At 42.4% G+C, this 72089-nt stretch overlaps 1 long non-coding RNA gene across 1 annotated transcript; it reads left to right on the top strand.

Annotated features, from left to right (window-relative positions):
• The first annotated feature begins 25219 nt into the window (after positions 1-25219).
• Positions 25220-66764, top strand: LOC111095833. Its single transcript, XR_005359278.1, has 3 exons — positions 25220-28318; positions 29423-29507; positions 66528-66764. It is a non-coding gene; the product is annotated as an uncharacterized LOC111095833 (long non-coding RNA).
• Positions 66765-72089: the final 5325 nt, after the last annotated feature.

The raw sequence follows: 72089 nt of genomic DNA, 5'->3' as shown, positions 1-72089 counted from the left end.
AGAAGAAAGGCAGGAGGCTATCCTATGATCCCCAAGCCAAGCACATCAAAATAAAATTAATAACTACTTTATTAGACATTGTTTGGCTCTTGGTATAGGTAAGAATGTGTGGAAGTTGCAGGGAAATAGATTTTTTTTTCTTAATAGAAGGAAAAATGTTTGAAAATTAAAGCAACCTGAAGCCAGCATGGGTTGTTACTCCATAAAGTCTCTACTTCCCTAGTACAGAAGGCACTCAAGTGAGGCCAGATGGCCACTTGCTAGGGAAATTGTGGATAGAATTTGCAAGCCAGGCAGGTTGTTGGCCAAGGTTTCCTCGGCCACTTTAGCCAGGCTAGTACTGGACACGTGGGTTGGAGAGTAGCAGCTGTTCCAGAGCCTGCCACTATCTTTCACTCAACACCGCATACCCCCATTGTGAAACCAACCCTTCCCGTATTCAAAGGCCCCAGCTGCAGGAATCTGAGAAGATGGGACTTATCTAAAGATCTTCCAAGTTTTCAAGAATGCTCATGAACTATGACATATCAGTTATTCTGGCTGGGCCTGGAAGAGATTCTGGCATCTGCTCCTGCCCTCTGCTGTCCTTGCTCTCTCTACCAGAACTTGACTTTCCAGAATCTGTTCACTCTAACAGTGTTACACCCACACAGTGAATCCCTAAGATACCAAATCATTCTGTCCATTTGTCTCAAAAACTACCATAGACTGAGATCCCTGGTCAGTGGAGACCTGTCCCTTTCTTCCCCACAGAGTACAATTTATCTCTGTGGATGGCCTTAAAGCTCCTAGGTCCGTGAGCCCTGCTAGTAGCAGCCCCGGTCCCTCTGGGCACAGCTGCAGAGGTGCCCTGGGGTCAGAGCACTTCAGGGAGAGCATAGCTAATGGAGAGAGGAAGGGGGCGGGCAGCCACTCAGAGCAAGTCAGAGCCTGACAAATGGAGAGACTTTGTGTGAGATCAGCAAAAGAGGAGACACAGACACTTGACCTGGTTTGGAATTATTGCAAATCCATCAGGCTCTGTGCAAATTGAGACCATAATTCAGATTGTTCATATCGTCACCAGCATCCCCATTTCCATTAAGCCCTGCTGTCCATCTCCCCTGGGCCTGGCTCTGTCCAGCAGCTAATTGAAGGGGTCAAGCTAGCACTAAATTAACAAGCCACTCTGGAGGGGTCAGCCCCCACCCCAGCTTTCTACTTTAGAGTCTATGGTTAACCTTGGATAGATTCCTACCTCCTCCTCAGCCTCAGGTACAGCTTCAGCTGAAAGGGTGTGGTATAGGGGGCCATACACAGTGGGAGTGAGCCCCGACTCTGCATCTCATTAGCTACAGGACCTTGGAAAATGTATATAAACTGTTGAAACTTTGGGTTTCTCATTTATAACCTGCAAAAAAGACATACTTACTCGATCTGCCTAGCACTATATCTGATGTTAAGCTAATGCTGATGATGTAGGCAAAGGTACTATGAGGTTTATAATATGCTTTGCAAATGTGGGTAGCTATGGGTGCTTTCCTAAGTGACTTCCAGGGGCTCTGTGCTGAGTGAGTGAGAACCCAGAAGATGTCCAGCATTGTCCAGAATCTTCTTGTCTCAGGGTTTGATGCTCTGTCCTGTCCCCCTGTGGTTCATGCCCCCTCAAGTGGGAGGCTCAGCCACAGTGCATCAGATGACATTAGGGCTGGCAGCAAATGCTGTGAGGTTGGGGTCCCCATCTTTTGTCTAGGCCCCTGCTCAAAGGAAAGGGAAAGTGGACAAAGACGTTTATTGTGCACCCAGGTGGCTGGGCCCTCCACTGGCTATTCTCTGTGTACTCATAAACTCTACTGGCCCTCACAAAATCCCTTTGAGGTAGATGTCATTATCTTCACTTTATGAGAAATGAAGGGAAGCATGAAGGAATTAAGTCATTTGTCCACAGCTACTCAGCCAGTGAGTGGGGGCGGGGGGGCATGGATTTGATTATCTCTGCTCCAAAGCCCACCCCTTCTGACCCCATCTGCTATCATTGAATTAACATTTCTGCTCTTTGTCCTGGGGAAGATCCAGGGATGGGGTCTAAGGGGTCATCCCTCAGGAGGTGGGATTCCTTGTTGAAGGAGATGGAGGTAGGTGTGGGTCCTTAAGCAGCAGCCTTAAGAATTTGCTCTTTCTCTGGAGAAGCAAGGCAGAAAGACATCTTTGGGATCACTCTGACCCTCATGCCTAGAACTGTCTACTCCAAGTGTTTGGGGAAAGCTTGGGGCTCAGTCCTGCCTTGAGTTAGTTCCAGGTCTCCCTCCAGTTTACCTGAGCATGTGCTTACCAGCTGATCACCCCGCAGCCCCTAAATGCCTGGCTCTGTGCCTACCACGCTGCCCCTGCCTAGTCCCCTAGCCCCACTCCACCTGCCATGTCAACCTGTGCCTTCCTTCTCCACACCTTGGCTTCAGGCCAGGGACCCTGCTGGGGCTGAGACTTCCCTCTCTGGGGGCTTCCTAACCTGGCCTGCAGGGAGATGCAGGTGGCTGAACTCCAGTCCTTGTTAGTCCTCGTTCCTGTGCACTCCCCATCCCCCCTACACATACAGCTGGGGCTTCTTTCCTGGACCATAAAAATAATTTTCAATTCAATATTGCAAAGGCTTCTTTTCTAAATTAAACTGAATAGGAGAGCAGCCTAGAGGGACAAAAGATCTCTCTTTAACATTGAAATAGAAAATTAGCCAGGAGGGGTGAAATAATGTCAGAAGAGGTCCTCAGGGGGCTATTCTAATCCTGTTTCCCATGTGGAGCCATTTGAAGTCTGGCTGGGCCTGTCCACCTGCTTCAGGAACATGCAAATCTAAGGGAAAAATTAAGTTAGCTGCCATAGAGGCCTTGGCTATCAACTCTCAGGAAACCTTTGGAAGCCTGACTTATTTTTTCATGTTTTATTGACGATATGTTTTCATATGCACATGGTGGCCAGACTCTGGGATATATAGCCAAGCTAGCTCATATCATTCCGAGGCCCCATTGTGACCTGCCCCCACCCCCCCCATTGCTGAGGTGGGCCTTCTGACTCCTCCTCCAGAAGGAAAGGCCCCAATGCCCACCTAGGAGCTCTGTCCATTGGCTGGAAGGGGACTGCTAATTAGCACCTTGACCTCCTATGTTTCAGTGCCGATTTGATCACATAGTAGCTATGGGCTTCTTATACAAGCCACATAACCTTTCTGAGCTTCCAGTCCTTCATCTGGAGATGACAAGACCTACCTCATGGAGAACTTGAGATGATTACATTTGCTTAATAAGGCTTTTTGTTCCAGTGTTAGCCAATATTAAGCATTCAATAGCCAGTATCACTTTCTATGTATCCATTTCTTTCTCATGATTTTGCCAGGGCAAGTGAGAAAATGTAGCCTAGAGCGCTTTGAAGATGTTCAGGGTGGGGTGTGATTTGTTTTTGTTATGATTTTATAGAGGGAACAGAGAGCCCTCTCCCCACTGTGTGAGCCCATGAACCTTGCCCCCCAGCAGACCAGTTCTCCCATTTGGGGTTTAGCTCCAAGCTCAGGAGCCAGGCAGGCCCTGCCACAGTGCAATCCCTTGTAATTCCTTCGTGGAATCATGGAATCATCTCCTGGGTGGGCCTCTGACTCCTGAGCTGGTGTCTTATCAGATATGCCAAGCTGATGAGCCACATCTGAAAGCTATTTATTACCAAAGGTCTGAGATAGTCCTTGTGAGAGGAAAGGAATGAGAATGTATGGTGTGGGGTGAAGGCACATCTCATTTCTTCCTGTTTTCCAGGAGCTGGCCTGGGCCTGCTTTGGAGAACACTGTCCACCATCACTTTTCCTTTCTGTCCTCTGAAAGTTTTCCTGCACTCTCCCTCCAAGCATTCATGATAATATCCTATTCTGCTGTCCTTTTTTTCTCATTTCATTTAGTTAGTTTGGTAGCTGATTTTTACAAGCCCTACCTAAGTGCATGGCATGTAAAGGAGAGAGCTTAGAATTAAGCATCAGAAAACCCAATTATGACACTTACTAGCTGGGAGATGCTGGGAAAATCACTTAACTCCTTGGTGCCTCTGTTTTCCTCATTTGGTAAAATGGGAATAATAGTCAAATGGAATAATAGACATAAAACTGCCTTGTAAACACTAAGTGCCATACAAAATTAGTTACAAGGCCACAACCTCAGAGTCCTCTTCCTTCTTGATCCAGGTCCTTGTCTTTCTAGCTACTCAGTAAAAGGAAGGAAGAAAAAAGCTGGCTCTCATTTAGAAAGCACTAAGTGCCAGGTACTTTTACATACTATATTCATTTAATAAGTTTTATCTTATGGGAGGCAGTGTTATGAAAGTGAGAAAACCTAAGCTTACTTGTTATCTGCTCAACCTCACACAGTTAATTGTTAAACAGAGGACTGGAATTTGGACCCATCTGACCCTAGAGGTGAGATTTTTCTCCTGTGGTAGGCTGAATAATGGCCCCCAAATATGTGCACATCCTCATCACAAGAACCTTATATTACCTTATATGGCAAAAAGGGACTTTGCAGATATGATTAAATTATAGATCTTAATGTGGGGAAATTATTCTGGATTATCCGGGTGGGACAGATTTAATCACAAGGGTCCTTATAGAGAAAAGGTGATATGAAAATGGTAGCACAGGGAGATTTGAAGATGCTGCGCCCCTGGCTTTAAAGATGGAGGAAGTAGCTATGAGCCAAGTAATGCAAGAAATGAAACTTTAGAAGTTTACAAAGCTAGAAAATAGATTCCTCCCCTAGAGCTTCTAGGAGAAAGCAGACCTGCTGACACCTGGACTATAGGCCAGCAAAACTGATTTTTGGCTTCTGACCTCCAGAGTTAGAAGAAAATAAATTTGCATTGTTTTGAACCACTAAGTTTGCTATAATTTGTTACTGCAGCCATAGGAACTGAATAAAGCACTTTATCATGCCATGTCTTTTGTTCACCACTTTATATTCTCTTTGTTGCCCTAAATGTCCAAATTATAGCTTTCCCTAAACCTTCCCATCCCCTGAGGGGAGCAAGCAGTCTTTCCTGGTCAGAACAGTTGAGTGACCAATACTAAACCTACACTTCCTAGGAGACCAGCCCTGGGTAAGGCATTGTGAAAGGTGCCACAAAATGGCCCTTAGGAGTTTATTAGTTATTTATGGTGCAACCCTAAAAATCAATGATTCAAAACAGTATACATTTTACTATCTCACACAGTCTGTGCTGGTGGGAATCCAGTTGCTGTTTGACAAGTAAGTTGTTGTGGTTCAGAGTCTCACAGTCTGCAATGAAGATGTTAGCTTGTCTGCAGTTATCTAAAGGCGTAACTGGGGCTGGAGAATCCACATTTAAGATGGAGAGAAAGTTTATGGTTTAGCATCAGAAAACTCAGTTCTGAAACTTCATTTTCTAATATGTTGCTCATGGAGTTGCTAGTAGACCTCGGTTTCTTGCTGGTTATTAGCATGAGGTCTCAGTCCTCCCTACGTGGGCTTCTCCATCAGGCTGCTTGAGAGTCTTCATGACATGGTAGCTGGCCATGGAGGGGGAGGGAGGAAGTGAGAAGAAGAGTAAGAGAAAAAGATGAGCATATGAATCAAAGTTTATAAGAACATGTCACTTGGTAAAACAGGAAGTCATGGCAACAGAGAGGTCAGCAGCGCAGTATTACTTGTAGCACCTGATGGGTGCTAAGTACATATAAAGTGGATGAAAAGTAAATTCCTGGAAGCAATTAAGCAGTGCTTTTGAAGTCAGCAGAATCTATCGAGTTATGTATGGTGGGAGAGAGTAATGTTCTTCATTCTCACTCTAGTGGAATAATACATGTTACAGGTGGACAGAGTGACAGAGCTAGATATGACTTAGGGAGGGCCTACTGCAGCCCCTCCTTTTGGAGATGAGGGCAGCAGGATGCAGCAGACCTTGTGTGCTGGCGCTATGCTCCCTGGGCGGCACATGTAGGGGGAGGAGCAGAAGGAGTGTATTAATTTGCTGGGGCCACCATAACACAGTACCACGGACTGGGTTATTTAAACAACAGAAATTTACTGTTTCACAGTTCTGGAGGCTGGAAGTCCTGAGGTCAAGGTGCCAGCAGGGTTGGTTTCTGGTGAGACTCTCTCCTTGGCTTGCAGATGGCTGCCTTCTCATGGTGTCTTCTCACACTCTTTTCTCTCTGTATGTAAGTCCCTTGTGTCTTGTCTTTTATTTCTTTTTCTTTAGGTTGGCTCTATACTGGGCATGGAGCCCAATATGGGGCTTGAACTCACGACCCTGAGATCAAGACTGGAACTGAAATCGAGGGTCAGACTTAGCCTTCTGAGCCACCCAGGCTCCTTTCTGTCTTTTCTTAAAAAGATATCATTCTTACTAGATTAGGGCCCATACTTATGACCTCACTTGATCTTAATTGCCTACTTAAAGGCCCTGTCTCCATTATAGTCATATTGTCTGAGGTACTGGGGTTTAGGACTTCAACATGAGAATTTGGGGGAAGATACAGTTCAATCCATAACAGGGAAGGAAACAAGACAAGAGAAAGTGGCCAATCTGAGAATCGGAAAGGAGTGGTGCTTGAAGGTGAGCACTCCCCAATCCTTGGGTGGTGGTAATGGAAAGTTAAGGAGAAGAGCTATGATACATCTGGAGAGACCCTTCCAACTGGAAGCTTCCCAGTAGCAGAGCAGAGACGCCAACAGATGTATAGGGTTGCCCTTGGCATAGGCTTCTGAAATTTTCACCTACCCATAGCGTCAGGGTTCTCTTCTCTTGTCTGATAACTCATCCTCAGTCATTCTCCAGACAATGGCTGTCCCTTTATTTTATGGTTCATCCTGGAGATGGGGAGAATATAGTTGAAAAGCAATGAACTTGGGTGTGTGACCCACTTAGTTTGAACTTCCTCTTCACTATTTACTGTATGTAGCACATTTCATTGTAGTGGTTGGATCATTCTCAGCCAATATTCTCTTTGCCTTTATTAAAAAATCTCTTGGAAATTTGGAGTGGAAAGATTGGTATTGTTTCAAATTCTGGTATCTGAAGTGAGTCACCCTATAAACAGTTTTCCTGACAGCATAGTGACCAAAGTGACATCTTTGGTGAAGTTTAATTCTTACCTCTGTATCTGCAAGGGGTATATCTGATTTTTCTGTATCTAGTCAATCTATCTTCAATAACTCTCTCTCTCTTTAGAAGACAATTTTGCAAGTTTTGAACCCAGAGTCCAAGTCTTGATCTGCACATTTTATTCTTTTTTAAAAGATTTTATTTCTTTATTCATGAGACAGAGAGAGAGAGAGAGAGAGAGAGAGAGGCAGAGACATAGGCAGAGGGAGAAGCAGGTTCCATGCAAGAAGCCCGATACGGGACTCAATCCTGGGACTCCAGGATCATGTCCTGAACCAAAGGCAGATGCTCAACCACTGAGCCACCCAGGCGTCCCTGCACATTTTATTCTAATGGGCAGATCTGGTTATAAAGCACATCTAATCCTCTAAGCCTTAATTACTTTTAAGACTGTAATTAACATTTAACTCAAGTGCAATCTTTCCATTACACCTGCACCAAACTTCAGAAATGTGGCTGCATGGTCACTTTCTTGACCTTGGACTGCAGAAATGTCTGCATTTCTACTTCAGAGAAGTGAGTGGAAATTAAGACCTAGAGGTAGTTGGAACTGGGAATGAGGTCTGCATGGCTGTGATCAGAGTGAGGTCCTGTGAGAAGACCTTACTGAAGGGAATATGGTCTGCAGATATGCAGAGGAGGCATTCCCCACCCCAACACACACACTCACACTTGACCTTGTATGTGTGGAGACATGGGCCACTGGCAGTGCTTCTGTTTAGAGGATCCTCTGGCAGGCCTGGTTCTTCATTCCCTTCATCCATAGTTTTGGGATAAGGAGGAAGAGGTGAAAAAGCCTCCAGAGGCTTCTGTTTCTCTCTCTTTTTTCCCTCCTACTCCCACTCCCTCTCTTTTCAGAGGAACTTCATCTAGAGCCCTTCCATCCTGCAGGTTTCCTGATGCTATTTTAAGGAGGTTCTATGTACCTGCTGATTGTCTCTTATAATGTCTCTGTCCTCCTTAGCTAAATATGTGGAAGTAGTCATTTATTAGGCATTCTGAAATGTTATGCTTTTCAAAGGCACTTTACTGGGTTTGGACCCACCCGTGTCTCCTGACTCTCACCTGCATTCTGGCTAGACTTCTACTGCCAACACTTAGGACATTTTACCTGTAGGCTTTTCTGGCCACCAGAGCCTATCTGCCTGCTATCACAGCTGACTGCAAGTATCTGGGAATGAGCATAGACCCCAGCTTCCTCATCCCTCCCATAGGACAGCTCTGAGACACATGCTCTATACTGATTGCAGAGGTCCCCAGGAGACTGAGCCCCGAGTGTTAGAGCCTGTACATCACTTTACCCTTACTTGCTTTCTTACCTCTCTCATCTCACTTCCCTACTTCCCTACTTTAATGTTCCATGAGTCACTTCTTTTTTTTTTTTAAGATTGTATTCATTTATTCATGAGAGAGAGAATGAGAGAGAGAGAGAGAGAGAGAGAGAGAGAGAGAGACAGAGGCAGAGACAGAGGCAGAGGGAGACGCAGGCTCCATGCAAAGTGCCCGATGTGGGACTCAATCCTGGGTCTCCAGGATCAGGCCCTGGGCTGAAGGCAGCACTAAACCGCTGAGCCACCGGGGCTGCCCCATGAGATCACTTCTAAAGAAAAACTATCTACTCCCCACACTTCAACTATCTACTCCCCACTCCACCAAGTATATGGGAGATTTCTTCCCCTCACCAACAAATTTTCCAACTCTCTGGACACCCAACTGGGTGTCCTATGATTTAATTTAATTCAGGAGTGAGTGTCAGGCTCCACAGGTTTAAGGGCTCAATCCCCTGAGACTGCCCTCACTTCAGATGCTAGTTGCAAATAATGGGTCCCCAGAACACTCACACTTCTTCTGGGCTATGAAGTCAGGTACCCTACCCTCAGTTTAATAATTTGCTAGAATGGTTCACAAAACTCATGGAAACATTTATTTACATTTATCTATTTGTTATAAAGTGTATGATAAGGTCAATGATACAGATGAATAGCCAAATGAAGAGGTGCACAGGGCAAAGTCCAGAGGGGTTCTGAGCACAGGAATGTCTGTCCCCATGGAGCTGGGGTATGCCCACTTCTTGGCACATGAGTGTATTCATCAAATTGGGAGGTCTCTGAACCCCATAGATGAGGGATTTCTATACAGACTTCATCCTATAGGCAATATCAATTATTAACTCAGTCTCTAGCTCCTCTCCCCTTCCCAGAGGATGAAGGGTGGGACGGAAAGTTCTAAGCTTATAATAATCATGACTTTGTCTTTCTGGTGACCAGCCCTCATCCTGAGGCTACTCAAGGAGCCCACCAAGAGTCCCTCATTAAAGTAAAAGATGCTTCTGTATTCTAGAAAATTCCAAGGCATTTAGGAGCTTTGTCTGTAAGATTTTCATATCACTTCCATTACTCAGGACATTACAAGGTTTTAGGAACTCTTTGTAAAGAACTGAGAGCAGAGACCAAATATATATTTTTTATTATGTCATAGCCTCGTGAATAAATGCTTGCTAGAGTAACTCAAACCAAGATAGACTCCCAGGATAGAGCACCCAACACTGTGGGAGGCACCTGTGGGACCCACTGTGTCCTGGGGGCCACACAGAGCACTGGTCAGGGTCATAGCCTCTGGAGCCTGATTGCCCAGGGTTCAAAGTCTCAAGGCCACCATGTAGTAGTTGTGTGACTTTAGGCAAGTTATGTAACACTCTGTCTTGCTTTCCTCATTTATAAAATAAAGTAATAGTTCTATCTCATAGGGTTGTTGGAAATGTTAAATGAAATATCCCATGAAAGACACAATACTCTCTGGCATATAGTGAGCTGTTAATAGAATTACCATTGTTATCTCAACCAGCAGCACTACCCTTTCCATAGCTCTTCAGTTCAGAATGTTGAAGTTGATCTTAATGCCTCTGTCTCTTACTGGAAGCCTCATAGTCAAGTCTGGTTAAGCTTGTCCTCTCAGTTTCTCTCAAGTTTGTCCAGTGCTCTCCATACTCTACCATGAGCTGAGCTCCTAATGGGCCTCTTCACCTCCAGGAGTGTCCTCTAATTGTCCATTTATTTTTTTTTTCTTTATTTTTTTAAATTTTTCTTTATTTATGATAGTCACACAGAGAGAGAGAGAGAGAGGCAGAGACACAGGCAGAGGGAGAAGCAGGCTCCATGCACCGGGAGCCCGACGTGGGATTTGATCCCGGGTCTCCAGGATAGCGCCCTGGGCCAAAGGCAGGCGCTAAACCGCTGCGCCACCCAGGGTTCCCTAATTGTCCATTTCCTACATTGCAGCCCCAGTGAGCTTTCTGAAAAGCATATGTCTTTATGCCACATACCTACCTAAACCTTGCTCAGAGACTCTCTTGTTTTTCTCAGGAGAAAATCCAAGCTGCTGCCCTTAGCATAAAGGACCCTACAAAAGCCCTCCATAACCTGACCCCTGCCAGTCCCTCAACCTGACCTCTACTTGTTCTCCCTTGCACAATACATCTAGTCCCCTTAAACTACCTCTAGCTTCCAGCACGCACCACACGATTTCACACATTTGTGCCTTTGCTCATTTTGGTTGTGCTGCCTAAAATACCTTTTCCATCTTTCTTCATCTAGATGCAATTTATTTTATTTTCTGAATTCAGTTCAGATGTTTCCTCCTCCAAGAAACCTTCCTGGATGCCCAGGCTCAGCCTAGTGATCCCTTTCTTTATTCCTGTGGCACCTTGTATACCCCCAAATCACCACACTCTACTCTCTAGAAATATTAACTACTTGTTTCTTCAGTTATATGGCAAGCTATCATAAGACAGAATCGGAATCTCATTGTATCTCCAGAATCAGCACAGTACTTGGCACATAATTTGTGTTTGAAATATTTTTGTTGACATGAACTAAGATGCAAGGAGACACAAAGCTTGCAGAGAAGGCAGTATACAGACAGGGGTTTAAAGGTGGCTGCTAAAATGAGACAGACCAGGCCTCCCTGTCTAGTGCAATGAGCTCAAAGTCTACCAGACTCCAATGCGTTCTCTCCTTCAGCAGCCCTCCCACCTCCCATCCCCATAGGGTTCCAATTTGGCTTAGAGCAGTCTCTGGCTCACAGAGTCCTTCTGTTGTTCCCTGTGCTGCAGAGATATTTACTGTCACCTTGTTGTCAGGCCCAGGAAGCTCTGCCTGACTCTCCGAGGTCGTGACAGCTAAGGGCCCTGCAGTAGACAAACAGACTGTCTGTGGGCTGGGGCTTGCAGGAGAGTATTTGGAGAGAAACATGAGAAACCCAGATTAGGCTTGTCTCTCTCTGCCTGCTGAGCTCAATGTTTATTGTTCTAGTCTCAGTGTTTGGAAATGTCAGGCTCAAGCTGACTTTTCACTCCCCTGGCTTCACCACAGGGTTCAGAAAGGCACTGTGCCCACAGAGGAGGTTTTGAAAGAGCTTCCTCTCTCTGGCTGTCTCTGCAGTTTTGGAATACCACAGTCATCTGTGTTTCTGGTTTTTGACCATTTCCACGGGACCATCTAGATGGGAGGTTCAGTGTCTGATTGACAAGGCTGTTGGGGGCAAAAGGCAGGCCATGGGTGCCCCATATGCCCTGGCAGCATCTGGTCTGGGTGGCCAGCTTGCCCACTAGAGGAAACAGCCTTGCCCTCTGTCAAGGGTGCCTGTGGCCTTTTGTCTTGGTGTGTCCCACAACTAGTGTCCTTTTCTCATTTGGGGCTTTAGCTCAGAATTTTGGGACTGTGGTTTCTTACTCATTTTTTCCTCCAAGAATGTTTATTAGGAGCCCATATGTGGGGAGATAATGGGGAGATAAATGAAATATGGTCCTTTCCCTTAGGAATTCATAGTTCAGTTGGGAAGAGAAATAGAAAAATAGTGATGTCAGTGCTCTAACAGAGCTAGTACAACTTTTCTTGAGAGCACAGGGGAGAGGTAGGTGATCGTGACATATCCTCAGGTAGGAGCAGGAATTCAGTAGGTGACCACACCCTCTCTGATGCTGAGCACTCAGGTCATTACTGATTCTCAGTAAGAAGCAGCTCTCCACTCTCACTGCTTCTAGACCCCAGTAACATTCAGCAATACTCATGAGGTGGGAACTTCCCTCTCTGTCTATCCTCAGTAAAGACTAGGACAATAGCCAGAGCTGCCAGGACCAATAGTCTCTGATATAAAAGTCTGTCTGTGCTCTTGACCCCCAAAGGTGTGGGAAGTCAGCAGGGCTGGAGATGAAGGGAGCCTGACATCTTTAAACCCCTTGCAGCACAGTGGAGCTGCTCCATAAGTGGTGAGATGCACACACTCAGAGTCGAAGCTGCGGCTGCACACAGGCACTGTCAGAAGGAGCTGGAGAAGCCAGCCAGGGCTGTAATTAACAGGACCTGTAATTGTGGCATAAATAAGCACCCAGGCACTGACAACTATTGTTATTGAAATGTCATGTTTTGAATGCGAAAATACAGTTAAAATGTAGAGAAGCTGGGTGATATTAATGTATGCAAATATGCTTTAATTAAAGCTCAGCAACCACTGGCTTGAAGTAAAAGGACTTGATTTAGATACTTAAGCAAATATTATAATGGCTCCTATGACAGGTGACAAAAATGGTAAATGACACTGCAAACACTACCAGGAAATACACACTCCCAGACCTCCCTGTGTGTATGTTGACTGAAGAAAACCAGTTCCCAGAGTGTGGATTCTCCAGACTCCAGATCTCTGGAATATCCAGGATTTGGGGGAACCTGGTAGCTGGGTATCCAGGCCTTTAGAAGGCAGGTCCAATAGGGTATGAATGAGGCGATGACCATGTTTGACTAAAATGATTGGTTGACCTGCTGTCTCCCCCAGCAGATTTTCAGCCATCCAAGGGTAACAGTCATACTGATTCACCTCACTGATTCATTTCTGTTCCTGGCCCCTAGCTCTGCCCTGCACATGGTAGCATTTAATATGCAATTGTTGAGATGAAATACTCTGTATTTTTACCCCTGGAAATTTGACAACCACTAGTGGATCTCAAGGTCTGTGCCCTCTTTAGCACCCTGGCAACTCTGGCTTCTTAAATGTACAGCCAGTCTCAATGTCCCTGTCTCTTGTCTGGCTGGAATCCCAGGAGTCTACCTTCTCAGTAAGGAGAATGCATCAGTGCTATCTGTACCTTCCTGTGAAGGATGTGTGCTCATTTGTGGATGCCTTAATGATATAAATCAGTAAAAGAAGATAATTGAGGGGCCTGGGTCCTTACTATGACATTCAGTATTGTAAAATTAAAATATATTTATGGGAATGAAATTATTACTTATTAGCAGAAATTATTTCAGTGAGGGCAGAAGGGGTTAATTCCAATAAATAAATGTTTAGAGTAGATGGAAGATGTGTAAATAGGGCCTCAATCTATAAAATTTGCCAATTTTAATGCTAAAGACATTAAAATTATATGAAGTGATACAATTATAAATAAATATAAGTGATACAATTAATATAAATATATATATTTATATGTATAGTAATTTTGTGTCAGATTCAGAGTAGAATAAAAGAAACTCATCTTTTATTCGGGAAGATACATTCTTAATCTTTTGTGGTCAGGCCTTTCTGTTGGTGCTTTACTCAGAGACAAAAGAATATAGGGTTAAATGAATAGTGGCCTTGAACCTGTTAATGAATTTAGCAGTTGTTAGTACTAGGTCACTGTTAATGATCACTAGAAGATAGTTGATAGTAGATATAATTTGCTGGGTACTTATTATTCACTAGGCATTTAACTGACACCACATCATTTTATCTGCATAATAGTCCCTACATCATAGATATTATTCTTCTGTAACTGATAAAGAAATTATGGATCATAAAATTTAGTTATTTTATGAATTGTATAGTTAGTAGTAGATAGGTTAAAAAAATCCAGCCTGACAATCTCTGTCTTTTAACTGGTGTGTTTAGACTACTTACACTTAATATAGTTGTTGATATGATTGGATTTAGGTCTACTGTTATTTATTTTCTCTCTGTCCCTTCTATTTTTGGTTTCCTCATTACCTGTTTAATTACTTTTGAATTACCTTGATTTTTTTTTTTTTTTTTTTTAGTATTCAATTTTGACTTACCAGTTTTTTTACTATTTTCTTTGTGTTATTTTTTTAGTAGTTGGTTCAAGGATTACAGTATATGTACTTGGCTATTCATAGTCTAGTTGAAGTTAATATTTTACCACTTCAAATAGAATGGAGAAACACTAGAATCATATAGGTCTCTTTATCCTCCCCCTTTATATGATAGTTGTGTATATATCACTTCTACGTGCATTGGAAAACCCACCAAACAATGTTATAATTTTTACTTTCAACTGACACACCTATATTAAAGTTCTCAAAAGGATAAAAATGGTCTTTTATATTTATCTAGATATTTACCATTTCAGTTGCTTTTCCTTGTTTCATGAAGATTTGAGGTTTTCTCGGTTAACATTTTCTTTAGAACTTCCTTAGTTTGACATTTCTTTAATAGCAGATCTGCTGGTATGAATTTTCTTAGTTTTCTTTCATCTGAGAATATTTTTATTTTACCTTCATTTATAAGAATATTTTTGCTAAATACAGGCTTGCTGAGCTTCTTTCACCTGTAAATTTATGTCTTTCACTAAATTTGGAATTTATTTAGTCATTATTTCTTCAAAGATACTTTTTATTTTCCTCATGGTACATTTTCATGTCATCTTAAGTCCCCAAGGCTCTGTTTGTTTGCTGGTTTGGTTTCATTTTTCTTTGTTTCTCAGATTGCAAAATTTCTATTGATTTACATTCAAGTTCTTTTGAGGCCATCCAATAAACATTTTAAAAATTTCAAATGTTTTACTTTTCAGATCTAAAATTTCCAGTTGGTCCTTTGTTATGATTTCTGTTTCTCTGCAGAGAACTTTCCACTCTTTTCAGGTGTGTTTACCTGTACATGCACCTCATGTAATAGAGTTCTAATAGCTACTTTAAAGTCTTTAAAGTATCTGTCTGATAATTCCAATATCTGGATCAGTTCTTGGTTAGCATCTGATGATTGTCTTTTCTCTTGAGATTTGCTCACATTTTCCTGCTTCTTTGTCTGTCAAGTGATTTTAGACTGCATCCTGGATTGTATAAATACTATGTTGTGCCCCACTTGCATCCTATTAAAATCCTCTAGAGAATGTTGATTTTTAAATTTTGTTTTCATCTAGTTTAGTCAGGATCAGACTGTCAATTTTTTCTTCCTCTCTGTGGGTGGTGATTCAAAGCTCATTTCGCAGAGCCCTTGCTATCCTGTACCATGCATCCACAGCTTAGAGGTGACCCTGGGACTTGTGTGGGTTCCTACACAGAACTAAGATATTTTCTTCTTCAACTCCCTCCTATTATTTCCCTCACTCTGTCCACCTCCAAGATCCCCTTTCTCAATTCCACTGGCCAGAAAAAATGTTTCAGTCAGAGTTTTAGCTGCAAGTGCCAGCAATGGGGCATGGCTGACACATGGAGCCATGTGTATGAGCCATCCTAGGGCAATGCTATGTGAGGGAAGGGAAAGAAACTGCAGGAAGTCATCCTATATTGTTTGTATCTCCAGGGTGTTAATTCCTCTTCACAGTTTGCTTGCTTTGGTTTCCTTTCTCAGTCCTCAGAAAGTTGCTTTTTTTTTTTTTTTTTTTTTTTTTCTGGAGTCATTTTGCTGTAATTGGTGTGTGAAAGAGAGGCTTTACAGGGCTTGTTCCATCTTGGGATGTCCTTACAATAGGGGTAGGGTTTGAATGCACAATTGACCACAAAACTTCCATTTTTAAAATATATTACACCATCTCTGATCCTTATGCTTTTATTTTTTTAAGATTTTACTTATTCATTCATGAGAGAAGACATAGAGAGAGAGAAAAGCAGAGACACAGGCAGAGGGAGAAGCAGACCCCATGCAGGGAACCTGACATGGGACTCGATCCTAGGTCTCCTGGATCAGGCCCTGGGCTGAAGGCCGTGCTAAACCACTGAGCCACTGGGCTGCCCTCCTTATGCTTTTATAAATTCACGACTACCAAATTGGCCAGAAGGTTATCTACCTTTGCACACTGTGTTTCTGACTCATTTAAGGAGGCAGAACCAGCAGAGGCCAGCAGTTAGTTTATCTTTACAGTAGAAACAAATTAATTACATGATTTGCTCACTTACCCAACAATTGGCTTCTCCTATGGATGACAATCCCTTCTCCTCCCACCACTCAACACACACACACACACACACCCACACACACACACACACCCAAGCTACACAAAATTGTCCTTTCCAGTTGTTGAATTGCTTATGTTTTATGGCTATGGCCAGAGGCTGGAACATCCTGAGGAAAAAAAAAGAAGAAAGAAAGAAGAGGGAGTAGAGGAATTGTAGAACCAAGTGCAAACAAAACTTTCTTTTTACATTTTATTCTGTGAAAGGAGCACAAGAAATGCAAACAAGCCAAGTAAATCCCCCCATAGGGAAATGGATTTAATTATAGAACAATCCTGCCAAAAAAAAAAAAATCTGAAAAATAATTAATACCAGCATACTATGTTTCAAACACACACAAAGTAAGGGGTGGTAGTGGAAGATAGCTGAGGGAGCAAGAAAGAGGAGAGAGGGTCCTGCTTATTTATGATTCATAGTTTCAGGGGCAGCACTCCATTTTGTGTAAGTGTGTGTGTGTATGTGGCGGGGGCGGGGGCGGTAAGGTTTTTTCCTCTTAAAATTCTACACAGAATAGTTCTGAGCTGCACATATTTTACTGTTTCAATTAGCAAAGATTACTATTTGTTTTTCTTTCTTTCTAAGCACTGAGGCAGTAATTATGCCTGAGATGAGAGAGTTTTTGTAGGCCTGCTTTCTCATTTTGTGGGCACTCCCTGAATAAAATACAATAATAAACCATAATGAAATAAAGTTGGTTCATTGGAGAAGACTGGCCTCTCCTAACAGACCATTAAAGGTGGATTGGGAAAGAGGATCAGCAAGCAACCATCATAAATGTATCATCAGGCAAATTAGCAAAGCATTTACTACTCAATGGTGGGAGAAAGTCTTTTCCAATAACTTTCTCTAATGCCACCATAATTGGGGAAGTATTTGATGCTGCACAGCTGTGCAACTCATTATCCGAATGGGCATTCAGTTCTGCTGTCTAGGACTGGATGCTTTCTGTAGACAGAATTTCCAAAAAGTTCAGAGGCCCTGATTAGGTGTGAGCATCCCATGGCTCTCTGGGAACTACTGGAATTTATAGTAGAAACTTGGAAGGGGTTGTGGTTAACAGTATCTCCCCGAGGGATATGTTTACAGAGCTTTCAGAAGTCAGCGTATTTGGTTTAGAGATTTGGATAACATGGGGGAACATGACCACTACTACAGTTTATCCTTTGAGAGTGAGGTTTGAGGGCACAATTGTTTTTTAATTTGTAGATAATAATAATCTGCACCTCCCTTTACAGTTTGTAAAACGTTTCCACTGGCATCAAATCATTTGATCTTCACAACAATGTTGAGGGTAGATGATTATTATACTCATTTTACAGCCTGACGAACTGAAGTTCCCAGAGGAATAAGAAACTCAGCCAAGATCAGTGACTTAAATGGAAGAGTCTGGGATTTTAACTCTGCTTTCCTCATAATTGAAAACACACCTCATAGCAGTGTCCCATTCATTGCTCAGCTTGTCTTGCAGAAGGAAGTTTTGTGTAGGTCGTGTGTCTTCCACAGACTATAAGCTCCAGCTAGTCAGGGACTGAATCAAGCACATCTTCCTTCTGGTACCATACCCCTGTACCTACCCTGGGCCTGTGTTCCATATAGGAGATCTTTGTGAATCTGGGTTGTTGGAAGACTGGCATGTACAATGGAAATCATGTAGTATGGTGCCCAATATATGATAGATGCTTAATATTTGAGGAATGAGTAAACAAACATTAATAAGCAGCCATGTGGGGCAAGTATGAAGTGTGGTGAGATAGGGAGGGAAAGTCAGAATAATAATATCACTAGCAAGGGGTCATGCAACATGGACTGCAAGAACCTTTGAGAGGAAGGCATTGAGAGAAGCATTGGAAGAATTGATGCTTCAGGCTTTCCAAACAGCTGGACAGGAAAAACTGGGCAATGACTAATTCCTTTGGTCAAAAGAAGGATGTTTGAAAACAGTCCCTCCATGGCATGGCATGACAACCTGGAGCTCCTTGGGTTTTGAACCTAGAGGTCTTAGAAGTGATCTCAGATCAACTACTTTTTATGTCCACTTTCTCTGTCTCCTGTATCTTGATATCCTGAGTGCCCAACATTGTCTGTTGGAATAGCAACAGATTAAAAAACAAAGACCCTGAGAAATATGGGCCACAGGGACTCCACTAGGAGGCACCAGGGATTCATTTCATCCCTTCCTGTTTCTGCGGGGAGAAGTCAAAGGCAGTTCCCCCCAAATATTGCAAGCTTATCTATTTATATAGGTGAAGCCTTAAATCTCCAAGCTACCCTGAGCTTTGGTTATTTTATTGGGAATAGGACATTCAGAGGCCAAGAAGTCCTGTCGCAGGGGCTTGTGGAGAGTTCTCATTAAAAGAAAAAAAAATTCAAGAGCTTCTTAGCCACATAGTATCAATCTAATGGACACTGCTGGTTTAGTCTTCTTAAACTACTTAGGACCTCAGCCTGGGCAGGTCCACGATCCAGAGCAGTCTGTCCAGCCATGACCCCTAGTCCTTTTTCTTCTGCCCCCACAAGCCTCTCACTGTTTCATGCCTTCTCTCTAAGCTCCTATGTTCTCTCTTCCACTCCTGATGTCTTGCCTTCTTTTACCATTGTTCTCTCTGGAGCTGTTGCTCAGCCTGAACTCCCTACATTTCTAGACTTCCTTCCCGTAAACCCAGGCCTTAACCAAAACTGTTTTTCTCTAAGGATGCTGCTTTCTTTCTTCTGATGGGCCCAGAGGAGGTGTCAGTGCTTTCCTAGCTTCATTGCAGACATTTTCAGACTCTTAGCTAGAGGCCAAGTCTCTGTCCTTTGTGGCTTGATTTGTAGGATGAAATCACCTTTTATTCTTCCTGGTTGTTTTCACTACAGCTTACCATCACACACTGATTGTCTATATATATTTTTTAAAGATGTTATTATTTATTTATTTATTTATTTATTTATTTATTTATTTATTTATTATTTATATGAGAGAGAGAGAGAGGCAGAGACACAGACAGAGGGAGAAGCAGGCTCCATGCAAGGAGCACAATGTGGGACTCGATCCCGGGGCTTCAGGATCACGCCCTAAGCTGAAGGCAGATGCTCAACTGCCGAGCCACCCAGGCATCTGGATTGTCCATATTGTTTTTATTTTCTGTATTCTTGATACTCTGACATTTGGGAACGTGATTCTGGGAAAATTACCCAATCCAGTTATTACTCCAATTTCACAAATGGGGAGACTTAAGAGATAATGTAGCTTATCCTTAACTTATGGTAAGTAGTAGAACCGGGTTTTAGGTGTAGGTCTGTTTAACCACAGCCTGTATGCTATATCAAGTACAGTCATGGGTAATTTCCTACAATGTTTCCTACAAAACATTGTAGGTTTTCAAGTGGGTAATAGCATCCATCAGTATACACTGTGTGCTGTAGCAATAAAGAATCTCCAATTATTGGGGCCTCAAAAAACAAATGTTACTTTTTTGCTCCATGTCCTTGGTTGGTTAGCAGGAGTGTCTGTTCATCCTAGTTACTCAGGGACCCAGGCTAATCTCAAATAATGATGATTGCTGTGCCATGGAGAAAGGGACTAGGAGGATGTCACAACAGTGAGATGCTCAAGCCCAAATGCAAGGTCCACCACTTCTCCCAATTCACTGAACAGAACTAATCACTCATTTACTGTATGCCTATAAAAGGAGAATCATAAATATTGATAAATAGTCTTAATGAGAATCACATGAGAGTAAGATGGAAGTGGTGTCTGAGAAAGTTGGCCTGGAAGTGGTATGCATGGCTGATATGAGGAGGCAGGAGGCAGCGGACTGGGTGAGTCATTGACATCCCCAGGGAGAGGCAGTAAGGTCATGCATTGTGGTATCAATAGTGAGGACAGAGAGGAAAGAGTCACTCCACCAGAGCTGACATAGGATTTGATAGGAGCTGATGTTGGATTGGAGGAGGCCAGAGAGTCAAACATGACTTCCAGGCAAGAGGCCATACTTCAGGACCTAACTCACTACCTCCTCCTTGTTTCTCACTTCCTGAGTTAGGTCCTTCTCACTTGTATGCTTTCCTTTCAGGCATCATCGTGGGAAGTATCTATGCTCCATAATGTCACGGCAGAGGCTCCTGTCCTCAAAATTTATTAGCTGAGAACTATTATTAAGACTTAAAGTGCTATTCTAGGGATGTTTGCATTTTAATAACTTTGAAGCCTTTGAAAACTAAGTTAATAAATCTCCAAGAATAGGGCTTTGGGCCACAAGGGAAGAAACAGTTATTTAATGAGAACTAGCTATGGCCTGTCTCTGTTTTATGGACTGGGGCAGCAGCAATAAACAACAAAATCCTTGCCCTCATGGAGCTACAATTCTCAGGTTGGGGGAGACAGAAAATACACAAATAAATGACTCCAAAAAATTTATGCTATGGGAAAAATAAAGCAAGATAAGAGGATTAGGAAGTGGTGATGCATGTAAGTGTGTGTCTGTGTGAGCTGTATTTAGGTATGTATAGGTGTGGGATATCTTCCAATCATCCTGCCATTGCCAAAAATATTAAATTCCTTTTTGGGAATTTCTTTGAAAGCCCAGTGGTTCATGAATGAAAGTCTAGAGATTTTCCTGTATTTTCTCTCTGGTGTTTCTAGAAGCTGATCACACGAGTCACCTGACTGGTTAAGTTGGAGAATTCCAATCGAGGCTTGGGAGTGGCTCAGGTGGTACCCATAGGGCCACTGGCCAGACATCCTTCATCTGTCTTCCTCCTGTCTGACTCCTGCCCAGGAGGACACAGCATGCTACTCAGTCTGATGGGACAGTGTCAAAACAAGGGTCTCACGCTGTCTCTCAATGGCCTGTTCAGGCTATCAGAGTGACTCACTCAAAGAAATAAAAGATGACAACAGAACTGCCAGCATCCTGTGGCCCAATGTTTGCAGAAGTCCTGGCCTTGGGACCTGCTCATTGGTTTCTACTTCAGCCTCAAATGGAAGTCAAATAAATAAGCCAAAGCACACATTTATTGGTCTCCCAGAGAAGGCCATTTCCCCATAGATCCAATGGTCTTATCACAGGCCTCTGAATCCCTATATTTTATTTTTAAAAAGCAGCATCACCAGTGGAACTAGGTCATGCATCTTCCCTTAGAGCTGAACAAAAGTAGTGAGGCACTTTCCCTCTCTGCCTGTGCTTATCATTCTCCTGGGCTAGTGGCAAGGTCCACTGCTCAAACAGTTAATATTTTTCTGACACAGCAATGTCTGTGTTTGGAATTCCAAATGTAAGGGATGTCGGGTTCTACGTTTCAGAGGGAGACTTGGGAGATCAGCCGGGTCATTCATCTGCCAGATTCTGTGCTTGCAATAACAGAGTAGGGAGGAGGGGAGAAGGCAAAAGAAAAGAGAAACTTTCTGGGATAAAATCCACCAAAGGAGAAAGCTAAACACATTATGGTCTCTTGGCAAGAACAGTAAAGGAGACTCAGGAGACCTGAGTGCTCCCCAGCTCTCCTCTGAATGAGCTGGTTAATTTTAGGCCAGTCTCATTTGCCATTTCTGTTGCTTCATTTCCTTATCAATTTATATGTGGTCTCAGGTATAGGCTAGATGTGATTTTCAGATATTATAATATAAAACTTCTAGCAGATTAGAAGGGAAAGGGTGTTACTGATGAAAGGCATCATTATTATTGTTTTCATGGAGTCTTACCATATGAGAATTAGGGGCCTGGGTCTCCAAGGTTTAAATCTGAAGGAAGTCTTTGGATTAGATGAGTAAATTCTTTGCAGACAGAGATTATGACTTACATAGAATCACAGAGTAATAGGAACCAGGAGACTTTAGAGGTCATCTCATCCCACCTCCCACCCACATGTAAAATCCCTCCTACTAAACCCTTTGTGCTCCCACAGCAGCTGATAGCATCATGCACAGAATTGTTTGCTATTTGGTGAGCACCTTAGATGCAGAGGCTGTTTTTTTTCCTTTCCCCCCCTTTTAATCCAGACATCCCTAAAACAAGATGGGAGCTCATAGTAGGCACTCAAGAAATATTCTGTTGAATACATAACTGTATGAACAGCCTGGCAATCTTTAAGGTCCCAGCAATGAGATGCCCCATGCTTGACAGGGCCGCTCGCAGGTATTCTTGTAAAGCAGTAGTTGTTGGAACATTCTTCCTACCCAGAATGCAACTCTCCAGTACCCCCCCCCCCCCCCTTTCAGTGTTGTCTTCTGGGGCTTTGCAGGATAAGGCAGCTTCCTTTCACTGAGGAAAGCTCTTAAATCATCTTCACCTCCTTGGCCCCTCAGTGGCTCCTGCTTTTTGACCCTCTCTCCGTTTTGGTTTCTTTGAACAGACTGTGATCTGTAGATGCCTTTCTTAGAACACAACAACCAGAGTAATCCAAATACAGTCTCACTGGCACATGAGTCAGAGGCACAGTGGATACCACAGCTTATTCTTACCAGGTCCCATATACCTTTGTAGACTTTGTCTGTTGGCCCATTCTATTTCATTAAATCATCCCCATTTTATTTATAAAAACACTAAGGTTCAGTGAGTTGATTCACCTTGCCCAGGGTCTCCCGGCTGGGAAGCTGAAGAGTTGGGACTCACCTTCAGATCTGCCAGCCAGTCTTCTTTTCCAGCCCTCCATCAATCAATTACTTATTAAATACTATGTGCGAGGCTCTGTGGTTGGCCCTGGAGTGAAATGACCTCTATGTTGACTTCCTTAAAACAACAAACTGCCTGCTGTAGCCCAACAATATACTTGTTGCCTGGGGGGAAACCAGTGTTAGCATTTTGCAAATACCATCATTTTAGCGCTTTGCACACTGTAATGTATATGTTTGTGCATTTTCCCCACTCTGTGTTTATCTTGTTTTTCATCCCACCCCTAGCACTAGAAGAGGGATTCAGTATAGTGAATACGTATGACAGGTTCTAAATAAATATTTGTTGAATGCATGAAATGCTTATTGGCTAAATCAGAAGTTAAACCCTCTATGCCTAAAGGTAGAGCTTCGGGAAGGAAAATCAGACAAAAATGAGAGGATGAAGGGAGGAGGTCTTTCTAGCTGGCCAGAAAATCAAATTATCCTTGGTCATTTCTGGGGTGACAAAAGTGCCTGAATCAACTTTGTGTACAGTGGGACTATGATTTTCTCTGATCTGGAACATAATTGCTATGAGAGTGGACTTTCAAATTTTATTAGCTCTCTGGGCAGTTCTATCACCCTTCTGATTCACACTGAGCTTGAGGCCCCTCTGGAATCCCCGGATGTTTTCTATTTAAACTGTTGTCAAGGCAGATAACTTTCATAGCATGTACTGCTTCAGGGCCTAAATTTGTGTTTTGTGATTATCTTTATTCAATGCACTCTATTACAGTAGTCTGTTACACAGAATGTGGGTTTGTACTTGTTTCACTTCACTGTCCCAGCATTGTGTCACCCACAAACTTCATTAGCATGCTTTCTGATCTTTTTTTTCATTCAAGTAATTGATAGAACTGTCGGAGGATGGCCAAGGCCAGAGTCCTGAGGCACCCTGCCAGAAGCTGGCCTTCAGGGTGACCTTAATCAACATTTTCCAAGTAGCACTCTAAATAACTAAGATTTCACCTAACTGTATTACTATATTGCCCATATTTCTAGCTTGACTACAAGAGTATTGTAGGAACCTTTGCCAAATTTCTTACTGAAATCTACAGACTTCCCAAAAGGAAACAAGTAAATTTGGCTTGGGTATTTTGAATGTGATTACCACTTTACAAAGATTCAGGAACCATCTCCTTAATGATCAGTCTGGACTTAAGGATTCAACCTTGAGCTTTTGTTGTGAAGTTGCCTGTTGCCCATTTTATGGAAGGCCCACCCTGTTCCAGTTACTGGCCTATTGACAACCTGATGAAACTATGGACCCCATGAACAGCATTCTGCTTACACTTTCAGGAGCCCCAGGCCCAAAAGCCTTCATTAAGTTAATCAAAGAGAATGATTTCCAAATTGGAAAAGATAAGCACTCTCAATGAGAAATTGAAGCTTCAAGCAGCACCTCATTCCTTAAGGACTTAAAACTATAACCTAAGTATTGCAGTTGGGATACTTCTAGAGATCCAAAGAATGAATCAGAATACCAGCTCTGAGGACTAGTCCTGTTTCTTCCTTGATCTGCTTGCCCCACAAGTAAATACAAGCAAACAGCAACAAAAATAACATTGCACAATCACCTTCTTTTTGTTAAAGCCTGAACTCACTTTTGGGTTCAGATGAAGCTTTCTTTTCTACTAAATCACAATGGGGGCATGCTATAAATTGGATTATTATGCAGAGATATTCACTCTTCACCACCACCTCAGTGATGATGGTATATTTTTCTACTCCATGAGTTTTAGATTTGGCTGGGTACGCTTTGACCTCACAGTAGATAATACCATCTGGCCCTTTAACCTGGGACTTGGCCATGTATCTGCTTTGGCCAGTGGAATATTAGTAGATATGACAAAACGGAGGCTTGCATTGTTGTGCTTGGGCTTTTCCCTCTACCAAGGCCACAGAGAAGAACATTCCTTGGGTAGTCATCGGATCCACGAGAACAAGAGACACATGGTCTCCAGCTGACCCACAGACCTGCAGCTAAGCTCACCTTAGACCCTCTGACCCCAGATGAGTGAGAAAGAAACCTTAAGTGTTATGGTTTGGTTTTTGTTGTTGTTGTTCTGCAGTAGTATTGTAATAACATGGGGCTATTTGTCAGACTGTCTGTTACAGTGCTGGGCACTTAGTAGATGTTGGATAAAAATCTGTTGAACAGAACCAAATTGAGCCAGCAATCTCTGGCTCAAGATCTCTGGCAAGTCTCTCACTGAAGGGCCCCAACTGTAACATAATCTTTCAAGCACATGTCCATAGCTCTACATCTCAGTTCTTCTGAGGTGGTTAAATATTTACATATACACATGCCCACACACATCTATTAACTGTCCATCAGGATTTAGCCTACAGGTCCCTATGCCTGGAAGGGTTGAGCTATTTTGAAACCAAACCAATTAAGAGCAGCAAGGCCCTGAGGCTGAGGGAAGACCCAGGCAACTACAGATCCCTAAAATGTACAATCTTGGGGCCAAACTAACACATGTAGGCAAGATCTGAGGTCATGATTTGGAAAAAGCAGCTCCTGCATCTTATGTATAAGTGCATATCTGGCATGATCTTTTGTGAAGAGGCGTTTGGGTACTATTGATGGAGATTGTGGTTGGAGGAGAGATGGAACTAACATCACACCCTGTGCGTTGGCAACTTCTAACTATGCTGGGGATAGCACAGTCTTGTTCAGTTATCATTCCACTAATATTTAATAACCACAGAAACTAGTAATACACTAATACCTAACATCTATCAAGCACGTGTATGCCAAGCCCTTATGTACCTCATCCCATTCAGTCCTTATCATTGAATGAGAAGGTTATTGAACCCTCTGAAATAGGCCTGATAATTGCCTCTATCTTATGGGTGGGGAGACTGAGGCTAAAGTGACCCAAAGTTACACCACCAAGTATGTGAAGGATCTAAGTTTGAATCGAAGTCAGACCAGGTAGACAAGGACAAATAATGCACAGTCCTTGCCCTCACAGAAATCACATTTTAATAGGTAGATTAACTCCCAAATTATAGCAGAAGGGGTTTTTCTGTTTTTTAACTTATTATTATTAGTTTGGGGACGGGGCATGGGAGGAAGTGGTTAAATGAGGAAATGGTGCATCCTGGAAGCCGAAGTTTATTGGTTGGGTTGTGATGGAGAGTTTGCATGTTTGGAGTGGGAGGTAGGGTGGCCCAGGGTCGTAAGATGGATACAGGGAGGAGAGGGCACCCAGGAGACAGGGGTTTCTGCTACAGGTGGCTGGGCCAGGAGGAGGAACATGGCTCTGCTGTTAGTACAACAGGTCATTTGCAGGGAGAATACAGTATGCCAGACAGATGAGTGAGATGTGTACCACTGTGTCAGATGCACAGCTGCTTCTTCCCCTTGTGGTTCCCTGTGAAGTCTACAACAAAGCTGCACAATACTGAGTGTGACTGATTTTTTGTGAAAAACAGTGAAGGAGCTGAGGTTATACCCAAGGGTTGTGCCCACAGAGTCAGAACAGGACTGCTGAGGGCTTCTCAGTATCTCTGGGCTCTGCAGGAAACACACCTCTGGGCTGAGTCAACCAAGGCATGGCTTGGGCAGCTGAAGGCTGAGCCTTTAGAGAAAGCAAAAGGCTCCCTTCACACAGGCAGATTTAGTCACAAGCCAGGGACCACAGCTTGGCAAATGGAGTGAGGGCTGGACTTCTGCCCCCACTCACCCCCTCTGCTGGCTGTCTTCAGTCAGGTACAAGCTGCACTTGAGGTCTGCAGGGGCCCAGATGTCTGGCACAAGAGTGGCAGCAGACAGCTGAGTTACCAGGTGGTGGTGTGCTGTGTGGACTGTGCAGAGGTGTGGCAGGGTGCCTCCAAGCCCAGAGGATAAGGGTGCAGTCTGGCCTGGCCAGGACACCCCAGTTGGAAAGATCTTATGTTTAAGCTAAATGCTGGGGAATGAGCAGAATTTCACCAGATGACAGAGCAAAGGACCTACCTGCTCCTGGGGAAAGGTACAGAAGTATGAATTTTGGATACTGTCAGTGGCTGATTCACTGCACTGTGAACTGCAGACATGAGCTCCCCACAAGACTTCTCCGTGAGAGGCCCTCCTTAACCCTCGTAAATAAACAAATACTATGAGAGAAACCTCCATGCCTGTCAGGCATGGCAGCTTCAAAGCAAGTCCTGTAGTTCTCCTCTCACACGGCCTGAAGCTTCTACACAGAAGATGGCACTGGACCAGTAGGTGACAAAATTAGCAAACATCTATGCCCGGTATGTGAAAGGGCTGGATGGGAGGGGCTGCTGCCTGGAGATGAGGGTGGGGGGAAGTATGTCCAATGTAAGGGAGTCATAAAGAAAAGTATTTAAGATTCCTGTCACAGGATTACTGTTACAGGATTAATTATCTCAGCATTAGCTATCAAATCAATCCATCCATCTGATGAGCTTCCCTGTCTCCTGGCAAGGGACTCATAGGGCAGAACACAGGACAGGTGAGCTAGGTTGTAGGGAGAGAGGTTTAGAGAAGCAATTCTTTAGTAGGAGGACAAGGCTGGGTGGGGAGGCTGAGGGAAGTCCAGAATTACCACAGGACAGCTCATAGACAGGGACACAGGAGAGGAAGGGAAACTGAATTTGTCCACTCTCCTTTTCAAATATGGTGTGGTAAAGAGTTCCGACGTGCTGGCTGTGGTGCCAGGCTTTGGAGAACACACGTGAACAACTGTCTCCCGCTTCTACCTGCTGCAGTGTCTTTTCTGGGTCTGGGCCTAGGGGTACACACGCATCACGCTGCCCAGGCTAAGTGCATCAGAAGTCATGACTTCAGGTTTCAGATCTGACATACTGGAAACTCTCCTATCTCTGGAACACTGGTGGGTTGGAATAGGAGAGTTACCCCAGGAAGCCTGAGAGTCAGTGGGCAAGGAGAAACAGGCCACGCTGAAGGGAGTCGTGTCTAGTCAACCAGGCAGAACAATGGAAGTTGGTGATTGATAGCTGTGCATTAGCTTTGAATTCTTGGTGAAAACGCAGCCTACAGCAGAGCTATAATAGCATATATCATCTCTTCCCTGCGAAGGAGAAACAGTTGCACCTTCCTACCTATTAATCACATCTTCCATTAATCAGAATAACTCACCATAATTGTGATTACAGTTGGGAATCAATTAATGTTCACCTTAAAGTGTAGAGAGGAAAGCAATTAACATAATAGAGTTAGAGCATCAAAATGACACAAATGTTATTGACAATTACGAATCACATCTTGCAGTTTTCTGGTTCTCTGCTCTTTCATGAAGAGGTTTACAGTGGAGGAGGGGAAGCAGTCTCGGATCTTCCAGGTAAAAATGTAAGTTCCAGCTCTCCTAATTACCATCCCCTGAAAGCGATAGGCCAGTGGGTTTCAGGCCATCTTCTAAGTCTACATTCTAGTTCCCGTTCCAACAGTGAGGTCACAGGAATTGAAGGAATAGGTCCGAAGAAAGGTCAGAGTTTTCCTGTTGGTTAGAGGCACTGATTTTTCTGTCTTAGCTCAGCCTTTTCTCTCAAGAGCAAAGTGTGATTTATCAGACAGGGATTGTTTGACTGTTTGTTTGATGGGCATCCTCTGCAAGACATTTATATTAAATATATTTAACCTAATCTAAACAGAAAAATGGCATTTAAAATTCACATTGAGCTTTTTAAGGAAGCACTTCTTGTGTGTGTTTATGTCGTTTTGCTTGTTTGTTTGTTTCCTCTCAACAATTCTGAGAGGGAAATAGGATAGTGGGTTGTTATTTTTTAGATGTGAAAAGCAAAGTCTAAGGGAATGAATGACTTCCCAAGGTCACACAGTGAGTTAGAAGCAAGCTGGAATCCCAATTGTCTTAACATCAGGGCTGCTTTACAAAAATTGTTTTATCACACCCACCTGATGGTCACTCAAGTTCATGTTCTAGCCTAAAGAGCATATTGTTCTAGATGAACATTCCAGGTGATAGTAAAAGACCCCTAGTTCAGTCTGCCCCAGACCTTGAGCACACTCTAGGTGAAATTAGAGGAAACTGTGCAAAGGAAAATTTAAACTTGAAGAATTCAAATTCCGCTGGGAGAGATCTGAGCGGGGGATAATCAAACCCACCCCTTCATTTTCTAGACAAGGAGCCTGAAGTCTATGGTGGGGGGAGTGGAGAGTGCTTTGGGTTCATTCCCAGCTTTAGACAGAAACCTCATAGCCTCCCAGGGCAGGAGAAGAGGGTTATAATCCAGAACATGAAGCTACAATAACTGAAAAGGAAATCTTTGCAGTCCTCATCCAAATGTTTTGTGCAGATTTGCTTTGCATCCTTATGTGGTTCTTGAGGCAGAGATGCAAATGTCTTGAGTCATACCAAGTTTCTTGTCCATTTTGAAGACTAACTTATGCACATTTGCTGATTCCTCATGTAGTTAATCTGATTCCTTTCTTAAGATCTCTGAAAACTCCAGGTCAGCAATTCATTGATCTACTCTGTCCCTGAACATCTACGTGTCTGTCCTCAGAACAACCACTCCAGGTAAACAGAAGCTTCCACAGAGGGAAGTTCTACAGTCCCTGCCTGGCCCCCTTTTTTCTAATTTCTTTAGTTAAAGGCATCACCTAGAGGCTGAGCCCAGGGAGCTAGCTGAACAGGATAGCCCAGCCCTATCAAGAATGGCTGCCAGGGACCCAAATTTCTGTTCCATACAGAAGACTTCCTCCCATCACCAGCCATGCCTGTGGTCCAGTGTGGCCACTGCCACCTGCACAGAGAGCTCAGGATAGAGCAACAAGGTGATTACCCACAGCCTTAGCACTGGCTCTTCGTAAGGCTCTGAAGGACACTTTTGATTCAGTTGCCAACTAAACTCCAGAACATGGATGACCCATAGGCACTGAATTTTTAAACTTTTTCCTTTCTCTCTGTTAACCTGTGTCAACGAAGAGAAAGTGCATATGGAGATCTCCCAGGGCAATTGATTTGTAATCCTACCTACAGGCCACCCTAAGATCTGCTGCCCGAATGAAGCACAGCATCTCACAAGATCAATCCCCAACATCATGTCCATTAGGAGCTGAATCATCAAAGGCCTCCACATCCACTAGATGGCAGTAGTCAGTTAATCATGTAGAGAGGGGACCGCCTAGAGAAGCAAGATCCCCACAGAGCAGCCAAGCTCTAGGATTTATAATCAAGTCCAGAATATCTAAATATAAGGCACCTTCTCCCCTCCTCTAGTCCCTGAAGATTACTCTCACTCTTTTTAATTATTATTTGAAATAACAGCTACTCAGGTAGTCCAGAGTAGCTATTTATGATACACACAGGGCTACGGAAGAAAAGAAATAGAGGCCACTCCCCAAAGCTTTAGCTGGGGGAAGCAGTTTTTAAATGGCCCGTTGCTGAGTCAAGATGAACTGGATTCAGCTGTTAGCTCCTACTGCAAGGAATAGATTTTCCCTTTGCTCTTTTCAAGCCACAGCTCTCCAGGCATTGAGGCCCTTCCATCAGGGACCTCCGCCAGACCATGAACCCCAAACCACAGCTTACCACACAACTGTGCTGAGCTCTGAACCAAGCCCTAATATTAATTTATGGAACCACAGAGCGATTACAAAGTTGTGTTCTATTTTTCCTCTGAAAACCCCCTATTGAAGGATGAGTTTGAACTGGAATCAAGCCTACATATTTCTTAGAACTACTGAATTGGGGCTTTAGAATGTTCTTTGAACCCTGAGCTGAACTGAATCTATATTTCATAGACCAGGTCCCCTGGTTGAGACTCAGTTCTTTAAAAGAACTTTTATTTTAGCTGAAACTGCCTTCAACCCTGTTCTGGCCCCCCATTATGGAAAGTCTAACATCAGGATTTCCTGGTCAGTGCCCCCAAGGCAGCTTTTCATATGGAGATATCTTCAGTTTCTGCAGCAAACTCCTTATTAGGCCATTTTCTAGTTGGTCACTTCTGTAGCAGCCAGAGTCTGGTGGTTCGATAGAAGATTTATGTAGGACACTTGGCTAAAATATAAACAGCGGTTTAGAGAAAGGGAATCTGCCTTGTGTCAACAGTAATACGAGGCTGGGGGCCTCCAGCAAGCTGCATTGGATGTTTACCCACTGAATCAAGTCACTACATCATCTGTCCCTGTCAGACCAGAGGGGCCCTGGCAGGCTTCTCACCAGCTCTACAGGCTGCTTCTCAACCTGGGGAAGGATTCTTGGGCTGAACTTTCTCCTCTTACCCCTACTTCACCTGGGTAGAAAGGTACTGAGTTAGGGACCTCAGAATCTTATTTAATAAGCATATATTTCCAGCTTTTTGTGAGGTAGTCATTTTTTCTATGGCCTCTTGATTTAACAACTCTCTGATGTCTTTAGGGGTAGATCCAGGTTTCCTGAGATCTGAAGTACAATTTAGGGGGAGGGGGCGTTAAGAAAAATAATACAGATACAAAATTAGATACAAAAGTGAATATTAATGTATAGCAAGCCAAAAACTGAATCACCCACACACAAAATGACCATTAATTTGGAATCTAGGTCTCTTTCTTCTGAGATCTCTTGAGGCATTTTACCAGAAATGCTTACATATGAATGCTTCACACTGGCAGTTTGGCTTCTCCCTTCCCCCAGGAATACTCTGCATTCAGGTTGGGGGTGGGGGAGGCATGAAGGGAGGGGGCCAGGGGCTTTGCTTTGCCAGCTCCCAGGTGAGTCTGCTCTGCAGGTATGGGAGAATCCCTACTTAGTGACTCGGACTGCAACATTACATGACTTGTGCCAGGGCGCGGCTCTCAGAAGGTGTGAGGCTGAAATTTGCAGTCACTACTTCTGAGGCTAAGCTTAATGTGTTTTTCGTAGCTCTCTACTGCCTCCCTCCTTGGCTGCCAAACTGCTCTGGGACTCCGTTAGTGTAGCATGTAACCTCTTTCTTCAAGGGCCACTTCTGTTCTGAGCCACAAATCCCACAGTCCTCTTCCCTGTCCTAAGGAGAGGAGGAGGTTGTGGTCAAAAAGTGGGCCATTTCAACTTGCTGCAACTCCTTTCAGTAGGACGCTCCTTCCGCTCTTGCTCTGGGCCTGTTGAGTCCTGCTACCCGGAGGGTTGCACATCCTCATCTTCTGGGAGCGGAGGGCCATGTGAGGGAGGGGCCTGTGTAGGAAGGGCTGCCTGGGGGGAAGGGGCCATATGTGAGAGGAGTTGTCTGAGGGGCTGTGTGTGGGAGGGGCTTTGTATGTTGTGGGGACATGGGGGGCACGTTTAGGATGGGCCTGTGTGGGAGGAGCTGCCTGAGGGGCTGTGGGGGGTTGCCTGAGGGGGGCCTATTGTGGAAGGAGCTGTCTGAAGGAGGGACTTGTGAAGGAGGGACCTGTGTGTGGGAGGCAACTGTAGGATGGGCCTGTGTGGAAGGAGCTGAGGAGCTTTGGGAGGGGTGCTTAAGGGGGGGCCTATGTGGGAGGAGCTGTCTGAAGGAAGAGCTTGTTGGGGAGGGACCTGGAAGTGGGAGGGGCCGTGGGGGGGCTGTGTGTGTTGGGGGGACGGTGGAGGGCACTTGAGGGACAGGCCTATGTGGAAGGATCTGTCTGAAGGAGGGGCTCTGTGGGGGAGGGGCTGCATGGGGAAGGGGTCCTGTGTGAGGGAAGGGATCTGTCAGGGGAGCACGCTGTAAGGGGTGGAGGGGATGTCTGAGGGCAAGGACTTTGAGCAGCTCTCTGGCCCTGGCCTTTCTGGACAGATTCACAGCAATAAATGTGTCTTTGTTATGACCTTGTGTCCAGGCCCTCTCTCTGGGCCTTTCTCTTCTCTGTCACCTCTGAGTGCCCTTTCTCTAAACCCTGTCTTACTCCCTCCTCTCTCTCCCCATAAAATCTTCCTTTCTGTGCAAGGATCTATTGTTAGTCATTTGTGTCTTTGGGTGAATTTAAGTCATTTGGCTTCTTCCTCCAGGATGAGTTGTAACTCTCTATTAAGGAACAAAAGCTCTAACCCTTCAAAGGAATGGGAAGCAGGGAGAGTAGAGGAGGGATGTAATCTGAGTTGGTGGTGAGGATGGAGAGATTTTCCACATTTTTGAAATGATACCATAGCAGCAGCTGTTACACTGGGTTTTGTTTGTTTTGCTTCTGTAAGGAAAGGAAGACACATTGAAAATGGGCTGACCATCTACTGTGTGTCAAGCCCTGTGCTAGGTGCTTTCAGAAACGTTACCTTAATCCTCATAGTGTCTATGGAGGGGTAAGTCTGATAGCCTTTCAACGGATGGCAGAGCTGAGGTTGGCCGCCTGTATAGGGTCACACAAAGACAGAAGCAACTATTTTTTGGTGAGTATCTACCTTATGTCTCTGCGTTCTCATGAATATTTCTTATTCTTACAGTACCACCCACTATATAGCATTCACCTAATTTTTTTAAAATAAGAAAACCGAGGCTCGGAGTGGTAAAATGACTTTCTCACGGTCCCTGTAATATGGGAAATTCCTTTAAAGCAGTGGTGGTCTCTAAATGCTCTACCAGGTAGATTATTTCTGAGGCCTCACAGACAGAATAAAGGGCTCAGAACATGCAGCTTACTAAATCTATTTAAAACACAAAGCAAGAGGCAAGGGGGGGTGGAAAGGAATGGGTTAATTCACTTAGGATGGGGACAACCAGGTAGAAGGACCATATTCCCTAAATCCCGGGTTATAAAATACCCTCTGCTGCATCAGCTTTCTCTGCTGATGGTTTGGTTATGAGGATCAGAACTCAGATTTGAGCAAGAAGGCCCCACAGAAGGTGCCTGGGGCCAGAGCTTGCATTTGCTCTTTGAGGAGAGGAACACAGGGGCAAGAACAAGAATGCTTGCCCACAGCTATTGCCTGCCAGTTAGCCTCCTGAGCAGCCAAGAGTGTTATTTGCATTTCTTGTACAGAGCACATGGGGCCAAAATGAGACCATAGGGATGTCAGCCAGTGTGTTGCTGACTTAAGGGTGACAAAACTGTCAGCCTGGAGGTGACACGATCATGACTTATTCTATCTCTTTATATCTATACATAATATTCCTGTTTGTTTCATCATAAATTCCATTTATTCTATATATCTTTTGCATGTCTTACAGGTTACTACTTCATTATCTGTAACTAGTGTATCTTAGGAATTCTGCATTCGTCTCACAAGCTCGGAAGCTACTTACTTGCTTTCTATCTATGCTAGCTGTAGTTAACTATTGCTATGTAGCAAATTACCCTAAAATTTAGCTGCTTAAAACAATAATACACTTTTTAAAAAATTCCTCACAGTTTTTCTGAAATGGGAATTTGGGAGCATCTTGGCTGAGTGGTTCTGGCTCAGGGTGTTTCTTGAGATTACAGTCAAAATATCAGCTGGGTCTACAATAATTAAAAAGCTTACCTGGGGGACACCTGAGTGGCTCAACACTTGAGCATCTGCCTTCAGCTCATGGCGTGACCCTGGGTCCGGGATTGAGTCCCTCATTAGGCTCCCTGTGAGGAGACTGCTTCTCCTTCTGCCTATGTCTCTGCCTCTCTCTGTGTGTCTCTCATGAATAAATAAATAAAATCTTAAAAAAAAAAAAAAAAGCTTACCTGGGATGGAGGATCCACTTCCAAGATGTTATTGACATGGCTGGCATGTTGGTGCTGGCTGATGACAGGGGTCCTCAGTTTATCCCCATATAAACTCCTCAACTGGGCTGCTTGAGTTTCCTCATGGCATGGCAGCTATCTTCTCCAAGCAAGTAATCCAAGAGAGAACAATGTCTTTATGAACTAAGTTTGGCGGTCACACACCATCATTCCTGCAGCATCCTATAGGTTATACAGGATAGCCTTGCCCAGCTGAAAGGGGACTATACCAGGGAGCCTTGGAGCCAGGATTATTGGGAGCAACCTAGAGGCTGGCTTCTACAATGAAATACCATATTTCAACCATATGATTCATGATCATCATGATCATCATGACTGACGCATGCTGCTCCACCGGAGCACTCTGGAAAATGTTCTCACAGAGACACCCTATGGGACTCGGGAGGAGTTCCAGGTCATCAGAAGAACAAGAAGAGGAGGTGCTCTCTTAGCTCTACCATGACTTGTTCTCAGGGACTGCTTCTTATAGAAGCTGCTTTGTCCCCTGGGCATGTGAAATGTGACTGAACAGGATCTAGAATTTTTTTTCAACTCAAGACATGAGGCACCATAGTGCCATTGCATCCAGGCAAGCAACAGCCTCATAAATCTTGGCCACTCAAGGTGGTATTTTCTCATCACTTTTGGTTATGATGTTGTCCTGTGTGTTTGTTTCTGTTTTACTTCCATTTATGGGATTAAATTTGCTTCCAATAGATGGTATCTCTTTTATGTGGGGTGTGAAGAAAGATCATTATTAATTCATGCCTGATTTGTCCCAAAGCTTCTGGTGATGGCTTTTGTCAAGAAGAGCAGTGTTTTACCCCTACTGGTGCAGATTTTTTATGACCAGACACTCAGAAATGTTGTAGTCAAGTTATGCCTGGCTTTGCTAGGGTCTTCCAATATTTATTATGACTGGATTAGAAAATAAAACTATTTTATACATTATAACTATCTTCCGGTTGTCCCAGGCTGTCTCATGGTAGCATATGGTATTTCTTCATGTCTTGGCTACTAGAGCTCTTCCCTTGGATTGTGAGAAGTCCTTAGCATCACCAGGTTGGGATATGCATAAAATCAGATTTTCATTTATTCAATACCTCTTTTGGATCTTCCTTGCCCACACAAAGGAAAGGGACTGGAATGAGCCTCTTTAGCTGAGGTTCACTTAAAGTCTTAACATTATTACCCTTCAGTTCCTGGTATGGTTAATTTAAAAGAGCAGTGGCTTTGGGAACCTTATTGTTTCCTAGAGACAGGGATTTGCCCACTTGTCTTAGATCCATGATACCATCTCCATGACTGAGCATATCTTAGCATATCTGCTCCAATGATTTATGGTCATTGATCTAACCAAGAATATCTTCTCTATTCCCTTCCAACCCAACCAGTAACAACAGTATATCTTTACTTGTGAATCTCAGCAATACCTGTTTACTGCCTGGCCCTCTGTCACCGTACAGTGCAACGAGACCTTTCTTCTCTTGGTCTAACTCCTGTTCTGAGACAGCATATTGTCATTCAGGGGTCATTTGCTGATCAAAGTGAGTTCATCTCCTGTGTGACAGATAGGGAATGGCTTCTCAGTGGATGGCTTCTTAGTCTAAATTTAGTTCGAGGTCCCAACATCACTATCTGGGCCTGGAATTGTCAGATTTTAGGCATAATACTTTCAGGATTCTAGGCAAAAGTGCTCTTTTCCAAGTACGAGGTCCAGCACCTACTCCTGTTGTTTGATGGAGCATCTTCACTCCTGATCTCAGCCTCTTACACAAACCTGTCTCCTAGGATTCATAGATGTCTACTTTTGAATGAGGACCCAAATAACAAGAGATCTTAAGTTGGTGTAGAGGCTGGTACATTGAGCCCTGTTTTAATATTCTGTTACCCTGACTTCATATTTTTCTACAGTACCTTCCTTTGCACCTACATTAGATACACATGCCTTCTTAAGCATCTGGTAGGTTCCTCAAGGCTCTAGAAATGGTCTCTGAACTTCTATGAAAGCAAACTCCTGCCATTAGTCTTTAGATACTTTTCTATAGAAAACAAACTTTTGGGGCACCTGGGTGGCTCGGTGGTTGAGCATCTGCCTTTGGCTCAGGCATCAGGCTCCCTGCAGGAAGCCTACTTCTCCTCTATGTCTCTGCCTCATTGTGTCTCTCAAGAATAAATAAATAAAGTATTTAAAAAAGGAAAAAAAAAACCCTTTTATCTGCTTATAGAGATCTCACTAAAATTGAACACCTATATTATGGCCCTCATGCCCATTTACTTTAGAAAAACATCCAAACCATATATACCCCCACATTTTAGTGTTTTAGTTGGGTTATATCCTATCTGGACTAGAACAATGTTGGCCAAGACAAAGATGACTGTATTTAGGTAGTAGTCTGTCTGGGTGGTCTATCTGGGCCATGGTATGTTTCAATGGATAACTTCCATTTTTGTGTGGTGGTAGCGAGGAATCCCCTAGCCATAAGTGTGACCTTCATTAGTTCCTGGTTCTTAACTGTCCTTTACTTTATAGTTAGATATGACTTTTGAATGGATAAGGAAGGCTATCTGCCTTGGTTTCTGGATGGTTCTATGTGGTACTCATAGTTGAGTAGAGTATAAGAGCAGCTATGTGTTATTCATCCCTGAGAGATTTCTGAAAGGTTCTGGTGTTTCATTCTTTTAGGGTGAGCTGGAGACTCTAAAAGATCTTTATCAAGGTTGCCCACTTGTCCACTTCCTCTATCTCCTAACGAATGACTCCTGGACTGTGGTTAATGGCCTCATTTATTGGTCCTCTCAGTGGGGAAATATCTCATTAAGACCAAACTATTTTGGCAAAGACACATTTGGGGAGATATTAAGCCTATCGAATAGGGTCAGTATTAGAATCTATTATGATGATAACCACCAGAAGAACTCCTCTTCTTGCCAGTGTCTTTGCCATGACTCAGGTTGTCTTATCTTTAGTCCTCGCCCTTGTCTGTCTACTACAGATAGGCAGTGGTAATTACTAGGGAATTCTACTCTTCTATTATACAAATGCTTTTTTAAAAAAAAATTTTTTTTAGTACCAGCTGCTAGCACTATGGATAGGCCCATTGAGATTCCCTTTTATATGACTACATTAGCTGAGTATGTTGGCCTGTTGACTAAATGGGACTCTTGGTCTGGGCAAAAATTTATACTGACCATGGGTGACTCTGACTCTGGGTTTGACATTGCTTTCTAGTATATTTGTTGTTAAGGCAGCCCACTCTGCCATTAGAGATCTGGAATTTCACAACGTGGTATTTCACAGTGCTCCCTTTTCCATCTTCAGTGACCACACCATTCATCAGCTGATGTTTCTGCCCAATCTTTGAATATGAAAGAAGGACATTTGGTAGATTTTTCTATCTAGCCTACTACCTCCAAGCAGTCAGCATCACTGAGATGTCGGTTGGCCTTTCAAGAGTCAGCTGTGCCACTTTGCCAGCTCTGTGCTCTTTTTCTGTATGTCTTATCTTGTCCATGCAGGAGAAGTCCTGAATGAGCACATCCCTAATGGCTTAGTTTTTTCAGCCATTCATATTCTTGAGTTAAAGAGTAAAAGGTCAAACTTATGTTTTTGTGATCTGGTCATTTGCCTGCATCAGTATCTATAGCTATGAAATATCAATAGCCTATTGGTAGGAAACTTGAGCTTTTAAATATCAGAAGTGCCACATGTGTTCCCTGCCATGGAGTATGAATTAAGCTAAAGAGTTTTTCTTCCTTTTAGGGACTTCTTTCCATTTTCCACTCTATTGAAAGTACTGTTTCTTGCTTTGCAACATGGAATCTGTATTTATTTTTTCCACTATTTTAACATTTCCTCCTATTTCTCGGAGTTCAGTAAAGGGGGAGATCTCATGCTGTACTCAATCTGCCATCACAAACTGACAGGAAGCTTGATTTCCCCTTTCAAACTCAATTCTCTTCTCTTTATTGTGTAGATCAACTTTCCTCCCCAGCCCCTGCTCAACTCTGAACCCCTGTTTATATATGCAAAGACTCATTGATGTACTCTACTAAACAATAGATTATATATTCTAAGTCTCCTCTTTGGCAGCCTGGAATAATTGACAGAAGCTTTGATATTTCCATCTTTGCCTTCATCCTCCCCCATTAATATCAGCCAAGAGAAGGGAGCTATATAGAGATTTATATCCTCTCTAATATGAATTGTCTTCTTTTTAAAAGACAGATGTGATATTTTAAGTAATATTTTTTCTCTAATACAATTAGAAGTAACATTTATGGAGTACTTATGTATCAAGAATTGTATTAAGTAGATTACCAATGTTAGTTACAACATCCTCCATGCAGGTGTTCAAAAACAGGTGAGAAAACCAGGGCTAAGAGAGGTTCAATCATTGCTTATGCTACTGAAGGTCAGAGATGGAATTCAGACTCAGACTCATGAGTAAACTTTTTAAAATAAAGACTCTGATAGTAAAAATTTTAGGCTTTGCAGGCTATGTATGGTCTGTATCTCTCTCTCTCTCTCTCTCTCTCTCTCTCTCACACACACACACACACACAAACACACATTTAATATTTCCTTAAAAATGTAAAAACCATCTTTAGCTGGTGGACTGTCAATAACAGGGCATGGGGCACATCTGAACTGCAGGCCATAGTTGGCCAATCTCTGCTTTAGAGCATCTGTCTTTAACCACCATAGCTGGGAGTGGGTGGCCATATGGTACACATTTCCATTTTGCTTCTGCCTGCATAAGCACCATGAATACCAGGCATATTGTAGCAAGCATGGTTTAGAGGCAGGCAAAGCCTGTACTCTTCAGATAGCTGGAATGTTCCAGCTGGGTTTTTGCCCCTGCTTTCTGAAATGGGAAATAAGACAACAGGCATTAGGATTGAGTTTTTTGTTTGTTTTTAATCTCTTTGTCCCATTGGTCATACCGAGCATTCAAGGCTCTAGGTGAAGAGGCAGTGAATTCAGTGGCACCTTTTTCTTCTAAGACTTTAGGCAATAATTACTTTGCTGTTCTTTCTACCTGAGAGACATTTATCATAATGTTGTTTGGCGGGAAGAGGGAGATGGAAAGGGCAATAATTAGTCCTCATTGCCCTCCATCAATAGATAATTATTTAACATTTATTAGGGAACATCAAGGAGACCATTTGGTAGGCAGGGAATAGGTTAGAATTTAGAGATGGTAAAAACACATAGAGAGATTGACAAGGGATGTTTTCCATAGACCTAAAGGGCTCTTGTAGAGTGTGAAGAATGGGCAGGAACCTAGACTGGTTCTGAGAAGGCCAGCCTGGGTGACTGAAGGATGATAATGCCACAAAGTAAATAGGAAACACAGTTTGAAAGGGGAGGTATACAACTCTGAACTGGGTGAGTTAAAGTTTGAGGCCACTGAAGTTTTCATGTGGAGATGTCAGGCCAATACTTTGAAACACATATTCAGAACTAATGAAACTGCCAGAATGAAGAGTTTTGAATTTAGACCCAGGACAACTTAGACCTTAGAAAAATATTGTGTTGAGGTGTGTCTTCACAAAAGCTCTATTTAGAAAAATTATTTTGGGAAGTCTTGTGAGGTAACCTATCCAGTTATGTTGAGAGTGGGGGCAGTAAGATGAGAAAGTGACAGATGCAGAGGAGGGGCAAGATAGCGGAAGAGTAGCGTCCCCAAGTCACCTGTCTCCACCAAATTACCAAGAAAACCTTCAAATTATCCTGAAAATCTATGAATTCGGCCTGAGAATTAAAGAGAGAACAGCTGGAATGCTACAGTGAGAAGAGTTCGCGCTTCTATAAGGTAGGAAGACGGGGAAAAAGAAATAAAGAAACAAAAGGCCTCCAAGGGGGAGGGGCCCGGCGAGGAGCCGGGCTGAGGCCGGGGCGAGTGTCCCCAGGACAGGAGAGCCCCGTCCCGGAGAAGCAGTTGCTGCACCGACCTTCCCGGGCGGAAAGGGGCTCGCAGGGAGTTGGAGCAGGACCCAGAAGGGAGGGGATGCCCTCGGGCTCCCCGGGACAGTAACAGACACCTGCTCCCCGGGAGAGTGCGCCGAGCTCCCTAAGGGCTGCAGCGCGCACGGCGGGACCCGGAGCAGCTCGGGGGGCTCGGGGGCGGCTCTGAGGAGGGGGCTGCGGGGCGGGAGCAGCTCGGGGGGGCTCGGGGGTGGCTCCGCGGAGGGGGCTGCGGGCCGGGAGCGCGAATCCAACAGCGCAGGCCCCGGAGCACAGGGCGCCGGGACACAGCCCAGGATCCGGCCTCCCCCGGGACAGGCAGAGGCCGGGAGGCCCCAGGACAGCAAGGATGCTCCTGCCCCAAGCTGAGCAGATCAGCGGCCCCGCCCCGAGCCTCCAGGCCCTGCAGACCGAGCGCTCCGGAGTTACTGCGGGGGCTGACTCCAGGGCTCCAGAGCTGGCCCCGCCACTGAGGCTGTTCCTCCTGGGGCCTCACGGGGTGAACAACCCCCACTGAGCCCTGCACCAGGCAGAGGGCAGAGCAGCTCCCCCAAGTGCTAACACCTGAAAATCAGCACAACAGGCCTCTCCCCCAGAACACCAGCTAGATGGACAATTTCCAGGGGGAGCCAAGGGACTTAAAGTACACAGAATCAGGAGATACTCCCCCGTGGTTCTTTTTTTGTTTTGTTTTGTTTTGCTTTTTGATTTGTTTCCTTCCCCCACCCCCTTTTGTTTTTTCCTTTCTTTCTTTTTCTTTCTCTTTTTCTTCTTTTTTTTTTCGTTTTTTTCTTCCTTTTTTTTTCCTCTTTCTTTTTTCTTTCCTTCTTTCTCTCCTTTTCCCAATACAACTTGCTTTTGGCCACTCTGCACTGAGCAAAATGACTAGAAGGAAAACCTCACCTCAAAAGAAAGAATCAGAAACAGTCCTCTCTCCCACAGAGTTACAAAATCTGGATTACAATTCAATGTCAGAAAGCCAATTCAGAAGCACTATTATACAGCTACTGGTGGCTCTAGAAAAAAGCATAAAGGACTCAAGAGACTTCATGACTGCAGAATTTAGAGCTAATCAGGCAGAAATTAAAAATCAATTGAATGAGATGCAATCCAAACTAGAAGTCCTAACGACGAGGGTTAACAAGGTGGAAGAACGAGTGAGTGCCATAGAAGACAAGTTGATAGCAAAGAGGGAAACTGAGGAAAAAAGAGACAAACAATTAAAAGACCATGAAGATAGATTAAGGGAAATAAACGACAGCCTGAGGAAGAAAAACTTACGTTTAATTGGTGTTCCCGAGGGCGCCGAAAGGGACAGAGGGCCAGAATATGTATTTGAACAAATCATAGCTGAAAACTTTCCTAATCTGGGAAGGGAAACAGGCATTCAAATCCAGGAAATAGAAAGATCCCCCCCTAAAATCAATAAAAACCGTTCAACACCTCGACATCTAATAGTTAAGCTTGCAAATTCCAAAGATAAAGAGAAGATCCTTAAAGCAGCAAGAGACAAAAAATCCCTGACTTTTATGGGGAGGAGTATTAGGGTAACAGCAGACCTCTCCACAGAGACCTGGCAGGCCAGAAAGGGCTGGCAGGATATATTCAGGGTCCTAAATGAGAAGAACATGCAACCAAGAATACTTTATCCAGCAAGGCTCTCATTCAAAATGGAAGGAGAGATAAAGAGCTTCCAAGACAGGCAGCAACTGAAAGAATATGTGACCTCCAAACCAGCTCTGCAAGAAATTTTAAGGGGGACTCTTAAAATTCCCCTTTAAGAAGAAGTTCAGTGGAACAATCCACAAAAACGAGGACTGAATAGATATCATGATGACACTAAACTCATATCTCTCAATAGTAACTCTGAATGTGAACGGGCTTAATGACCCCATCAAAAGGCGCAGGGTTTCAGACTGGATAAAAAAGCAGGACCCATCTATTTGCTGTCTACAAGAGACTCATTTTAGACAGAAGGACACCTGCAGCTTGAAAATAAAAGGTTGGAGAACCATTTACCATTCGAATGGTCCTCAAAAGAAAGCAGGGGTAGCCAACCTTATATCAGATAAACTGAAATTTACCCCGAAGACTGTAGTGAGAGATGAAGAGGGACACTATATCATACTTAAAGGATCTATCCAACAAGAGGACTTAACAATCCTCAATATATATGCCCCGAATGTGGGAGCTGCCAAATATATAAATCAATTATTAACCAAAGTGAAGAAATACTTAGATAATAATACACTTATACTTGGTGACTTCAATCTAGCTCTTTCTATACTCGATAGGTCTTCTAAGCACAACATCTCCAAAGAAACGAGAGCTTTAAATGATACACTGGACCAGATGGATTTCACAGATATCTCCAGAACTTTACATCCAAACTCAACTGAATACACATTCTTCTCAAGTGCACATGGAACTTTCTCCAGAATAGACCACATATTGGGTCACAAATCGGGTCTGAACCGATACCAAAAGATTGGGATCGTCCCCTGCATATTCTCAGACCATAATGCCTTGAAATTAGAACTAAATCACAACAAGAAGTTTGGAAGGACCTCAAACACGTGGAGGTTAAGGACCATCCTGCTAAAAGATGAAAGGGTCAATCAGGAAATTAAGGAAGAATTAAAAAGATTCATGGAAATTAATGAGAATGAAGATACAACCGTTCAAAATCTTTGGGATGCAGCAAACGCAGTCCTAAGGGGGAAATACATCGCAATACAAGCATCCATTCAAAAACTGGAAAGAACTCAAATACAAAAGCTAACCTTACACATAAAGGAGCTAGAGAAAAAACAGCAAACATATCCTACACCCAGGGGAAGAAGGGAGTTAATAAAGATTGGAGCAGAACTCAACGAAATCGAGACCAGAAGAACTGTGGAACAGATCAACAGAACCAGGAGTTGGTTCTTTGAAAGAATTAATAAGATAGATAAACCATTAGCCAGCCTTATTAAAAAGAAGAGAGAGAAGACTCAAATTAATAAAATCATGAATGAGAAAGGAGAGATCACTACCAACACCAAGGAAATACAAACGATTTTAAGAACATATTATGAACAGCTATATGCCAATAAATTAGGCAATCTAGAAGAAATGGACGCATTCCTGGAAAGCCACAAACTACCAAAACTGGAACAGGAAGAAATAGAAAACCTTAACAGGCCAATAACCAGGGAGGAAATTGAAGCAGTCATCAAAAACCTCACAAGACACAAGAGTCCAGGGCCAGATGGCTTCCCAGGGGAATTTTATCAAACGTTTAAAGAAGAAACCATACCTATCCTAAAGCTGTTTGGAAAGATAGAAAGAGATGGAGTACTTCCAAATTCGTTCTATGAGGCCAGCATCACCTTAATTCCAAAACCAGACAAAGACCCCACCAAAAAGGAGAATTACAGACCAATATCCCTGATGAACATGGATGCAAAAATTCTCAACAAGATACTGGCCAATAGGATCCAACAGTACATTAAGAAAATTATTCACTGTGACCAAGTAGGATTTATCCCCGGGATGCAAGGCTGGTTCAACACCCGTAAAACAATCAATGTGATTCATCATATCAGCAAGAGAAAAACCAAGAACCATATGATCCTCTCATTAGATACAGAGAAAACATTTGACAAAATACAGCATCCATTTCTGATCAAAACTCTTCAGAGTGTAGGGATAGAGGGAACATTCCTCAACATCTTAAAAGCCATCTACGAAAAGCCCACAGCAAATATCATTCTCAATGGGGAAGCACTGGATCAGGAACAAGACAGGGATGTCCGCTCTCACCACTGCTATTCAACATAGTACTGGAAGTCCTAGCTTCAGCAATCAGACAACAAAAAGACATTAAAGGCATTCAAATTGGCAAAGAAGAAGTCAAACTCTCCCTCTTCGCCGATGACATGATACTCTACATAGAAAACCCAAAAGTCTCCACCCCAAGATTGCTAGAACTCATACAGCAATTCGGTAGCATGGCAGGATACAAAATCAATGCCCAGAAATCAGTGGCATTTCTATACACTGACAATGAGACTGAAGAAAGAGAAATTAAGGAGTCAATCCCATTTATAATTGCACCCAAAAGCATAAGATACCTAGGAATAAACCTAACCAAAGATGTAAAGGATCTATATCCTCAAAACTATAGAACACTTCTGAAAGAAATTGAGGGAGACACAAAGAGATGGAAAAATATTCCATGCTCATGGATTGGCAGAATTAACATTGTAAAAATGTCAATGTTACCCAGGGCAATATACACGTTTAATGCAATCCCTATCAAAATACCATGGACTTTCTTCAGAGAGTTAGACCAAATTATTTTAAGATTTGTGTGGAATCAGAAAAGACCCCGAATAGCCAGGGGAATTTTAAAAAAGAAAACCATATCTGGGGGCATCACAATGCCAGATTTCAGGTTGTACTACAAAGCTGTGGTCATCAAGACAGTGTGGTACTGGCACAAAAACAGACACATAGATCAGTGGATCAGAATAGAGAACCCAGAAGTGGACCCTCAACTTTATGGTCAACTAATATTCAATAAAGGAGGAAAGACTATCCATTGGAAGAAAGACAGTCTCTTCAATAAATGGTGCTGGGAAAATTGGACATCCACATGCAGAAGAATGAAACTAGACCACTCTCTTTCACCATACACAAAGATAAACTCAAAATGGATGAAAGATCTAAATGTGAGACAAGATTCCATCAAAATCCTAGAGGAGAACACAGGCAACACCCTTTTTGAACTCAGCCACAGTAACTTCTTGCAAGATACATCCACGAAGGCAAAAGAAACAAAAGCAAAAATGAACTATTGGGACTTCAACAAGATAAGAAGCTTTTGCACAGCAAAGGATACAGTCAACAAAACTAAAAGACAACCTACAGAATGGGAGAAGATATTTGCAAATGACGTATCAGATAAAGGGCTAGTTTCCAAGATCTATAAAGAACTTATTAAACTCAACACCAAAGAAACAAACAATCCAATCATGAAATGGGCAAAAGACATGAACAGAAATCTCACAGAGGAAGACATAGACATGGCCAACATGCACATGAGAAAATGCTCTGCATCACTTGCCATCAGGGAAATACAAATCAAAACCACAATGAGATACCACCTCACACCAGTGAGAATGGGGAAAATTAACAAGGCAGGAAACCACAAATGTTGGAGGCGATGCGGAGAAAAGGGAACCCTCTTGCACTGTTGGTGGGAATGTGAACTGGTGCAGCCCCTCTGGAAAACTGTGTGGAGGTTCCTCAAAGAGTTAAAAATAGATCTGCCCTACGACCCAGCAATTGCACTGTTGGGGATTTACCCCAAAGATACAGATGCAATGAAATGCCGGGACACCTGCACCCCGATGTTTATAGCAGCAATGGCCACAATAGCCAAACTGTGGAAGGAGCCTCGGTGTCCATCGAAAGATGAGTGGATAAAGAAGATGTGGTTTATGTATACAATGGAATATTACTCAGCTATTAGAAATGACACATACCCACCATTTGCTTCAAGGTGGATGGAACTGGAGGGTATTATGCTGAGTGAAGTAAGTCAATCGGAGAAGGACAAACAGTGTATGTTCTCATTAATTTGGGGAATATAAATAATAGTGAAAGGGAATATAAGGGAAGGGAGAAGAAATGTGTGGGAAATATCAGAAAGGGAGACAGAACGTAAAGACTGCTAACTCTGGGAAACGAACTAGGGGTGGTAGAAGGGGAGGAGGGCGGGGGGTGGGAGTGAATGGGTGACGGGCACTGGGGGTGGGGGTTAATCTGTATGTTAGTAAATTGAACACCAATAAAAATAAATTTAACAAAAAAGAGAAAAAAAAAGAAAGTGACAGATGCAAAAGATATTTTGCAAAAGCTGAGCAAAACAAATTACAGATTTTTAAAATGCTTCAAAATAGCATTTGCAAAGTATCTTACTTTTAAAAATTCTAATTATTGGAAAAATTAGTACAATAAATATCTATATTCTCATCACACATTCTCTGGTTATTGTTAATAATTATTGCTATGTTATTAACAATAATAATAATCATTACTGCCATTCTTGCTTTCTTTTTTCAGATAAAGGAATTCTTCTATACAGACACATTATAATGATCACACACAAGATATTTAACAAAGATAGCATAATATTATCTAATATATAACCTATATTCAAACAATGTCCTTTATAGCTATTTTTTTCAATATGCAATCAATGGTCCAGCATTGCATTTAGTTTATTATGTCTTTTTAATCTTCTTTAATTTAGAATATTTCCCCTTCCTCTTGTTCTTTTATGATATTGACCTTTTGAAGAATTTAGACCACTGGCTTTGAAGAATCCCTGATGATTTGGATTTTTCTGAATGCTTCTTCATGATTAGATTCAAGTTTGCAGTTTTGGGCTGATATAGGTGTAGGTGGTCTGCATCCCAGTCAGAGAACATCAGAAGGCAATGAGATTGGTTTGTCCCATTATCACTCTTAGGTTTGATTTTTTGGTTAACTTGGTGTCTGCCAGATTTCTTCGTCACAAAGGCACCTTTTCCCTTACCTATTGGATGGTACTTTGAGATTATTTGAATATTTTGGTCTCTAAAATCATTTACTTAATATGTTAGCATCCATTGATTATCTTTGCTTGAAGCAATTATTACATTAGTAGTTGAAATTCTCCATTTGCTAGCTGTCATTCTTCTCTAAAAAAGAATGCCAATTTTTGTTTTTTAATATTGTTTTGGACACAGGGATTTTTAAGAAGTATTAAATTTAATATGTTAAAATCTATTACTATCATTATTACATACAGTGTAATGTACAGATCTTAAATACACAGATGAATTTTGACAAGCATATACACTCCTATAACTCACTCCTCTGTATAGAACAGTTCCATCACCACAGAAAGTTTTCCCTTTCTATTTAGTGTCCTTTTCTAGTTAATGCCTATAATCACCCTAAGCATCACTTTTCCTTATTCTTTAAATACTCAAATTATTCCAAATTTGGCTAAGGAGAACCTCTTTAAGCTGGCTTTTTTTTTTTTTTTTTTTAAATCATACTCCCATGTGTTTGAGTATGTCCTTGCTTCAGTAACTGATGTTTTGATCAGGTATTTCTTCAAGATGCTCCTATTCTTTTTGTGTCAGATGGTATTTAGAAACCAAGATGTGGTTGCTGGATGCATTAGTTTCCTAGGGCTGCTATAGCAAAGCACCACAATTAGGTAGCTTAAAACAACAGAAGTTTATTGTCTCACTGTTCTGGAGGTTAGAAGTCTAAGATCAGTGTTGGCAAAGTCATGCTTTCTCTGGAAGTTCTGAGAGAGAATCCTTCCCTGCCTTTTCCTAGCCTCTGGCAGTTTCCAGCAGTCCTTGGTATTCCTCGGCTTGTGGCTACCTCACTTCACTATCTGCATGTATCTTTATCTGTCTTTCCCCTGTGTATCTTCATGGCTATTTCTCTCTTTAGGACTCATCCTAATCCAGTATGCTCTCATCTTAACTTGATTACATCTGCAAGGACCCACTTTCCAAATTAGGTCACATTCACAAGTGTTAGGGTTAGGACTTCAACATATCTTTGCGGGGAACACAATTCAACTTACTATACTGGGTATACGTGTTGAAACAAAGATGTCATTATTTTTCTGGACCATTTTAGTGAGCACACCAAGGCTAAAATATGCATCTATATATCAAACATAATCGTTCATTTATACTGATATACTGAATTCCAATTCCATTGAATCCTGGCTGATAGGATTTTCCGCCTCCTACAATAAAAATAAAATAGTATCAGAATTCAATATAACACGACAAAAAACAAGATTAAAATTAAAATTCAAGATTTTTTGCAGATCCTTTTGTCCTTAGAATATATTTCACTGAGGTTCTTCAGCCAAGTATTGTGTTCAAAAGGTACTTGAATTACTTCTTTTTTCCATATGGTTATATTATCGCTTTGATATGCAATTAGAGCTGTTTGTTGTTGGGGGTGTTTTTGTTTTGGTATTCAATGTTAGATATCTTTCCTGATTTAGTTTCTGTTTTGAATATGTAAATCATTAGCTTCTTGGTGATTTAGCTTAGTCTTTTAATATGTGAAAAGTATATTTAGAGAATTCTCTCTCCCTTCTCTAATCCTTTGTATGCCAACTCACCACCCTCTCAACCTCCCAGCCCCCCATCTTAGATATAATCAATTTCCTAGTTTACCTTCTTGTGTTTTGTTTTGTAAACACAAATACATATATATATATATACACACACACACACACATACACATACGTATCTTTCCTTATATCTCCTTATTCTTACACAAAAGCAAGTGTATTCAAAAGCCTGTGCATCTTGCTATTTTGTTCAGTTTACATCAGTCACTCAATATCTGTTCATAGATATCCTCCTCACTTGTTATCATTGTACAGTCCTCCATCATGTGCTTATATTATCAATTATTTAATCATATTTCTGCTGATGAGCATTTAGATAATTTCTAAATATTTTTCTTGCAAATAATGCAGCTAAGAAAAACCTTGCGATCGTTTTCATTTTGTAATTGTTGAAGGATTATCTTCAGGGTAAACTTTGAAAATGAGATTGCTGAGTCACAGGGCAAACGTATTGGTAGCTGTATTTGATATTACCTTATTTCTTTCCATAGGAGTGGTGCCATTTTTTCATTCCCACTGTTGTGTCTGAAAGTAACTTTTCCCCTACTGCTTTATAACAGAGAGGCTGCCAAACTTTTGAAATTTTTGCTGATTTCTTGGTTGAGAATATAGCTTTGTTTTAATTTATATTTCTTCATTCTGAGTGAAATTGAACATCTATTAATGTATTTAAAGGACATTATATATATTTTTTGGTGAACTGTTTATAGCTTTTAACAATTTTTCTATCTGATTTGTTTCAAAAATTTATTCTAAGTATTAATACATTAGGGATATCAGTCCTTTTACTGTTACACATGTTGTACTTTTTGTCTCCCAATTTACCATTTGTCTTTAAATTGTACTGATGTTTTTTTTGTCATATAAAAGATTTTTTTAATGTAATCGATCAGTTAATTGTTTTTACTATTGCTGGATCTCTAATTATAGTTAAAAGCCTTTTCTCATATCTAGTATCCGTGTGGTTCCATCTTTACATTAAGATCTTTTGTGCATTTGGAGTTATTCTGCTAATGATAGGAAGAATGAAGCCACTTTTATCATTTTTTTCAAAGGTGCTTCAATTCTAATTCCATTTGTTAGAAAGTCCATTTTTTTCGTTGATTTGAGATATCAGCTGTCTAATACACTAACTTCTGTATATACTTGCTATCTGTCTACTTCCTATTCCAGACTACTAGGCCTGAATTTTTTTGTCTGATTTTGGAATCCTAACCTTTCTTATTGTTTCCATTTGCCTGATATAACTTGCCCGTCAATTTATTTTTAGAATCACTTTATTTTTTTGACATGTCTTTTGTATTCACTTCATTTTAGATATGTCTTTTGTATTTACCATAAAATTGGGTTTTGCTCTTTGAACTAACTTGGAAATTTCCTTATTTTAATAGATAAATTAGTATATTTATATTTATTAATGTGACAAATATGACTAATGTCATACCTTTGTGTTATATTTACCATAAGTATTGTTGTATTTACTACTCTGTTTTCTACTATCTGTTCTTTGCTGTTTTTCTTTTTTGTAGTTCTTTCAGGATTTAAGAATTTATATGGTTGTTCTAGTATTTGATACATTTTATAACACCCACAATCCCCTTTTCTCCTACTTAGGCATTTGCTATTTGGTTGTCAAGTTTAAATGTGAACCTTTGACCCCTCTCTACTACCTATGAGTTTATTCTAGTTTCTTGTCTCTCTCTCACTTCCCCACTCAACTTCGCTTTACATTTACCTTATAGGACGTTTAACATTTGCATTATGGTCTTACACCCTCAGCCCACAGTGGTTTTAGTCTAAAGCAACAGTTAAACATATTCAGTACTTGCTCTAACTCCTTTCTTGATGTTTCCTAGATATCTCCTGGTTAAGTCTGACTTTTAAAATTGTTCAGAAAGGGTTTCTGAGTACAGATTTCCTACTGTTCTTGCATGTTTACATCTCTTCCTCTAGCCCAGCTATTTGATGGACAAATTGATTAGATATAAATCCTTTGTTCACACTCTTTTCTTGAGTTTTTTGAAAGTACTGTTCCATTGTTGGGAGAAGTTGAAAGTCTGACTTCAAGTCTTTGCTTCAAACATGAAGGCTAGAGGAAAGTTTTAAGTGTGATCTCATATGTAAGCATTCCAGTCAATTTTCCTGGGTAAATGGTGGGGCATTTCAATATGCAGATTCTGGGCTTCCTTCATTTCTACAAAGTTTTCATGGATCATAGCTTTGAATATTATTTCTGTTCTATTCTTTTTCTTCTCAGAGACTCCCAATTATGTATGTTGGATTATCTTTTCTATCTTCAATATTAATCACTTTTTCTCTGATTTGTTTTTTAAACACCTTTACATCATTTTTGTTTTCTTGATTGTATCTTTCTTTAATGTTTGTTATTATATTTTCAGTTAACTATATTCTCTTTTGGGCACTTTGCAATTTAGTTGTCACTTCTAAGATGATTTTGCCTTTTTTTCAGCTTGTTTCCTAAGTTTGGTCAACTCCTATTTCATATATTTCTGTTTTTTGTCCTGTTTCAAATTTTTGAGTTTTTAATTTAAATTGTTTTCATATGTGACAATATCCATTTAAGGATATTTAATCCAGGTTGGGGTGTGGTGGTACAGTTTTGTTCTGCTTCATGGTTGGATTTGGGGGAGAATTTTAACCGACTGAACTATTTAAAAATTTCTGACTTTTTATGGTAACTTTTTTTTGCTTAAAATATTTATTTTCCCAGGCTAGCAGTAACAGTTGTATGTAGACAGTAATAAAGGAGGCTTACCAGAATTCTTTTATTTCAAAAGTTCCATCTTATTAAGATATGAAATGCAAGTTCTCTACTGCATGGTGCCTGAGACAGGAGAGGTGTTGGGGTGCCTTCTGAGTTGTTGATTCTCTTTTGCAGGGCCATTAATTTCCACTTCCTAGTCCTTCTTTCCCTTTGCTACTAACTCTCAAATGATGGTTCTTTGTAGTCTTCTTTCTCTCCCTAGGGAGTAGCCCCTACTCAAGACCTTCGCCTTTGGCCTCTTGCACTTTCAAGTCTTTTCCAATTGATTCCCCAGTGGCCAGCACTTGGATCCACCAAGTCTATGACAGAGTCTCATCATTTCCCCACTCTAGATGCTCCTTTGTCTTTTTGATCCTTGTGCTCCCTCCCTTCCCCACCCAATATTCTCTCTCTTCTTTGGCATGCATTCTCCAGATGACTTGGCTGGTTAGGTTTATTTCCTAACATGTGCACAATTTTAACTTCATAGTATTCTTGGCTCCCTATTTGTCTTGGATTATGAGTGGTTTTGTTTACTCTTGTGTTGATTTTTTTTTTTTTGAGGATCTATGCATTGATTTGGATTTATTATCCTACTGGAACTTGGAGTCCTCATAGGCTTTTAAATTTGAAATAAGTGTTAGAGGTTATTTAGTTCAAACTTCTGTGTTTACAAATGTGAGACTTAGTCCGAATGACAACAAACTGTTTGCCCTAGGTTATACAGGAACAGACTCAAGATTTCTACTATATTAACCTTTGTATCCTTTAACACAAAATACTCTTTCAAAGCATAGGTAGATCATACTATGAGGAGAAATCCCCAAAGTCAGAAGTCTCAGTGGTTCCCACCACTTATTTGTATCCCGAGAGGCTATAGAGACTGGTGGTTGTTCTCTTGAGTTGCTTGAAATTCTAAAGAAGTCCAAGGAAACAAATTCCTAGAGGAATTTGTTCCATCTTTATTTATTTGTTTGTTTGTTTATCTTTTTTTTAATCTCTGGTTGTGTAGGTAGGAATAGTAGAGACTTAGGGGTCTGACCTAAGCTAGGATTTTGTTTGCATTAAGAAGTTGAGAGAGAAGAAGAAATAAGAACATAGAATTTTCTCTTCTTTTTTCCCCCAGAATCCTTAGGGATTGTTTTACCACCAATTTTTCATTTGCTTCTTATTTCTCTAGTAAAGAAACCCTAGGGAAAGAGCCATAGAGTCAAGGCCCAAAGCACCAGCTAAGTCTCACTCATTTAGTCAAACAACATAAATGGCAAACCTGCATACAATGTGCTAGATACTCTGCTGGACATTGGGGGTAAAAGTGAGAAATAAAGAAAAATCATTTTCCACAGAGTTAATTGTTTAATGGAATGAGCTTGCAAACATTATAAAACCAGTGTGTAGCAAGTGCTATAAGATGTAAAGACAACTAACAGTGGGAACACAGAGGCAGAACCCTTGTTTGCAGGCAGTCTGGGTGGCTCAGTGGTTTAGCGCTGCCTTCAGCCCAGGGCCTGATCCTGGAGACCTAGGATCGAGTCCCATGTCGGGCTCCCTGCATGTAGCCTGCTTCTCCCTCTGCCTGTGTCTCTGCCTCTCTCTCTCTCTCTCTCTCTCTCTCTCTGTCTCTCATGAATAAATAAATAAAATCTTTTTTTTTTTTTTTAAAGAACACTTGTTTGCTATGAAGTGGAATTTGAGTTGAGTTTTAAAGAATGAATAGGAGTTTGTTAGACTGAAAATACAGGAAAGGGTATTTCATATTTAGTGAACTGGAAGGAAATGAGGAATGGTTGGAAGATTAGGCTTGGCAATGTACCAGAGGCTAGATCCTAAAAGTCCCAGTATATCTCAACCTTTAATTTGAAGGTTATAGGAAATGGTAAAGTAACCTACTAAGTAGGCTAGTAACAGGATGAATTTTGTGTTTTAGAATGCAGCGTGGATTGGAAGGGGCATGCCTGGAAGCAGGGAGATGAATGAGGCGGCTACTGTCATATAGCTGAAAGACAGTGAAGGCCTATACCTTAATGATTTCCTACTCTCCATCTTCACTCTTATGTACAACCACTGTCTGCTAGATGCCAACCAGACAATCTTGATTCAACTTGTCCAAACCAAAACTCATCATTTTCTCCTTTCTTCCTTAACATACATTCTCTCTTTAAGCTGTTGAGATTAGTCACTCAAACCAGCTACCAAGAGTCTTCTTTTCCTTCACTCCATATATCTAGCAGTCCCCTACCCTTAAAAATTTAACTATTTAAATATCTTCTCTCAGTGAGGACATGAGGGGAATAATATGAGTAAAATACCAATGATGAGGGTCAATGAATTAGAGGTCCCAGCGAGGTTCTAGAAATTTGAAATAGGAGTAGTAGAGCATGTTAGAAAGGTGAGAGATTGTGAAGGTTAGCGAGTATGATGTTTGAAGCTGAGATTTCAAAGGTGGTGCAGTTTTTGTTGATGCTAAGATCTTGATTTGGCTGTGTGGGCAGGACATTATTATAACAGATAAGAAGGTTAAGGAACTAAGAGGCCAGAGCATTAGATGGATCATCAATGTGGATGTTGAAGTCTCCAAGAATAATAGCAATAGCAATAGCAGTAGTCATAGTCATAGTAGAGAGAGATCGAAGCACTGAAGTCATCAATAAATGAAGGGAAATTACATTAAGAGCTTTAATGAGGCGGTAGGACATCATATTCATCCCTAGATGCAAGTTGTATCAAAGAAATATACATACATATCACAACCCAAGGGAGACCCCCTGATACGGTGATTAGGCACTGAGCCACAAACAAATGTCAGGTTTGTGAATTAATCTTGCTCTTCTTGACTTTATTACTCTGAATCCTTCAACTCCCATCCTTCTTAGGAACCCAGACCCAACTCCAATTTTTCTAGCTGAAACTTCTAAGTGAGAGAAAACATCAACAAAAGATGGTAGAGATAAAGGGTCCCATTGTGGATTTAAATGGTATATTCTGGGTTTTCTGAGACTTTCCTCAACCAAATCCATCCTTCTTGCTCTCTTCTTCCAAGAGGGGGGCAGCAGTTTGGAGTTCCCAAGTGTTAGTAGGATGTTTTCTTCCTCCTTCCCACTCTTTGGTGGTCATCGAATCATAAAATATTCTGGAACTTTATATACTGCTTGGTGGCCTTTCCATTTCTTTATTTTTTATTTCAACTTTCAGTGTATGTGTTTTATTCCTGTTTCTCTTCCTCTGATCTGAGAAGACAGAGTTAAGCCCTAACTCTTCAGAATGTGGATACATCAGCATGTGTTAGGAGTTTGGCAATAGCCAAACTGTGGAAGGAGCCTTGGTGTCCATCGAAAGATGAATGGATAAAGAAGCTGTGGTCTATGTGTACAATGGAATATTACTCAGCCATTAGAAACGGCAAATACCCACCATTTGCTTCGACGTGGATGGAACTGGAGGGTATTATGCTGAGTGAAATAAGTCAATCGGAGAAGGACAAACATTATATGGTCTCATTCATTTGGGGAATATAAAAAATAGTGAAAGGGAATAAAGGGTAAAGGAGAAAAAATGAGTGGGAAATATCAGAAAGGGAGACAGAATATGAAAGACTCCTAACTCTGGGAAACGAACTAGGGGTGGTGGAAGGGGAGGTGGGCGGGGGGTGGGGGTGACTGGGTGATGGGCACTGAGGTGGGCACTTGATGGGATGAGCACTGGTTGTTATTCTATATGTTGGCAAATTGAACACCAAAAAATGAATTTATAAAAAAATAATAAACATGTGAAAAGAAAAAGAGTACGTGCTTGCATTTGTGTATGTGTAGCAGTGGGGTGATGGCTGGTGATGGGTTTGAGCTGGGTAGGTGGGATACCAGGCAATGCAGGAGAACTTAGAGGCTAAAGTAGGAAGGCTACCAGGCAGCATTACAAGTTGACTGGAGATGGGAGGGGAAATGGCACACTGCAAAATGATAAAATGTTTTCCAGGACGCTCAGTTCACAGTGTGGTTTGGTGGTCACTCCATTGGGAGCAATTATTGATACTGTGATTGTGGAAAACATTTCTAAAGAAGAGAGTGCAGATAGAGATGGAAAGGCTAAACACTTAGGTTCAGACCTTGAGAAACTCACATTTAGAGGTGAGGAGGACAAAGATGGGAATTGGTCAAAGAGTGTGAAGGAAAAAAAAAAGAGTGTGAAGGACAGCTAGGATATTGTTTCTGTGGTCAGTGCGGAGCAGAGAATTTCAAGAAGCAAAGGTAGCATCTGCAGCACCAAACAATGCTGAGAGGCCTTAGAACTTGGTGCCTGGTGTCCTGGAACTGGTGGCCTGGAGAAGCTCAAGCAGAAGTGATGCTTAGCAGTAGGGATTCAGGCAGTGTGTGGATGGAGCAGACACTGGGTCAATAATTGTGTACCACACACAGGGTCAAGGAACTTATTTGTTTATAAAGGAAGAATGAAGTAATACTGAAGAGAGGCATTTATCCAATGAAGGTTTTTGTTGCTTTTTGCTTTGTTTAAATTAAAGCTAAGGAAAATGTGTTCTTGGGATCCCTGGGTGGCGCAGCGGTTTAGCGCCTGCCTTTGGCCCAGGGCGCGATCCTGGAGACCCGGGATCAAATCCCACATTGGGCTCCCGGTGCATGGAGCCTGTTTCTCCCTCTGCCTGTGTCTCTGCCTCTCTCACTCTCTCTGTGTGACTATCATAAATAAATAAAAATTTAAAAAAAAAAAAAAAAAAGGAAAATGTGTTCTTATTTGTCCTCCATTCTCTCTCTATGAGGGAAGAAAGCAGGAACTAAGGAACCATCACTGTGCTCACTCTGAGTCACCCCTGTCCTTGGTAAATAAGGATGTGAAGACACAAGAAGTTAAGCCTGTGATCAGTGGTTCAGACTTTCTAGGAGCTATCACTTATATTATTTATTTATTTATTTATTTATTTATTTATTTATTTGAGCGGGGGGGGGGGCAGACCCCAGGACCCTGAGATCATGACCTGCGCTAAAAGCAGACGCTCAACCACCTGAGCCACCTAGGTGCCCCTAGGAGCTATCACTTGGGAAGAAACAAACCCCAGCTTTCTAAAATTTTTGCTGAATTCTTGTCTTCTTGGCTAATTTTGTACTTTGGAATTTCAAGGGCAATGAAATTATTAGGGACTGTACTCCCTCCCCAATTTCTGTTTTAAAATCTAATCAGTGTGATCAGTGTGATGGCATTTGGAAATAGGGCCATTGGGAGGTGATTAGATCATGAGGGTGGAGCCTCCATGATGAGATTAGTGCCCTTGGAAGAAGAGACTCAAGAGAGCTAACTAGTTCTCTCTTCCATGTGAGGACACGGTGAGAAGGTGGCCATCTACAAGCCAGGAAGCCCTTACCAAGAACTGAATCTGCCAGCACCATAATCTTGGACTTTCCAGCCTCTAGAACTATGATAAATGAATGTTTGTTGTCTAAGTCACCCAGTCTTTGGTATTCTATTATAGCAGCCCAAATGGACTGATAGAAATCCAAGTTCCACCTATCCTGCAGCCCCAAGCAGCAATACTGTTGTCTCTCCATCTCTCTTAAATGTGAGGCTTTAAACTGTCCCAGTGTTCCCAGATTATGATCGGCTTTTTGTTGACAGGCTGTGCTGAGCATTGGCTCATTCATGGGGTAGACGGTTGTTTCCTGTTCTCCAGCCATGACAAATTGCTGACTGTTGGCATCACTGATGAAATAAGTAAGGGCTCTACCACCCCAGCTTCTATTACTTTTTAATATGAGTTACTTTAATAGAAAGACTTAAATGCTTCTTTCTATTGCTTTGCCTCAGCACTTCTGGGGTCATAAATTCTTCTCCCTTTTGTCTGCTATTACTGGCATATCAATCCTTTCTAGTTCTGTGAGCACTAAAATTGAAAGAAAACAAGGTTGTGGCTTTATGCATTTTTAATTTAATGAAATCCCAGCTTTGAAGTTGGGGAAACAATGCTCGTGGCACTTCAGGGTGGCTACCAGGAGAGCCTTTACAGAGCAAGGATCAATGGAAGCTTTGCAGGGAATCATCCCCACCCTTCATCTTTGGGGGGCTCCCAGCTGACTTCGTGTGTACTTCTTATGAATTCCAATCAGCTTGTAAATCTTCTGTACTCACCCCTCTTGTTCTGTCTCCCCCTTGAGAACATATGGAAACTCATTGGGATGGGAGAGTTTGCACTCTCAGCCTTGGAGAGGAATCCATACATCGTTTGGTTCATCCCTGGGACTCCAGGATGAAGTGTTTAGTTGGTTGGATGACAATGAAGGGAAAAGAGTATCTCCGTTCTTAAAAATCTCTCTTTAAGTTAACTCCCTTTGACACTTAGTTCCAGGGTCTCAAAGGCTATTAGGAAGTCCTTCCTCACCTCTAGCTCACACTCTATCCTCATGGAGAGAACCTATTCCCTAGAGGTGGAAAAAAGTACAAGTTGGCATAAAGCCCAAGAAAGAATGAAATAAAATGTCCCTTTAGGCATGGCCCAGAGGCATGATTAACACTATTGCTCATCAGCATAACATATATTCAATTATGAGGGATTAAGAGGCTTGGGAAAGCAAAATGCTAAAGCAGATGAAATATGAGCATATTAGTGGAAAACAGTGCTACAGGACAGCAGAGGCTGAAGCTGTCTCCAGGGTAGAAGCGCCTGTCAAATGATGCTAAGGAAGTACAGCTACATACTCTACTGAGGGGGACTCCTTTCCAAATTCTAGATTCTTGAAAGGTTCTGTGCTGTTAGAAGGCCATGGTGCTGGAGATGTACAGTTTGCCAAACCTGGGTGCATTTACTCTGAAAAAGAAAATGCTTTGCAAAATTCTTCATTTTCTTTAGAGGAGTGGTTGCTGAAATTAATCACTCAAAGGGGCTCCAATATGGGCTGGCCACTGAAATGCCCCACAAGGGGGAACCACTTGGATAATTCTCACAGATTCTGTCCTGTGGATTTTTATAGCTTACGTGGAAAAGAGAATGGGTGAAGCATGCTGTGCTTATGCAGTGGCAAGTGGGGCAAGGCCTTGGGTGGGTAGATGACAGCTTGCCAAGTAAAAGGTAGAGAATCAGAAGGACAACAAGAACCACTCTTCAGGATACAAAGGAGTGACCTCAGAACTAGGACAAGAATGCAACCAGTCAATTAGCGGGGCAAGGATTTGTGACATCTTCTGTTTGTCCAATACTGTTACTCACCATGCCTTTAGTGATGCAGAGGTGAGTTAGCCTGAGCCCAGAGCTATGCTGGGCAGTGTGGGAATTGGCAGAGGGCTAGTGCTAGAGAAGCAGTGATGGGGACTCTTAGTCTTTCCATGAGGCAAGTTTTTAGACAATACCAGAGCAGAATTCCCAGAGATAGAGCAGAGTACTCCAAGATCAGAGCAAATTGTTAGAGAACAGTGTTGTTAGGAGAATGACCTTTAAAGTCAGAAGGACCCCAGTTTGAGCTCTGAATCTTAGACTTATCAGCTGTGTGACTTGAATGAGTTGCTTAACCTTCCTTTGTCTCTTTCTTCATGTATAGAATGGGAATCATAACTGCACCTATCTCTTAAAGCTATGGTGAGAGAGATGTTCATGTGTGTAAAGCTCCCAACACAGTGTCTGGTGCATGGTAAACACTGAGTGCATTTTTTATAAGTATTATCATCAGAGATAGAGCTGAGAAATGTGAGCAGAGAATATGAAAAATGGAAAGTGAGCAAAGTGACAGAAGCAAATGGCAGGGGATTCGACAGTCTTTCAGGAGCATTTGTCTGGCCTGGGGCTCTTTGTCTTAGATTAGGAATATCCCATTTCCCATGCTGTAGGGGTCTTCAAGAGGCTGCATGGTCCTGACAGCCTAGGTAGGGAAGCCAAACAAGAATAGAAATATAGGAATTCAGAAACTCAATCTGAGTGCCTCACCACATGGATTGGGATGGGTTGAGTTGGATTTATGATCAATGAGTAGTGTGTGATCAGGTCCAGAGACAATGACTTAAGTAGCATTGACAGATGTCTCAGTTACTTGTCCCCATCATGGCATGGAAAAGGTGAGCCCATTGACATCTAATTGGCCTTTCTGTTCCTTAGAAGCTTTCTATTTGGGCTGGTTTACAGAAGAATGGCTTAAAGACCTTTGCAAATAAGGTTCAAATGTATCTGCCTTCCCTCCTCACTTAGAAAGACTCAGAATGCAAAATGAGGGTTACTCTCTTCATCCCAGGAGAATAGAAAGAATAGAAGGGTAGCTTTTTTTTTTCTTTTTGCAAATCTAGTCTCTCAACTTCCTTTTAACAAAAACACTGTGAGGGTATCATTTGTATCACTTTATAACACATTCATTCCTTCCCTCATTTGACAAATATGTACTGAGCTTATGGTGAAAAGCACTGTGCTAGACCTCAGGGAAATAGCAAAGCAGCCATTAAGGATGTCATAGGGAACAAGTCTCCCTCAAAAGAGGGAGAGAGAGCAATACTGAATGTAGATGAAGAGCGGACCCCCTCCTCTCTCTGGGCTGTGTAGTCAACATACAGAGCAGGGTAGAGAAAAGGAATGGTGAGATTTGACATGGTATGGCTGCAAGATGATTAATAGGAAGTAGAATAAAAGGCATTGCAGAGAGATCTTTGAGATAATAAACACATTGTCTCTCTTGGTCCTTGGGTCTCCAGATCATCTGAGCATCCAGCTCTGATACCAGCATTCAGAATGGTTTCTTTCCAGGTGTATATCAATCACCTGGCCAAAGGCAGCAGTGGAACCAGGGAGGATCCTGTGCCCAAACCTATCCACCTCCTGAGCCACACCCATCAAGTGCAAAGCCTTCAACGCCTGGGTCACTGGAGGCTAGGCATTCTCTTGAAAACCATTTGGCTCAACAAAACAGAAGGCAAACTTGAGAGTGGGGAGGTTTTGTCAGAGGAGCTAAGAAATGGCAGTAATGGGATGTTTTCATATGCAGCAAAAGGGAAAATTATTCACACCTCTAAGGCTATGCTACCCTGTCATATGGGGACGATAGAGGAAAGTAACATAGGCAACAATATAGTTCGGGCCAGAAAGTTGGAATAGATACCCTGCCCCTAATAGGGGTCTATAAATATCTGCTGAATGGATGAATGAATTGCATATGCATGTACCATATTCTTCCAGCCTCAAGTTTTGATTTGGTTTCCATGGCTAGAGGCCAGATGCCTACTGGGAACTCTTCCAAATCACCAGTCTTGATCTTTTCTTAACTGCTCTCAGGGGAGCCAGAGAGTGATTCTGGTATTTGGCATGAGTAGTGTCACCCTGTGCCCTGAGAGAGCCAATGCACTACTCATACTGGCCTGAGGTCCAGGTGCCCGCTGTGCAGAGCCTACCACCCAGATGGTATAGGCTCAGATTCCAGTCCACTTGGAAAGGTCAGATCCTGCCAACTCCATCTCCAAGGGGATGGTCTGTATAAACCCACATGCCAAACTACCCACGAGTTTGCCAACCAAAAGATGGCGAGTGGTCTTGTCCTGTAAGCCCCACCTACAACAGGCAGCAGATGGGGAACTGGGACAGGGTGTGGAGAACAGCTGGATGACATTTGCTGCATAATGGCTCTTGAAGGGTTTGAAAATCATTGTTTAATTTGCCTTCTCACTTTCTCATGTAAACAAATGTCCTATATCAGGGATGTGGAAGTCAGAAACTTTGATGATTGAAACTAATCCTTACAGCCTCTCCAGCCTTCTTCCTGACAGCCAATACACACACGCAGGCACCTGCACGCACACACATGCACACACCCAGACACACATGGACATATTCGTGCACATACAAGCATTCTCCTCCATCAACAGGGCAATGCTGCTAACTGTGAACCTAAGCCTTTATTTTGTTTATTGTACATTGAAGGCCTTGCCAGAGGCCTGGGTTTTCTCTCTGAAGTCTCTTTTGAAAATTAAATCTGGCTCTTTGGGGCTGCAACAGGAAAACTGAATTTGAGATACAGTAATTCTAGATATTTATATCCTTCCGTCATTTGCTCAGTTGGTCTTCTGCAGCTGTGGTCTGTTAGGGATTATCACACCAAAAGGGATAGCAGAAATACACATATTAAATAAGAATTTTTTTTTCTCCATTTATTTCCCTGGCTCTAAATAGCCACTTGGAGGGAGGGGAGCTCTGCCATAGGAGAGGATCTCAGGGGCCAGGAACAGTTGCCCTGGAGCTGGGGAGCCAGCCCCGTCTGGAAGAAGGACAGAGAAGGGAGCCTAGAAAAGCTGGAGCTGGATTCTGGTCCCAAAGTTCCTACTGAGGAGAGAGGAGAGTTTCTGCTGATGGCTCTATACAGAAGAATTTCAAGCCCCATTCTGCTTTCTTGAGTGCCTAGTTTTAAAGGCCAAGTATTCTATGGTCTGGGCAATCCATTACCTACTTTCTTCATTGCTTTTGGATATATTCCCTTGGGCCCCACAGGGAAATTGGAGACCTCAAGGACTCCTGATACCCCTGTTGTGACATCAGGGAGCATTCCTTCTTAATGGCAGGAAGGGCAGGTAGTTACCTGACTGTGGGCTAAGACCCCTGAAGGCCCCTGAGGCCCATAAACAGCCCCTGGTTTCAGTTCTAAGTCACCTTGAGGTGCATAAATGCTCAGAGGCTATGTTTCCATTTGCCTTCTGACTCCAATTAGTGTCCCAGGATCTTAGGTTGGGGGTGTTTCACAAGTTCCTTGACTCTCTTTTGCAATAATCCCTCAGTCCAGGCAGAAGTTTATTCTTCCCTACCAGAGAAAAGAAAGATGGAGAAAGGACAAGACTTTTCTTCTCTTTAAAAGCTGTGCCCTTTCAATTGAGAGCCACTTACTCCAGCTCTCTGCAATGTGGTGAAATTTCCCCCAAGCTAGCCCATCGTGTTCTGGGAGCTCAGCATAAAAATTACAGCTGCCTTTGAGACCGCCTGACCCTGATGCATCAAGCCCTGGAGTGGGGCCAAACCACCACTTAAAATGACAATCCTGTACAAAGTGGCACAATGACATGTTAAAAATATATAGATGGATATAGATGTAATATGAAAATATATATTTTTCCTGCTCTCACCATCAGAAGCAGGCATGTTAAAGGTATTAACAATTGGTGTTCCTCTCTGGAGGGATCCTCTAGTTATGGGCTTTGGAACCCAGACAGGAAGAGTGAATCATGCAGCAATGCAAAATTAATTCAGACTAAAAGAAATGATGCAGCCGAAGTAACTGGGATGGAGAGGCCCAGAGGGCAGGAAGTGTCTAACCTGCCTCCCGCCCTGTCCTCCTCAGCTCTCTGTGGGAGAGGAGAAGCTTTGTTTGAAGGGGACAGTTGCTGCGGGACCCAGAAGCTACCAAAAGCAGAGTGAGTTGGCACATCCTTTCATTCTGGGAAGGAAATCTCTGTGCAATGGCCAAGCCTCCACATGGCTGTCTCTGACTTTGTAGGGCACCTGGAAGTCCGTGGAAAGGTTGGCATGCCTACACGGAAGGCACAGATGTGATTCCCACCCTCCTACCCCCTCGGGGCTGGCTCCAGACACACAGAGGTAGAGGTGACTCAGACAGAGGTCTTAGGTACCTGTCCGTTGCAGATGCCTCTCCTCTGCTAGGGGGATGGAAATTTCCCAGACTAGATTTCTTCCTTAGGGGTGGGAAAGATAGAAGCAGCATTGACTTTGTTTCCAGATTTCAATTTCCTAGAATCTGCCCCCAAGCGTAATTACTAGGTTGTTTTGTGTTTTGTTTTTGTTTTTGTTTGGTTTGGTTTGTTTGTTTTTTCCAAAATAGCTCCTCAGTTCAGACAGGAGAAAGAACCTTTTGGTCCCTTCCTGTTTAAGAACAGAAGATGATTTTTGTATTCTTAAAATACAGTACCTTGCCATTGCAAACTACTAGCTCTGGCTCTTCGTAGTGTGATGTGAAATTCCTGGTACTGACAGCCTCATGGAAAAATTTTCCAGAGTAAAAGAGTAATTTGGTAACAAGCTCAGTGTTCTCCAGCCCCTTCTGGGTTCATTGGCAACCACACTGCAGCTTTCTCTATGAGCTCCAGCATTTACTGCTCTCTCTCTCTACTTCTTATTTTTATTTTTTAGTTTGGAGTTCTAATGTCTGCCTTTTTTTAAGCTTTTAAATTGAGATACAACAGTAAAGTGTACACTAATTTATCCATAGAATTCAGTGAATGTTTATATCTGAATATCTACATAATCCCCACCCAGATCACATTGTCGGAACCACCCAGTACCGTCACCCACCGGTCCACACCAGCCCCTCCCCAACCAAGTGTTAGTAACCTGGTCTTTCATATCTATTGCTGTAGGTGATATTTGTCCATGCTAGGATTTTACCTGAATCGAATCATCCAGTCTACTCTGTTGTGTCTGTTTTTTTCATTCAACATTATGTTTTTAAGATTCATTCATGGTGTTGCATGTGTCAGTAGATTTCTTATTTTACTGTTCTGTAGTACTCCATTATGTAAATATATAGAATTTATCTATTCCCCTGTTGATGAGTAGTTGGGTTGTTTCTAGTTTGGGCTAAAATGGATACAGCTGCTCTGAACATTCTTTTACATGATTTTCTTTCTTTTTTCTTTCTTCTTCCTTTTTTTTTTTCAAAAAAAAAAACTGTGTTTTTTTTTTTTTTTTTTTTTTTTTTTGTGTTTTTGTGTTTCAGAGTGGTTGTAACAGCTGACACTCCTGCCAGCAGCATTCCCTCTATACCCTCTGTAGCACTTGGGTTTGTCTGTCTGTAAACAACTTACAGTTGTTTATACATGTAGTTGCTGCATGCTTACTTATCTGGGGCCCCTTCCCCCTTAGCCACACCTTAAATTCCTCAAAACATACCATGCAAGAATTAGGGTAACAATTCCCCTGGGCTATACTAATGTTAAAACTGTAAGTCTCATATCTTGGGAGCCCTCTAGTTCCAGGCAAAGTGGGATGGTTGGTTATCCTAAATGTTATATAATGGAAAGGAAGGAGGCTTTGGCAAGGAACTGAGCTGGTTTGAATCCTGCTTCACCCACTAGCAGTATGAAATCAGTAAAAGGAAAGAGTAATGGACAGATGGATAAATATGCAGAGAGCAAATACAATAAAATTTTAATGGTACAACCTAGGTGGTAGGTATATAGGTATTAACTGCAAAATCCTTTCAATTTTGCTGTGTGTTTGGAAATACTAATAATAAAATGTTGAGGGGGAAAACAATGGGAATAATGCTGCTTGCTGTAGGAGGGGCCCTATTTCTTTCCTGTCCTGGATCAGCTGAGAACAAATCTCCTCATCATTCAGGTCTTCACACACATTGCAACTGCTCCACCCAATTCCTGTTTCCTAAAAACCTTTCAGGAGAAGAGAACAAAGGAGTAAATAGCAAATAAGAACAAACGAAGAGAACTTGTCTTTAAATTCCAGCAGTCATATTGCTATATTGCTTTGGTCAGAGTTGTCTTGTGAACAGAGCAGGAAGCTTGGAGTCACATCTCCTGCCTCTCTGTCCCCCTTCCCCATTGACCTCCCACCAGCCTCAAGTAGAATAGGCTGGACCATTACACATGACCTGATGTCTTCTTGAGCCATATTCTCCAGCCTCTCTGCTTCTAACTTTTCTGTCATCGCTTGCAAAGCCGACTTACTTTTATCCTCTTTCAAAGCCATCTCTTGTTCCCATAGCAACTTACTGGGGGTCTTCTATCACCATGGGAACATGGCTGCTGGGTTTAAATACACCTTATCACCACAGCATTAAAAAATAAGGGGAGCGAGGGAGATGGGTTGTCAAGGAAACAGAATTCAGGTCTTCTCCATGAGAGATAGGCTGAGAAAAGGAAGTACTGTCGGCAGTTTAGAACCAACACCACACCCAATCCTGGTGCTGCTGAGATAACCGTGCATTCATTGTGCAGATTCTGTGTGTGTGTGTGTGTGCGTGTGTGTGTGTGTGTGTCTGTTTGCATATGTGTGCACGTGCATGTTTGCTTTGGCCATCTGAAGAACCTCATAGGAATGCATATTGGAGATTTTAAGGGTCTCAGAGAAAGCTCTCACATCTTAGCCTGGGAGTATAGGAGTGGCATAGTCTCTCTCATTCTCTCTCTCTCTCTCTCAGTCTCTCTCACATACACATACATACCATGAGCAGGTCACAATAGAACACTTTCCTTGTCATCAGAAGGGTAGCAATTTCATGGTGTGCAGCCCAGGAAAACCAAACCAAAAGAGAGACCTGAAGTATAGAAGAAAAAGGCATAGAAAGAGTACATGTTGGGAAATATGAATGACATGAATAAAAAGAGTGTACCTGAAAAAAGGTTGGTACCATTTCTTCTGGGTCCTCTATTATTTCTTGAGGGAAATGGGACACTCATTGGTCCCCTACTTTGTCAGAGGGGTAGTTGGTGAGTATTGAGGGCACCTACCTTTCTAATCACAATGGACAGCAAAGGAAGGTGCTTGGCCCCTTCCCAGTGGGGAAGAAGGAGAACTCTTGGAAGACACATGGCAGATTCCCAGTCACATGCTTCCAAAGACCAGAAGTACACAGTATAGGTATCCCCTGCTTTCTAAAAGTTTGTTTTAGGCCACTTCACTTTTACAGGAGACCTACATCAGTACCTGCTTTTGCTAACCAAAAGAACTCCAAAGACGATTTTCACTTTTTAGAAAAAAGCCGCCATTGCCATACTAATGTAGGTCTTCTGTAAAAGCAAAGTGGCCTAATGGGAACTTCCAGAAAGTGGAGAATAATCTTTGCTTCATGCCATTTTGGCTTATGAATGTCTTCCTAGGAACACTCTACTTTCAGAGAGTAGTGGAAACCTGTACTGGTATAGTGAAGTGTAATCAATGTGGCTGCATACATATTCAGAGAAACAAAGATTAAAAAACAAAGCAAAACATCTCATTAACCTCTATGTCATTACTCCCCAGGTGCCTGAGCCTTTATGCACATCTTAGAATTTTGTCTTCCAGGAAGAAATATGAACAAACCTGTCCCAGGAGCAGCTGATGGTTTTTCCACCTTTCCAGTGACTTCGCAGGTTCTCAGACTGTCCTCTGGTTGCTCAGAACTACCCATGGTGGGCAGTCCCGGTGGTTCAGCGGTTTAGCGTCGCCTTCAGCCCAGGGCCTGACCCTGGAGACCCGGGATGGAGTCCCGTGTCGAGCTCCCTGCATGGAGCCTGCTTCTCCCTCTGCCTGTGTCTCTGCCTCTCTCTCTCTCTCTCTCTCTGTGTGTGTCTCTCAGGTATAAATAAATAAAAAATCTTAAAAAAAAAAAAAAGAACTACCCATGGTCCTACCAGCTAACCCTCCTTTTCATGTCCAGTTCCACAGCCCCTGCCATCTTATTATGCCAGAGTTTGCCTCTTCTCCCACAGTCATGAGCAGAGTAAAGAGGAAAGGGCTCTTGTCTTAGGAAATTCTGGGTTTGAACTGCAGGCCCATCACTACCTAGACTTGTGAACTTGGAGGACTATTTTATTTAAGTTTCTATTTCTAAAATAAATTCACAGGATGGTTTTAAGGATTAAAGGAGATAATGAGCATAAAAGCATTCTGCAAACTCTGTGCGCCATGCACTGACAAGGACGGAGGAAGACTATACTCTTCATGGAGTCCTGAACTAATAATGGGGAGCCTTGGACCATAGGAGTGATTCTGAGGTGGCCAGATCAGGGATGGGATGTGGGCCTTTCCAGCTATGAGCCGGTGGAGGGAAAGAGCCACATCCTCAGGACCCAGTGCTGTGCTGGGTTCATAAGAAGCTCAATAGCACCTGCTGATTGACATGTCAGGTACTATTTCCTGGGACATCTGGTGTCCTCCACATGTTCCACATGGTGGGTGGTAGCATGGCCATACCCACGGGACAAGGCCTCTTCAGCAGTTGGAGTCAGAGTGCCCAAGTCCAGAGTGAGCTGAGCCAGCTCTGTGGACCAGCTGCAGCAGGAGGGCAGGAGGGTTGTGAATTTTGAGTGTCTCCAGGACAGATATGATTCATAGTTTGCTGCCAGGAGAGGACCTTTCTGCAGTTCTCGACTCCATTATCTTGAGCTCACTCCTCACCCTGGCCACTGCCCCATATTCTCCTCTTAACACTTGTCCACTTGGCAGGCCAGCCCGGTAATAGCTCCAAGAGAGACAGATAGTCAGTTCCTCTCCAGAAAGAACCAATTATTTATAACCTCACCTGGAGTTTTATGAAAGGCAAAAATGGCAAGAGGACTGCTACCTCCTGCTGCCACCTGGGTTGCTTCTTCTGAGGATAGAACCTAAGCCTGGTGTAGGCTAAATTAGAGCAAGGGGTGGGATGTGCGATGCAGTGACAGGGAGGTGGAAGGTAGATGCAGGATGCGAGCCACAGGATACAGGAGTGGGATCAGGAAGTCACTCACCACCAGACTTCCAGACAAGGCTATGTGTACCTACTAGGCGCATGTGGCTTTGTGCCTAGAGCAAAACCACAAGGTATACATACATTGTACTCCCAGATAAATAATCTAAAACACCTCTTTATATAATGCAATGAAAAAGGATATATTTCAATGCAAAGTGTCATTTTTGCATGAATTGTTAAGAAAACAATTATTTGGACTTACAATTTTTTTTATTGCTGCTTTTTATTTTTCTTGCTTCTCAGTCCCCAGGTATTCTCCTAGAGCCCTGGAGGTATGACTTTGCTCTCTTCTGCCATTTGGGTATTTCATTCAATCATCCATTCATTCATTCGTTAAATATTTATTGAGTGATAATGATGAGTTAGGAGCAAGAAATCCAGCAGGGGACAAAACATGCATAAAAGTAGAGTTCATGGAGCTTATACTCTGGGGAAATCTTTGAAAACATTGAAAAACCAAAATTCTCTCATTTGTGTTTGAAGATCAGGCCATGGTAAATGGTGAGCTTTCTTTTCTCTCACCAAATCTGCAAGCAGATATTAGATAAGCAACGGTTGCTTGTTGAACAAATGACTGAATGACGAATGGTTTTCTACGTTGGATGAGGCAGCCGGCTGACTGGCTCACTCCCAAGTGCTCTCCAACCTCTGACTCTATGCCTCTCTCCCCTGTGCTCCATGGACATGGGCAGTAGCTACTCTTGGCTCAAGAGGAGTTTCTAAAGCTCCTTTCCACTTGTTTCCTTTAGAGTCTTGTGCCTTGATCTTTTAAAGTCAAAGTCAGCTTCCTCCTGGAGGCTGGGCAGTCCATGAGCCTCCAAGTCATCCCTTCAACCTTGTCTACCTTTCCTTGACCAGTCAGGCAATGGAAGGAGCCCTTTGGGACCTAGAATCTTAAAAAAAACAAAACAAACAAACAAACAAAAAAACAACAACAAAAAAAGCTGATAGGAGCTGGAGATGAAAAGAGAAAATTAAATATTTCTCTCCCAGTCCTATTTTGGCACCAAATGTCATTGCTTCAAACATGGTGGAAGCCCAGCAAAGGCTCTGATTAGGAAGCCCAGCAAAAGCAGCATGGTTCCTAATCAGAGATGTTTAGAACTTCAGCTCTGAAAGGTAGCGTCCAAAATGACTCAGCCCAGAAACAAGGAAGGGGGTATATGGTATCTTTCCAGTCTTGTATCTAACCAGTGGATAGACCTTCCATGTGGATATAGGGAATAAAAGTGACAGGAAGAAAGTCCTGGGATCTGAGAAATTGGGTTTGGCATGAGAGTAGAAGGCTCCAGGTAGGCCATGTCCCTGTGGTGTGACCATCCCTATTGCTTCCCTTGGAAGGATGTGTATGTGTACTGAGTGTGCATGTGTGTATCTGTGTCTACATGTGTGTGCTTGTAGGGGGGGGGGATGAGTAGGTGTGTGTAGCATTCACAGCACTCCTGCAATGTGCAGTTTAGGCATGTTAGCATATATTACACATTTAAGCCTTTTAACCATTCAGAGGACATGAAACTGTTATCATTTGAGAGTCAAGGAAACTGATTTTCATGGGGGTAATGCAAGTCTCTGGTCTAGGGCATCATGATGCCTCTCTCCTTTAGTGTCCACATAGCATGGGCTTTAAGGGCAGAGTAATTCAAATTCCCAACTCCTTCTAAGTGGGACAGGTACCTTGATCTAAGAAGACCCGCTGCCAGAGAGACTAACCATCAGGCCCACTGCAAACAGCTGTGGAGCTGTAAGTGCTCAAGAAATCTCTGGGTTCTGGGAAAGGAGACAAAGTTCGTCCTATACCCTTAAAAGAGCTGCTGCACTACCGGTGGCGTTCCCCCCCCCCCCCCCCCGCAACTACTGAGCTCCTCTGCATGCAGGCCTTGAGCCCACGCCAGTGTCCCAGGCTGCTACGTGACCATCTCTCACATTAAGTGTTCAGGCATTCCAGAGCTGGCTTCCCGACCAAAGATTTAGTAGAGATACCTCCTCCTCTAAGCTCCCAGAACCACTGGCATGGAAGTCCCACTCAGCACCAGGGAGATATTATTCCTCTTTTCCTCTTTCCAGGTAATTTATCACCCAGAAACAGGGTTATGGAGAGATGTTTAACGTGGAAATGACTCTTGTGGGGAACTGGAGGAATAAACCTGTCCCTAAGGCGCCGTGTCTCATTCTGGCTGGAGGGGAGGGACAAGGAGCGGGGGAGAGAGGCAGGGAGGTGGTGAGGCAGGAAGGGGAAAACCTGAGTGAATGGCAAGAGGCCCTGCAGAGAAACTGTCAGTGCATGTGTGCTAGGTGAGGAGCTGGAGCCCTGGGAAGGTGTGTCAAGCTTCCTTCTTACTTAGAAGCTGAATGGTCCCTAAGTATTTCTGGTGAGTTCTCTGCCACTCAGTGATCTATGTATTTCAGAAGCCCGGGCCCTATCCTGGATGTCCTGGAGATAGGGGAGCAAGATCTTATAGCACCAGGAGCCCTGGGTTTCTGCATGACTCTCTTGAGCTGAGGCTGGGGCAGAAATGCAGTGATATTACAGTGGGCCCTGGATTAGCCTTGAGGCCACAAGGGAAGAGAAGAGTGTGATTGTCTAGGACAGAAACAAAACCTTGTTGCTGCAAGAAACAGGGGATTGAAAAGGTTGGCGTGTCCCCTTTGGGTTTCCAGGATCCAATTTTTTTTTTAATTGAAGTATAGTTGACACACAACGTTACATTAGTTTCAGGTGTACAACATAGTTGTTCATACTCTGTACTTGGTGTTATACTCGCCACAAGTATAGCTGCCATCTGTCACCATGCAATGCTATTACAATATCATTGACTATATTCCCTATGCTGTACCTTTTAGCCTTGTGATTTATTAATTCCATAACTAGAAGACTGTACCTTGGCACCCTCTTTACCCATTTAAAGATTTTTTCACTATTTTTATTTTTTGAGAGAAGAGTGTGTGTGAGCAGACAAGGAGGGCCAGAGGGAAAGGAGGAGAGAGAATCTTAAGCAGGCTCCATGCTCAGTGCAGAGCCTGACACAGGGCTCGATCTCATAACTCTGAGATCATGACCTGATGCAAAATTAAGAGTCACATGCTTAACTGATTGAGCCACACAGGCACCCCTCCCCTTCACCCATTTTACCCACCCGCACTCTCTCCTCTTTGGCAACCATTTATGGTTTGTTTCTGTTCTGTCGATTCATTTTCTTTTTGAAATTCTACATAAAAGTGAAATTATAATGGTATTTGTATATCTGACTTATTTCACTTAGCATAATAAGTTCTAGGTCCACCCATGTTACATATGGTAAGATCTCTTTTTTGTGTCTGAGTAATATTCCATTGCATACTACATCTTCTTTATCCGTTCATCCATGGATAGATACTTGGGTTGCTTCCATAATTTGGCTACTGTAATTAGTGCTGTAGTAAACAAAGGGATGCATATATCTTTTAAAATTAGTGTTTAGTTTTCTTTTGATAACTACCTAGTAGTGGAATTACTGGGTCATATTTCTATTTTCAATTCTTTGAGGAACCCCATACTGTTTTCCACAGTGGTTGCATTAGTTTACATTTCCACCAACAGTGTAAGAGAGTTGGTTCCCCTTTCTGTATATCCTCACCAACACTTGTTAATTTTTGTCTTTTTGATACTAGCCATTCTGACAAGTGTTAGGTGATACCTCATTGTAGTTTTGATTTGCATTTCTCGACAATTAGTGATAATGAGCATCTTCTCATGTGTCTAATGACCATCTGTATGTGTTCTTTGGAAAAATGTCTCTTCAGTTCCTCTGCCCATTTTTTAATTGGATTATTTGTTTTTTGGGTGTTGAGTTGTGGAAGATATATATATACACATATACACACACACAAGTCTAGATATATATATATATATATATATATACACACACACATATATATATATCTTACACAATATATTATATATATAATAGTGTGGGAAACAAAAAATAATTATATATTATATATATAATATTAACCTTTTATCAGATTATCATTTACAAGTATCTTCTCCCATTCAGTAAGTTGTCTTTTTGTTTTGTTGTTGATTTCCTTCGCTGTGCAAAAACTTTTTATTTGGGTTGTCCTAATAGTTTGTTTTTGCTTTTGTTTCCTTTGCCTGA

Source organism: Canis lupus, chromosome 5 (assembly GCF_011100685.1).
Source record: "Canis lupus familiaris isolate Mischka breed German Shepherd chromosome 5, alternate assembly UU_Cfam_GSD_1.0, whole genome shotgun sequence".
In the NCBI taxonomy this organism is placed as follows: Eukaryota; Metazoa; Chordata; class Mammalia; order Carnivora; family Canidae; genus Canis; species Canis lupus.
The sequence above is the reverse complement of the archived record's forward strand: the minus strand, read 5'-3'. Positions and strand labels throughout refer to the sequence as shown.